The 57,988-nt window shown below is 36.5% G+C and overlaps 1 protein-coding gene and 1 long non-coding RNA gene across 2 annotated transcripts; one reads left to right on the top strand and one right to left on the bottom strand.

Moving 5' to 3' along the window:
- Window positions 1-27,631: 27,631 nt before the first annotated feature.
- Window positions 27,632-45,349, bottom strand: LOC140342399 (uncharacterized). The gene is made up of 2 exons (XR_011923071.1): window positions 44,984-45,349; window positions 27,632-27,943 (listed from the first exon to the last, which is right to left on the bottom strand). It is a non-coding gene; the product is annotated as an uncharacterized lncRNA (long non-coding RNA).
- Window positions 45,350-46,656: 1,307 nt separating this feature from the next.
- Window positions 46,657-54,126, top strand: OTX2 (orthodenticle homeobox 2). The gene is made up of 5 exons (XM_072428370.1): window positions 46,657-46,808; window positions 46,926-46,970; window positions 50,269-50,474; window positions 51,063-51,214; window positions 51,487-54,126. Exons 3-5 carry the CDS (start codon window positions 50,378-50,380, stop codon window positions 52,105-52,107), a joined length of 870 nt encoding a protein of 289 aa, XP_072284471.1. The 5' UTR covers window positions 46,657-46,808; window positions 46,926-46,970; window positions 50,269-50,377; the 3' UTR covers window positions 52,108-54,126.
- Window positions 54,127-57,988: the final 3,862 nt, after the last annotated feature.

A 57,988-nucleotide genomic window follows, 5' to 3' on the forward strand; every position in this document is an offset into this window, starting at 1 on the left:
AGTAATTGGAAATGCAACAATTGTTTAAAAGTTGTATTGTCCATGAAAAGATTTAGTGAGGGATAAAGAAATTTCTTGAACTTAAAGACATAATCTGGTGATCCAATTCTCCCCACTGTGTCCGTTCCCGTGAAACTTCATTTACTTTCTCCTATCCATCAGTAACTCCCCACAACCCACCTAGCCAATCCTCTAGGTTTCCCACATTGTTCCGTCCTTTGTCTTTTAGTTCTAAGCAGATGAACAACAGATAGGGCTCTGGAGGCAGGGAGCATCAGTTGGAGTTGCAAGAGAATAGTTGAGATGAGGCACATAGAACAAGCCACTACTGCCAACAGTTACTAGGGTTTGTGCTGCCCGGTTGAACACTGTTCAAAGACTTTGCCGAGCTTTGTTCCACTGTGTAAGGATTAGGTCTGGCGGTCTGAGAATTTGCCTTCTAATTAAAAAGGATAAAAGATAGAAGTAGCATTAGGCTAAAACATAGCAGTGACACTTCACAGGCTGCTACTTAGTCACAAGACAACGTAAGATGTTATGTCAGATGCTTTCATAGCTCTGAGTTTTTTCCTCTTACCACCCAAAAAGAATTCTGAAAAACATTATTTTGCATCTTTTTTTTCACAGGAGGAAATCAGAAAATCACAATATCACTTGCAAATTTTTTTTTAATTAATAAACTATTGCAAATATTTAGATTTAGCATTACAATACAGTTTTTGTTATTACTACTTCTTATATTGTTATATTACAATATATTTTTAATAATGATAGAGAATAACCAAGAATAAATGATAATTGCGCATATTGAATATGAAAGTGTCTCAGCTGTATTTTGTAAAAGCAGAGAAACTCAAGTCCTATCTAAATAAAATGTTTGTACAATAGGACTATAATGCTCAGAGTGTTTACTATGAGTTTGAGGTTCATTCAGTTGCATAATTTAAAAACAGTGGGACGCAGCGCCCGTGGAGATAAGAACGAATCAAACTTCAGTTTCCAACAGCTAGGAATGAACAAATGCAAGATGATTTGTTGTTGGTCGCTACGAGTTAGAAAACAGAGGTTGCAGAATACTATCAATGCAATATATTCACGTATTTCAATATATACCAATTTACATCATTTTTTATGAATCTATATATCAATTGTGACATTAGTATTACATAGTAAATTATGAAAATTACATAAGGTATACCAGATATAGTACATTTTCAACCAAAATTAAAAAAAAAATAACGCACAAAAATGTTTTTGGTTACTCCCAGCAGCATAAGGCTTCCAGATTTCAAAAAATCAGAGTGAAAAAAATTAATGTTGATTTGTTGTGAATAAATAACTCTATACTGACCAAATATGAAGAATAAAAACATCAACTAGAGTTACCCTAAGCCCAAAGGGATTTAGTAGCATCAATCAGAGGTACATAAAGCGTCTAATACAATGCACAAGCTATATTTCTATATGCTGATGCGGAAATAATGACCATTGGCTATGTAAACAAAATCAATCTCAATTATTATATTACTGTCTTTTTAAAACCTACAGTTTTCATTAAAATAATACATGGTTTTCCTGCCATGAGGATATTTGACTAGAGATTTGTTATAGGGTAACAACATTTTGTCCCTGAGTGCTCCTGAGTTGTCACCCAGTATTTAGGTGCAGACCAGGACCACCATACAAAATTTCTGGGCCCCCTTCTCCATGTTTGAAAAATGTTCCAGCATTTCAAAAGTCAAGCTACTTTGGTGGCACAGAAATATTCCTTGTCCCCAACTGATGGCTGCATTGATGGAGACTGTAACACACATTATGCAAGAATGGTCCATTATTGTGACCTGAAGTGGCTGCGGAGAGGCTGGAGGTTATAAGTGGCACTGAGATGCAACAAATGGTCACCTATTTGAAAAAAAAATATATCAAAAGCCTATTGCCTATGATATATGGGGCATTAACCAATTAAATAACATTAGGCTAACACTAAGGCTGCGTACACACGTGCAATGGTTCTCGTCCGATAATCGGCTCAGGGCCGATATCGGACGAGAATCTGGTGTGTGTACAGCACTCGTCGTCTATCGTCATCCAACTATTAGGGAAATATAGTGCATCTCTTTAGAGCAATTGTGTTGCAGGGGGTTGGGAAACCCCCCATAGTGTTTGTAATCTTGAAAAGTAAATACAAAGAGGTTCTCCTTGGATTCTGAAGGCTGCTGATCAGAGAAGCACTCAAGGACAGAGTGCATGCATGTGTACAGCACTCATCATCCATCGTCCGAACGACCGTCCTGGCGAATCCACGGACAATGGATGACGAACAATCGTAATGGAAGTGAAGGGGTAGCTAGTGCAGCAGGGTGCCACTCCGTCGTTCTCCCCCTCTCCTCTCTATAGAGATGAATGGTGTTGTATGTACAGCACTTATTCATGCATCGTGCTGTAGTTATTTCACGTGTGTACACCTTACATCTACTATGAACACAAGAGAGATCCCAAACCCTGATTGACTTGTTTGATGTGTAGGAAAGAAAGAAAAACAATTAGCTTATGGAAAAAAGAAACAAAAACTAGTAGCTTATAGGTAAAGCATAGACACTTGTGTAAAAACATATCTTTTGTTCACATTGCATAAAATAAATCATATTTGAAACTATTTTCAGTCTATATAGTCTGCAATACTGAAAATCTTTGCACAAGCCAAAACATATCAGGGAAAAAGAGGCGAGTACCTTAGTAGTCAGTCAGGGTGCACTTAATGGACTGGAAATTGGTGAGTGGTCATTACAGAATAGAAATCAACAGATCAAGCAGTGATATGGGTAATTTGGTTAAATGCAGCACTTTTGTGTTTTATTTTTTCATCTTGCAAAAGACACATTAACTTCTGTAGTCTGATTTTATAAATTTTGAGCCTTTAATGACCAGCTAAAAGCAAGACAAGGAGGCAGGAAGGAAGTTTTTTTCTGGCCAACAAAGGTAAAACCAGGTATCTTGTTGGGCCTGTTAGGCAGGACTTTTTTAAAAAAATGTCTTACAGGTTCATTTACATGTTATGACCAGGCTGTGAAATATTTAGGTACCTTACTTTTATTAACAGTAGTTAGAAGCATACATTTTTTTTACAATGGTAACTGAAAAAATCAGATGGGCAATGGAAACCCAGTGCTAAGAATAAAGTATACTATAGCCCTACAGACAATATAATTCAATGGAAGTGTGTATACAGGAACAATAATATTTCAGATTCATTTAACAAAGAGTATTACTATACAATGTTTTACCGGTATTACCTGTCCCTGATATCAAAACAACACAGCACATGTAAGTTCTGCAGTTTAAACCCCATCTGATCCTTACAACTTCCTCCACCATGCCTAATGAATATCCTCATTTACTATAACTGAACAAAGGTAAGTACATTCATTACTTGGTGTTTCTACCTGGGCTCACCATGTTTTTGTGAATTGTTCATAATCTGTGTATGCTCACATCTTGGGGGGTTTGCTTCTTTCTTTCCATCATAAGCCTCTATGCACCTAGTGGGGGATAAAAGATGATTTGATGGTGCAATATGTCTTTTATTACAATTCTAGCACATGCTCAATGTGTATGTATATGTATTTGGGGAAAATTTAGGAAACGTGAGTTGTGGTGGTAACCAGCACAATTTTCATTTCGGGGAATCTTGGTGAAATTTTCCCATTTTTTAAGCAATAGGGAAGGCATAATTAAGTGATGGGTGTTTGTGGTGATTTTGTTAAGGTATATTTGGTTTTAATTGGTTCTAGAGAGATAAAGGAGACTTTTCCAACTCTCCTGAACATGAAAGGAAAACAAAACAAAAGTTGAAATGAAAAAAATTAAGTAATGGTACACAATCATTTATATAAGATAAAAAATAAAAATATGATGTTTGGTCCCAAGTCTTCTCGAGAAGTGGAGTCCTTCTTCAGTAGCCCACATGCTTGCCTTTCTAATGTCAACATTTCCCATTACCTGTCCAGAAGTTTGGTTGTCTTAGGATGCAGAAATGGATTTTTGCAGTGGCATCAGCAAAAGTGGAGCAGTTCTGGCACACATGCATTTCTGGTTACCAGTCTTCCAAAGCTGGGGTCGACGTTGGCTAAGGACCTAGATGGTGGATAGAGTAAAACTTTGCATGACATGGTAAAAAAAACAGAGGAGGAGTGAAAGAGGGTGGGGGGTAAGTTTTGCTTGGAAGTGGGCTTTAGGGTACAACTCCTATGTGAGAAACATCAAGGTTTCCATTAATAACAATCACTGAAAGTGATTTCTGGTTTTCATGCAAATGTTTTGGCGTCATTGTCTTGGAATGAGTATAGAAAGCAATTGTTTGTGTATTGTGCTTTTACTGAAGCCAAACACAGCCAGGGACGTAGCATTTTTAAAAAGGAAAATCAGGAAGGTCAGGAAAAGGTATCCACATATTTTCTTTCATGACAGTTATATTTTAAATATGGGCTTTTAGTAGAACTGACCTTTTGATGTCTAACTTGACAGATTGGAAGCTTCCCATGATTCCTTCCACTGTATCCAGCATCCTAAGGGGACTGTTTGTATTAGGGCTCATAGGATTATAACAACCACTTTTTTTCCTTCCAAATGTAGAAAGAGTGCATTGGAAGATTTCAGAGCATTTAAAGCTTCTCTCAGCTCGAATTGCAGTCAGATATAAAGGAATGCCTTGTAGTTCCCACATGTATCATGTTACAGGGCTAATTTTCCACTTGTCCTTCCAATATTTTGTTCCATTATTTAGAGACGTTAAAATATCAGATATGACATCCTGCTACACTCCTACAAATTACTGCTGACACTGCAAGGACAAAGGGCTCTACATGCCTTGCTCTGCCTATGAAAAACAGTATTATTTGTATGTATATGCTGAATATTCAACATCATTGTTACACCTGCTAGACCAGTATTTCTCAGCCAGGGTTCCATTGAACTCTAGGGTTCCTCCAGATGTTGGTAGGAGTTCCTTGATAAATGAGCAGTTCCCTGATGACCTGAAAGTTGTTTCAAGGGTTCTCCCATGTTAAAAAGTTTGAGAAAGGCTGTGCTAGACTATTTTCTAAGAACTATTAAAAAGCATGAAATCTATCAATATAAATGTATAATGTAGATATTCACTTTCAATTGACAGTATACTGCAAAATATATAATTGTAGATATAAATATTACCAGTTTTAAAGTAGTGACCTCATAGAGAACATACTTTTGCCTCCAATCCCTACTTTAGAAAGTGGTAAGCAGCCAAGACGGCCCACTTACTTTTACTTTCTGTAGAACTGGTGATGGACAGTTATTCAATTTAAAGCGTACCTAAACTCAGAAATTTCACTTTAAAGAGTATACTCTTATATGGAAAGTAAATATTCTGTTTGTTTATTTGTTATGTTAATAAAAAAAAGAGTGCAGCACCGCCCCCTAATTGCCTACATAGTTACATAGTAGGTTAGGTTAAAAAAAGACATAAGTCCATCAAGTTCAACCTCTATGGAAATAAACATATCCCGATCGAGAACAAATAGGAACGCAAAGCCTCCCACAACACCTACGTCACGCAAATCTTGGGTGCTCCTTCTGCGCATTTTGGACATGACCAGTCTTTTTGTGAAAAGGGAAAAAACCTGCCTATTTCATGCATGCGCAGTGAGATCGGCAAGTTTATTTACAACCTATGTCACCTGAGCTTGTGCCTAGGTCAGGTGATGTAGGAAGAAGAACCCGGAAGAAGAGGCGAAGATGGCAGTGCCTGGCACTCCTGCCCTGAGACGGAAGCTGGGACATCGTGGAACTTTATGAAAAACACCTCCGGACCGATCGACTGCACTGCCGGATTGAAGGTAAGTGGATTTTTTTCTTTTTGTTTTCTACGTTTTCAGTTTACTTCCTCTTTAGGCAAACAGAGTTTCTGATTTACAGGCTTTGCGGTACCTCTTTGAACCATTTTTAGAAGTCTGATCACCAGGGAACAAAACCCGTTCCTACCTTTATAAATACAGCCTGATTAACCTGTGGGTCAGGTTTCTTAGAAATGTACATTTTTGTGTTCTCTGCAATTTTATAAATAGGCCTCCATGATAATGAGCAGAGATACACTTTCACTGGTATTTTTGAAACTCAACATGTGTGCATTTGTTATGCTGTGGACATGTATAGACAAATGCTCTCCTGTTATTAGAAGGCAAATTATACCCTTTGTAAATCACTAAATACCAGGGACAGTAGCGTACAATTCCTTTAGAGGCAATGGACATAGAACAGCAGGTGGGTGTGGTGCCTAAAATAAAAATGGGATTTTCTTTAATGTTTTGGGATGTATTACATAATCTTGTAGTGTGGGGAGGAAGATCAGCCATTGTGTACCACTTCACAGTAGGAATCAGAGGTTAAGGTTTATGTAACCATTCTCATCACCATGGATCTATTACATATACCACTGACTGTTCTGTAATACATTTGTCCAAAAAGTGCAAAGAATACAAGTTCCAGAATACTCACTGCTTTATATGGCCATGCAACAAAGGAATCACTAGCAATGTTATAAACTCTGTCCAGTTCACCCCCATAGTTTACAGGACACCCCCGCCCTGGAGAGGGGAAGAGGTGCAAGAAGCCTAGAGTGACCAGACTGCTCCACCATTGATACAGCACAGTAAGGACCCCTTCACACTTAAAATAAAAAAAAACATAGTTCGCCAATTCATGGAGCACACTAAACTGCACCTCAGTCCAATGCATTTACTTTGTTTGCCAATGCATTTTAGTTGGAGTTCTTCCATTAGAATAGAAACAGCAACCACATGGCCAAAAGTACCACAACACCACCACAAGCAAGTGTAAACAGGTGCACAAAATGTTCCCATCCACTCCCATTCAGTCGAAGCCTTTGGTACAACACTGCTATTAACTGTCTGAAATGGGCTCAAGTGTACATTGGTACCATAGGGTAAAAGCGTTTTACTTGCAGGATCACCAAAAGAATTGAAGAAAGATATGCCTAAAACATGATTGCACCCCCATCATTGAAGAGAATGTGACCTGCAAAATATTGCATTTTTGTTCTTGGGTTTAGATACATTTGACGTAATTAAAGATCACATATGGCTACCCCCATGTAGTTTTTAAAACACTTAAAGTAACAATAAAATGATTTATATCAAGTCAGTTTCTTTTACAAGCCAAATAAATTCTAAAAAGAACACACCTTCACTTTGCGCATCACCAATTTTTAATTTAGATGGGTAATCTGCATATTTCTTTTACGGAAAGAATAGTATTAGACTGGTCTGATACATATATAAATTAGGTTCAGTTTACAGAGCTTTACCACAAAGATGATGAGCCTTGTGACTTGCAGAAATAACTACTATGACAAATAAATAAAATTTAGGTACATTTTTTGGCAATAAATGAAACATATATAAAAATGTGCAAGTGCAAAATCTCAGCATTTATTAATAATTATTTTTTACCAACTTTCATCAGATCCAATTGTCCCTAAACAGAAAAAGTTTTAGTTTGTTCTTTTTATTAAATAAAAAAAAAAGAAATTGTCTTTACAGGTGTGAAGCCGTTGATCCCTTTTCAAACCTAAGTCTAGTAGGTCCTGCATTATCCCATCTTCCTTCTTCTTTCTGGAGCAGATGGGACAACAGACGTAGCCATCTTTTACCGGCTTCTTCTTACGTCACCGCATGACGCACCTTCCTGAAAATGTAAAAAAATAGAATCAATATGAGAATATTAAACATATATTTGGGATTATCATTCAACAGCAACAATGGTTTTACTGTAAAAATGAAATCAATTTTAAGAAACTCCTTAGCGCTATTTTTTTCCTGCAGAAACTAAAAGCTCAGAGTATTTGACTGTTGCCCAGACTATTGTAATCTATACTTCTGAAACATGGACATTGACTGAGCAAGATGTAGATACACTGATGCTCTTTGAAAAGAAGGACAAGTTTTTGACACAATGGGCCTGATCTATTTAAGCTATTCAAGGCTGGAAAGAATACACTTTCAGCAGTGAAGTTGGGTGATCCAGCAAACCTGGAATGGCTTTCTTAAAAGTCATTTGCTATTTGTTAGAAAATGATTTCAATCCTGGACCAAATTCATTCCAGGTTTGCTGGATCGCCCAGCTTCACTCATGAAAGTGTATTCTCTCCATCCTTGGAGAGCTTTTATAAATCAGGACCTATATTGGAAAATTAAAGTGGAATTTAACTCCACTGACTTAAGGTTTTGTCATAATGTGCACATAATAACTGAACATTTTGGTTAACTTACCTGCCAAAGTGCCCCTCTGCAGCTTTATGACAGCCATAATGTCCCCCATTGCTACTGCTGTCATGTTTGCCTGGTGAGCCCTTAGGTTTGAAGTCTTTGGCATTTCCCAATGGCCAGTCAATATGATGTAACTCTTCTACTTCCTCTCAGCACTAAATAATGCATACATATATACAATACAATAAATAGCATGTGAAAATAATAAATATAATACCAAATGGTCATTTTCAAACGTTATTTGACCTGGCACTATTACATGCCTGGTTTACAATTTCTTTTTTTTGTTGGCCTATCAGCTTTAAAAATTGGACAAAACTAATTTTACTTTTGTCTTGCATACACTTTAATAAAGGTTCACTGCAAACATTGGGTTCAATAAACTTTAAAGAATATTTGCAAAACCATCCATAAACTGAACTTGGCACATTCATTTATCAACAAATACCCCAAGTCTACCTAATATATTAATCCTATCCTAATATATTAAGAATACCTAATGTATGTAACAATAATAATAACTAAATATAATTTCTAACATGTTAATGTTCTAACATGTTACTGGTTAAATACTTTCGTAATGTCATATTTTTGTGAATTAAAAAAAATAAATGATTTGCAGCAGCAGCTGCAGTGTTTATGTAGGTAAACTCTTGTAAAATGTGTGTAGTTAGAATGATCCCAAGGCTTTTAACCTCCTAAATCTGTGGATTACAACTGACAAGTCTACTGGATTAAAAGGATTCATAAGTGACCCCAAGATCAGACCACTACTTGTATCATAATTATCTATTTTTGATAAAGCTGACATTTATAAATCGAGGGGTTTCATTTAATGGCTCTTCAGTCTTCCTATAGATTGTGTTAAAACCAGGAAAATTCCCTTGATCTAAGCAGACACCTACCTTGTGTGTGAACAGCTGTGAGATGAAGGCCATTTATTCCCCTGAACTAGTTAAATCCGCCGTCCCCTCTGACTCAGCCGTTACTCTTGCCAATTTGTGTTCAACTGGCCATGGAGCCTTTCAGATGTTTACTGTGGGTTCCCGGTAACTGAGCGAGAGCACCACAAATCACAGTAATCTGGACTTAAACCAAGAGTGCTGATCACAGAGCCAATGATCTTCCTTTCATAGTGAAATGGTGAGGGGTAATATGTACAAGTAAGTCTGTTCCAGGGATACAGTTAGAGCAGAAATATTCAGATACTACAGAAAGAGTGAGGATGGATTAGAGAAAATATTAATAGGAATCAGTCTTACTGGCTGCCTTGACACACACCAGGTCTCCTGCAAAATCTGAGCTTGGAATTTATAATAGGTCTTTGCTCAAAGAAAACCTGTCATTAGAGGAAGACATGGGCTGCAACTGCTGGCCTTCTTTTGAACATTCTAGTTGCCTGGCCATTATGCTGACCATCTAGCATTAGTTATTTCTGTGTGATTAGGTATGGAGATCAGGTCCTTCTTTGTTTATTTACTTGTCCCGGTTCCGTGACCCAGAGTGTTGTATGAAGTGCTTCATTATGACTGCCGGACAACTACGATATTCAGGCGGAGGTTAGCATTGGCTACAAATGCACCTACAGATCTCAAATTACTGGAGGCCAACATGTGCAATAATTGTCATTGGAAAGGGTCTTTCATGATCCTTTCAAATGACTAATGACTGTATGATGCTCTCTTGCCCCGCTCTCTTGCCTTCCATTCCATTACGACTGTTCGTCGTCCATCGTCTGTGGATCTGCCAGGACGGTCGTTCGGATGATGGATAATGAGTGCTGTACACATGCATGCACTCTGTCCTTGAGTGCTTCTCTGATCAGAAGCCTTCAGAATCCAAGGAGAACCTCTTTGTATTTACTTTTCAAGATTACAAACACTATGGGGGGTTTCCCAACCCCCTGCAACGCCATTGCTCTAAAGAGATGCACTATATTTCCCTATTAGGTTCTACCTAGGAGAGAATATTATTGAACTGAAAAACTCTTTTCTTAGCTCGCCACTCTCCAGGCAGGAATTGAGTTTTTTGACTCACAGTTTCTGTTCATTTTAAGATAAGCTCATCATTGATAAGGAACTATATATCTATATCATTCACTGGAAATGTATACAATATATAATAATAGTATTATTAATACAATACATCATATGGTAAATAAAAATAGGAAAAACATCTTCTAAAGATTGTCTCAAGCAAAAAGTGAGTCACAGAAGTAAAAAGGGTATCCAAAAATTGTTGAACTTGTAATAAAGTCAGCAAGTCCACTTCCAGCTAATGGGATAATGACACAGCTCAAATACATTTACTGGATATCCTTTTAATTCCAAAATACTTGTAAATGCTTAGGCAATTTTATGATTCACACATTCCTGCTTGTTAGGCAGCTTCAGTATTCTCTATTACACATGAACAGTATGACTTGGTCAGCCTCCAATGCTCAGCCTGCTGATTGAACAATAAGGGAGCATCACCATTCTGATGAGATCATCCCTTTGTTCTCCTCTTCTTTACTCAAGCTCCTAAGGTCCTTAGTAAGGATAAATTCTGCTATTCAGAGGAAAGAGAAATGTTGTTGTAAAGATAGGTTTTAGGTTGTTAGCTGCATCTAAATTAATTGAACATAAATAATTTTATCAAACGACTATAGTATTTGCATTTTTTTTTCTGTTTATAGAATGTACCTAATAAAGCTAAAAAATGCAACATATCATGCAAGGTATCCACTGGCCTTTATTGGTACATTAATTTCAGCTGCTTTAGATCAGCAGTCTCCAACCGGTGGTCCACGAGAAAGTTTTGGTGGTCCGCAGCTCGGGAGAAGGACCCTGCTGTGGGGGCGTACCGGCCAGAGCCGCAGACCATGTTCCCTGTACGGATCACTGGCTCAGGGAAGTGGGCAAGTTGTGTCTCTGGCTCAGATCTTCGATGGGAATGTAGGCAGGTTCTGTGAGTGACACCCAGCTCCCTCGTGCGTGTTCCAGAACCAGTAAATTTAGTGGTCTGTGGGTCCAAAAAGGTTGGCGACCACTGCTTTAGATGAAGCAAAGAGTGCCCAATATGGCACCTGCTCTGTATCATATAATCAGTAAAATGGAAGTGACTCAATGAATAGTATATAGCATCCTTTCTTAACCTTTTTACATCTTGAAAACCCTTGAATTAATTTTCAGGTCTTTGGGAATCCCTACTAAACCACCTACTAAGGTGCACCCTAAATTGGTGGTTAGTGGAAAGAATGTTCTCCCCATCCAACAGATAGCTATAAAGAGCTTTGACTTCATGCTACTGACGCTAGCAAGTAAAACTGGCCCTAGTCTCCATTTCATGGGGGGGGAGGGTCAATCACCCAACGTTGAAAGAAGCCTTAGCCAAAATACAAAAATTCACAGCCCTATGCTAGGTAAACTTTCTGTATTTTTCTCCCCCATGTCTAAAAGTTAAATTGCAAAATTCCAAGTCTTTTGATTGAGGCCATGTCCCTCCATCCCCCAATAGCAGCCCCTAGTAACATCTGGACAAAATCCTGGTTTAGAATAGCTTGTATGGAGTGGCACAGAGCTTCCCCATGGGCCTTGCAGAATAATTTGCATACATTTCTTCTTTACCCTGTTAACAGTAAGTACCAGGAGGTGCGAAACTGAATGCGATCTATATAGGAAATGATGAGACAACCTACAGTAGGGTCAGGTCCTGAATCTGGATCTTGAGGTTATTTTGCCATTCAACTGTTATCAAGGTCAATGATAAAGCTCTTTTCCATTTGCATATAGATCCACATAGCTAGATCAAACATACCAATTCTCCATTGGTTTGAACAATATTAATACAATATCATTAGTAGTAGTAGTATTCCCATTGTTCTAACAGGAAGGACGACATCATGCAAAGTCTCATATTTCATCTCTGTACATTTTCAAAGCTTGTGTTGTAATTTCTCACTGCGGAGGAATTATACTTGTCGAAAGATGCTAAGCCCTTTCAAGAACTGTACTGAAAGAGGCAATCAATACAGCACTTCTACTAGCGATCCGGGTGTTTTTCTGCCAAACGTTTGCCAGTAATTCATACCAGTTTTTATTTCCAAAGATTTCAATATTTTATCTTGCTTTCATTTTTCTTTTTCTGGACGGATTCCAGATGAACAACTGGGAAGGGGAACAACACTACTGAGATTGCAAGAAAGCAGTGAATGGTACGACGTGTTCTGTAGGCTTATAACACAAAAATATGCAAATTAAATTATGTAAGGCAAAATGGAAAGTTTCCAAACTAAAAAGCAAAAAGTGTGTGCTGATCTTTTAAAACAAGACCCAAAACACAGAATGATATCAATCAAATTGTTTCCGATTACCCCATCTGGTTTTTATTGTTTACTCAGGACAACTTAGGCTACGTACACACGTCTGATGATTCTCGTCCGATAATCGCCTCATAATCGTATCAGACGAGAATCTTTGTCTTGTGTACAGTGCTCGTCCGAAGTCATCCTGGCGGATCTACGAACGACAAACGATTATAGTGAAACTGAAGGGGAGAGAGTGCAGGCGGGTGCCGCTCCGTTGTTCTCCCCCCTCCATAGAGCAGAACGGCGCTGTATGTACAACTAACACGTACTATCATGTAATATAGATCTATCAAGCAAAATCATGTTCAACTTTAGTCCTTCAAGGCTACATAGTTGTCAAGATTTTCATATAACAGAGTCAATATATGACTTTCTTTCTCTAAACTACAGATTACTAAATGTACTACTATCTGTTAGAGAAATACTAAAATGAGCGCGAATGCTGGCCCTCGAAGGCTGGATTGATCATCCCTGATTTAAAATCAGTTCTCGAACTCCAGGTCTTCAGGGAACCCCAGCTATACTTATTATTTCCACCGCTCAAAGTACGTTAGTGTGGTGGTCAGTAGGGAGAATCCCTCCCGCTGGTCAGTGGGAAAAATGTCAATGTTACAGATAGCCAAGAAGATTTTTTTTTTTATTTTGGACAGGAAAAAGACCAGGGGAAGGTTTAAACTCTCGTAATGTTTGTCATTTGTATCCCTTTCTAAATATTTGGGATTTTTGATTTTTCCTTTCAATCACAATAGTCAAGATAAATTAATATGGCACATCTCCCTAGCAGGGACACATCAAGCATTGAAGACTTGACAGGTGTTTTACCAAAGTTTTGGTATTAAATCCACCTCATTAAAACCAAACTTTTATCCAATTTATATACTATTGTATTTGTTATTTGGAAATTCCAAAAAGGTGAAAAAAGCATTTATGGAACTAAACTCATTTTTTTTCGCTTCATTGCCGGCATTGATATCTTCACCCAGCCTTTTTCCAGATTTTGGTTTTCCACCTTCTCACTTGGCAATGATGCAATGGCATACCTCATTATTATTGGTTTATTCCCAGCATCAAGGTATGCAGAGATCGTGCACATGCTCATTGTACATTTAATTGATGTTTGACAACAGGCACAACAGACACATAAGTTTATTTTATTGCAGAAGAGATATTCTGCAATAAAGACTTGCCTACCATTTTTTGTTGTTTTCAAAGTTTCAACTTTAAAACGCAGTAAGTGTGTCCTTTCTCTGCATACTTTGAGCTAAAAGGCCATATACTGTATATCAAAGCCTGTATTTGGTGCACAGGTGACTTATGGAGGTTACTTCATTTATAGGTCTACTGTAGATTTAGGCAGGCATCTGTCAAAATGCAATTTATTATTTGTGTGTAACAGCCATCATATTTAATTTTGTTTCCAAGGTAACTCCCCCCATTTAATAACTAATATTTTTTGTTCTTCTTGAGATCACAAGACCCGTGAATTCCAGTCCGTCTGGCAAATGGTGTCACACTGGCATGGATGTCAATGAAATGCGGAGAGGTTTCTTAGTGTCAGCAGTGGCGTGTTTCAGCTTTCCCGCTAACCTTTGTCAGTGTACTAGTGGTTGCACATTCTCTTCATCCATTTCATTGAGTTCTGTGTTCGAGCCAGCACATTCTTCAGCATGGGCTCCAGTAGGCATGGAAACTAGAAAACATTTCATGACTCCAGGCAGCGACTATGTGCTATTCTTTTTCTCCTTAACCTGTTCAGAAGTTATCAACACCATCTATGTTGTTTGAACTAAATTGCTTCCTTAATTGAGGTAGGACTGGTGCCCTGAATGTGCAGAACACGCTCATCTAGCCTGTGAATATGCCGTGTTGATAGCTGCAGGTACCTCAAGGCTAGACTAGTGATTGCTATGTTGACTTTGCCTAATTGCAGAGGAGGAGCTATAGAACTATTGATGGGCAGCACTGCAATCAGCAGGAGGCTGGGGGGGTTTGGCAGAAGCACCATACTTCACAAACTGTCTTTCAGGATACTGGCCGGCTGACTAAATAACTTGTAAACACCCTGGGCTAGGCCACAAATTTAGTTTAAGTCTTGGTAAGAATTTTAAGCATTCCTACAGTTCTTGAAAATAAATGCATTTTCTTTAACATTACATTACAGTAATTAGATGTACAGTGCAGAACTTGATGCTTTTTTGTTCTAATTATGATGTGAAATAATTTGTGCTATAGTGAAACCCTTACCAAAGTAAATTATGTGTTATTTTCTAAAGAACTAAACATTAACCCCCCTAGCGTTCTAATTCCGTCCAAATTTCGAATTTATTTTACATTGTAGACTATAATTCTTAGGCATAATTCACCAAAATATGTCCAATATTTAATAATAAACTTTATATAAAAAACACTAAAACAAAAAAAAAAAATAGTTAAACATATAATGTGTACAGTAGCATATATAATATATATTAAAAAAATAATTATAATGTATATATTATATGAAAAATTATTTGGATTGGACTCAATGCAATGTTGTATTACAAAATTGTGTTGTATTACAAAATATTACAAAAGTATTTGAATTTCCTGCCGATCTTCCCGCCCGCACCGACACATGTACCAACGTCACCGGGAAACCCCAGAGAACGCCTCTGCATTGCGCAGCTTAAGATCGGAAAGAACAAAGTGTCCCCAGGACCTGCGGGGACCAGCAGGACGCCATGGGACAGCGACGGAACAAGATAAGTGGGTTTTTTTTAGGTTACAGAGACCCCGAGTGTGACTTGGGATTACGGCTATTTGCAGGTAAAATTCACCCCGAGTCACATCCAGAATTACTGCTAGGGGGTTTAGGATATATAAATACAAATACAAATACAAAAATGAAAAATAAATTGAGGAAAAAAAGCAACCAGAACACTAGCCATATCCACCTTTTTACCATACTTGAAGTACCTTTTAGGTCTTAGTGTGGGGTAATTGGAAAGAACGCCTTTTACATTGCGTGAAAGACTACCCTTACCCTTATTGGTGCCAGTAAAACTGACCTGAGAGGCACAAATTGCTCATTGCTCAAGGAACCCCTAGCAAACTTTGAAGGAATCCTAGGAGAACCCTAGAGTTTGAAGGCACTTGTTGCTTTAAATACCCCAAATGCATTGAAATCCCTCATGTTCCACCCTTAGAAATATCAATATCCAGCTTGTAATCTGTTCCTTTCTTCATCTTCCATTAAACCCTTGTAACCCCAATGTGTAAGCATTGGGATATACCTCTGCCTCTTTCCCTGCTATGGCATACATTCTTCTGCTGGTAAAAATGTTGAATGCTTAGTGAGGACCGAAAACTCTTGTGCAGATCTGCGCACAAGACCACCAACATGGAGTACTTCCCCCAACATGATGAAGTCAACCACTCAACATATTTTACCCCCTGGACCTTCTGGAGAGTTTGCAAATGAAAGAGACCTTGGTGTTGCATTAGGATAAACTTTTCATTTTAAATAGGCGGAAAAATGTAGTCATCTAAAACACATATGTGTCCCATAGGCTTGTAAAGTCCATTGGAGTATATTTGTAAGTAAATGGCATTGCAATGCACCACAAGCCCTACTATGGACTGCAATAATCAAAGGGAGAAACATGTTGTACCATGCTTTACTGTATGCATTTTACTGCAACACTAAGGCCTAAAGCCATCCCTGGCAGGCATAGTTGCCTACTGTAATGGCTTCCAAGATTTGCACCTACATTTTGGTAAGAACCGTCGTATTGTAGCACCTACATTACAATCTAATGGTCTTATCAGTCATATATATAAATTGTAATCTTGAATGGGGTCTTACTTAAAAAGTACAGGTACAATCCACCCAGGTTCTGGGAAGTTACTGCACAAGAGCGGGCAGTACCTAGTAGATTTTTGTATGAAGGTAGGAAAAATAAATGGGCACCTCGATAGTGGTTGTTTTGGAGTGAAGTTAAGCTTAGGCTAAGTACACATGTGCAATAATTGTCGTTGGAAAGGATCTTTCACAATCCTTTCCAACTACAAACGACTGCACGATGCATGAACGAAGCATGTACATTCAGCGTTGATCTGCTCTATGGAGAGGGAAGGGGAGGAAGGACAGAGCGGCACCCCGCTCTGCTCTCCCCCCCGCTCACTTTCATTAAGATCGTTCATTGTCCATCGTCCATGGATCCACCAGGACGGTCGTTCGGACGATGGACGGTGAGCACTGTACACACACCAGATTCTTGTCCAATATCGACCCTGAGCTAATTAGGGAACGAGAACCATTGCACGTGTGTACGTAGCCTTAAAATAGGTAGAGAGTGGGATCCAGGGACTTTTACCTGCACCCAAATTTATTTTTAACCATCATTTAATGACCAATAATTTAGCCTGGGAATAGAAAACATTATCTCAAAGCAACCAATTACACAACAATCACCCACAACAATTTTATTTGTTTATCTTTTGTACACATGAAATGTTAGAGGTGTAATGTGAAGAACGTGTTATATGTTGTAAGAAATAAAAGTGCTGCATACAGATCTTTATAACTGAAGATTAGTGAGATCTGTCATCTGTCTTGGCAGGTGACTTCCCCAGCTGTGTGGTTTTTAATGGTTAACTCTTTATTCCCACACAAGACTGGCATTCAGAACAGCTCCTTGGCATATGCTGAACTCTTTCTTTTTTCCTTCAGGTTTTTGTTTACCACAGCTGAAAACTCTGCAGCGATGAGCTGGCTTCCTACTGGTTTTGTTTGCTCACTGGAAACAATTGACTCACATACTGTAGTTTTTCACCTATTTATCTGGAGGAGCCTCAGACACGGCTGTTAGAAAATCAATGTTCTCCCAACTGAATATGTGGATCAAATTGTTCCACAGCAATACTGTCCACCTAAATCAGGTCAAATATATGGCCATGCACTTTTGATTAGGGATTGAACATTCAACCTACTTTTTTTATTGAAATTAAATAAAAAATATTGACCCCATGGAGACGTTAAGTTTAGTGGAAAAACATTGCTTTCCAGTTTGGGTGGAAAATTGAATGCATCAAAGGACACATTTGGTTCATAAAAGCCAAGTTTTGACCAAATTCTGGTTATTGGTTGAATTGGTAGATGCCCAGGTTTCTGGCAATTACTTCCAATGATATTGGCCTTTCCCAATGGCTTAAAGTGGTTGTCCCCATATGGAAAGTTTTTGGGTGAAGGTTGAAGGTTGGTTAGGCTGTACTTTTGAATAGGTCTGCCAAATAGGTGTAATTTTCAAAAGCAAGTGGTGCCTCAGTAAGGTATCCCTGAAGCTATAGGATTATGTTAGGGTCACTTCACTTTAGTATGTTACTTCACTATTGCAATTTACTTCCAGGACTCCAAGTCTTAACACATCGATCTATTTGCAATTCAGATAACCACAGACAACAGTTGTGGTGCACTGTGGTCGTTCCTTTTAATATGATTTGTAGTGTTTTGGCAGGATCATGATGAGAGCCTTAACAAGTCAGCCATAGCTTCTTCCACATTATACCGTTACATGAGTCATCATGGTGAAAGCCTTACCAAGTCAGAATTGGTAATTGGTGGTCTGCACATTATATAGCTCACTGCAATAACTGAATTACTTTCTACTGTCAGTTGGGTCATTATTCACAACCATTTTGTGTGACCATTAGAAAAAAACGTATACACAGAATTACACACAGCATTCTATACATATATTTATAGTTACACAGTTTGTACAGGGGACAGGTATTTCTTGTGTGGCACGGATGTTTATCACAACCACTTACAGTACCACAACCACGTTTTTTAAAAATAATTCAAGGATTCTTTAGAGTTGTGTTTCTCAACATTTATAGCATGGAGGAACCCTTAAATGACGCTCAGGACTTTATGAACCACTACCACTTTATCCACGGCTTACAGTACACAGTAGTGTGGTGGTCAGCAGGAAGATTGCCGCTTACATTGCTGGCCAATGGAAAGAATTCCACTCTACAGATAGCCAAAATATTATTGGTATCGAGCAACCTCTGGAGGAATTCTGGTTGAGAAACACTGATTTGGACATTTGATGGTCCATTTTGGTGCACTTGGCTCCTGCAGTTACACTCCAAATTCCAGTACAATACTTTTTTACGCCGTTACCTTCAAGGGTATTCAGATTCATTTTGTGAATTGCATGATATTGCTGATATGAGCATTTCCAAATATCTGCAGAAAAGTATGTGGAACAACATATAGCTGCTAGCCAAGTTGAATGGGAAATGACACATGGCAAATGGCAGTTTGACTTCTGACTGGTGGACAACAGTCCAAACCGAAATTAATATTTTGAAATGTTGACAAATGAAGCCTATTGTTTTTACCCATCACATTTTTTATGCACAGGAAACAAAATGTGTACTTGCTAACAGGAAAATAGCCCATGATTACTAATCAGAAAATTGCCTAATTTACAAGAGATTAAAGTTAATCCGTTCTTATAGGGCAAGGAACGTGGGCACTTTGTAAATAATCCATAATATTTTATACTATCCTATTTGCTTGGGTGCCCATTTTTTAAGCTGTCAATGATTACAGTATATATGGGATTTTATCCTCCCACCACTGATGATATGATGATGATATCCATAGGAGTTGTAAACCCTTGTGTCTCAATATAGCTTGCAAGGTTATTGAGTACACATTGCTAGTTACATCGCTGTGGCTTTTATTGCTCGTACTTTTTTCTCTATACCGGCAAAACTTCACTTTTAAAATTAGGAATTAAATATTATTGTAATATTTTAACATTTTGGATTTTGAAAAAGAGTCAGAACTTTTATTAAACCCTCATTGCTTAGAAATCAGTATGGGCGACACATCATTATTCCGGAATGGTTTACTGATGGCGACCATTGTCAGTACTTTGAGGCTGGTGAATCCAGGCATTGCCATCTTGGAATGTACCCATGCCATGTCTGCATAATGAGTGAAACCTCAAGCAGGGAAGTGGTGTAGATGGTGTGAAAATGATCAGGAAATATGTATCAATCTTTACCAGGAAGTTCCTAATTCAGGACCTTCATGGCATAATTACAAGGTATTATTCCAATAAAAGCTGCAGATTTACAACAAAAATTAAGACAACCTTGGAATGACATATTAAATCTTATATGAGATTGCAATGATTGGGTTTAGATCAACTTTAATGCTATGTACGTTTCTTGGCATATCTGTACAGCCTGGCAGCCCTCTACAACAGATTTTAGGGAGCTGGTATTCTAATATGCACTACCTGCCCTAAAAAAGGACACACGCCCAAAAATTTTGATGGCTATCTGATATAGTATTGTTTTGATAAGCTTATGCTTATATCACAAAATATATTTCCATCCAGAGTTGTAATATTTTATGCACCAAGATCTTGCATTGATGGGAGAGTTGGACCACTGCATCGCAAACCTTTTTTTCCAGCTCATCCCTAAGATTCTCAATGAGTTTAATGTCTGAGATGTGGTGGCCAAATAATATGAAAATTATGTCTTGTGTTCCTTGAACCATTCTTTCACATTTTGAGCCCGATTGGCACTGTGGGATATACCTGTACCATCAAGAAGAAAAATTCCATGGATGGAAAAATCTAATCTTCAGATAGTCAGCTGACTCATATTTTTGGACACAAGACCTTGCTAAACCTAGACCTGACCAAATGAAGCAACTCCAGCCTATTAGCTTTAGTAAATCCTGGTGGTGACTTTTTTTGCCCAAGCAGTTTATATAACTGGAAGTCATGAACTAAATTAGACCTTTATATGCACAGATTTGCCGTAGATAGGAAATTGGTTTTCTAGCAGTTCACTTCTTAAGAAATGATCAATACTGGCAAAGTCTTCTCATTATAATTGAAATTTTAATTGTAGTGTGGTTTTGTCTCCGATGTCTTTTAGTGTCCCATGGTCAGTATGCATGTCGGCCTCTTTAATCAACTTCAATGGGAGCACTTTTCAAGCACCTATTAAGCAGTTTGTAATTGTTTTTTAAGCATTTAAAATGTGGTTTGGAAGTATAATTGAGGATAAAGTAAAAACAAATAATGTATTTCCACTCCCTATACCCCTATCGTCTACAATGCTCAAAATCATTCCTGGACTGGATTTTGGGCATTATAAACACCTGTGGCCAACTGTCATCCAACTGTCATAATGGAGTCAAACGCTTGTGGCTTTAAAAAAGTTAAGTGTTAACCACACTTGATCTTGATTTTACAGCTAGACTTGGCTAATGAAACCTTTTATATGTATCTTTATTGTATAAATCACGATATACCATAAGGAAACGTATTCTTGGCAGCATTTCTCATTTTCTAATGATGTACTATATTCGTTGCTAGTTGACACTGCACGGTGTGCTCCCTGGTATACTTATAAGCCCATTGCATTATTGATGACCCTTTAAAAAATTCAAATGGTAGCGTGTAGGTGTGTTAGCGGACAGGCAGGAGGTCTGTGACATTAGCTTTGATAATCATTCCCTTCTTTAAACTATACAGTTTAGGTGTCCAAAAAGAAATCTTTGTTAGGCTTGTGGTTTTCAATGTAACCTTCTCAATAATAATGTAAGACCAATCGTGACCGCATTGTACATGATACATTGGTCTTATAAATAAGGAAATTCTGCAGTTCTCTGCACAGCTTCTATAATCAAAGAAGAAAAAGGCTGGGTATGTATCAACAGATTCTGGGTGTGTCAGGAAGGGACAGCATGGAAGAATGGTTAATGTTTTATAACACTAAAATAGTAATTGTATGACATACCCTCAATACAATTAAAGGATTTTAAAAGCACCATCCATCAAATCAGATCACATATTTTGTAAAAAGCATTATTTTACAAAGCACTTCCCATGATACATAAATCGTACATCCAGCTTCAGTTTTTTTTCGACACGTTTCGCAGAATCTGCTTCTTCAGAAAAATTTAAACTTATTGTGTTTAAAATGGTATAATCCACATGCTTAAAAACATTGTTTACTGCCGCAAAATTCTGTGTTGTATCCTCCCACAGAACCTTGATGGCAGCCCCGGAACATATTTCTACTTTTTTGTATAAATGTGGATGATGTCCACATGGAGAGCTTTAGAACATCTCAAAAAGTCTATGTGGATCAGTGTCTCCATACAAAGTTAGGTGACCAATTCTAAAGCAGTCCAATCTTCTAGTCCCAGGCTGTTGGCTGATTTCTTTTTCAGCCTTCTGCTGTCTACATGCTTGCACAGTGTGTGTTTGCAAGGCTGTGTGTGGCCAAACCAGGGGCAAGCTGACAGCTCAGGACCACAATTGGGAGATCAATGTGACTCCATAACAGGAAATGCATGAACAAGGACCTTTTTGGACCAATACATTTTCTTTTAATGAAAGCTTTAGATTTAACTACTAACTATAGGTACAATAAAGAAATGTAAAGTAGTTTAACCCCATTCACCACAATCACCCTATCGCCCAATGTAGACTAGAGTTTCTTTTTAGGGGGTGGGCTTATGTTTAGTAATAGCACCTCTGATCCTGTGGACAAGGAAGAAGTCTTGGTGCTGGGAGTAGTTTGGAGCTCTACTAATCTCCCCTCTCTATCTGGAGCTCTATCTCATAGGACATTGCTGGGGAGGGGGAAGAAGATGCTGCTGCTTGCTGTGGGTGGGAAAAGAAGTCTGGTCTTGGAAGAGGAAGATGCTGCCTGTGGATTGGGCATGGTGGGGTCATATATTACACCTATGCCTACCATACAGAGCATTGCTGTCTCCACTCCTTCAAAAATTTGGGTGCTCAGAATTTATTGACTTCTCACCCATACAAAAATAGAAAATTAGTAAGCAACCCTAATAAAATGATCGCTGCCAGGAAGTTTTCTGCATGCTGTCATGCTACACAATCTTTTTTTTTTTTTTAAATTAGCTCATGCAAATGTGTCACTCAATCAAGAAACCCGCTTTTTGAAGTCCTTAATAGACTCAGCGGCCTACATCTGTACAGCAAAGTAGCACTGCACTTCCTTGCTTTTGAGGTCTGTTTTTTTTTTCAGGATTTGGTTAAGTGTCAGACCAGTCAATAAATACATTTGTGATTCACCTGATTTCCCAAGAGGAAATATCCTTTGTGTAAATGCCACAAATCCATTTTAATGATTTGCTCCAGTACATGTGTCCTTTCATAAAGTCATTTGCAATTACATATGTCATTAAGTTCATTTTTCGGTAGCTAGTCATCGCAGCTCACGTAAATCCATCTATAGCATTATCATATGGAAATATTACCGTTTTAATTTTTTTTTTAGCATAGGTTAAATGGGAATGTGACTAAGAAGAATATAACAGTGTCTTGCTTGACACATTGGTAAACTCTAAAAAGATGAGCAAAAGATTTTGTATTGGACATCTTGATGTTGCTATCTTCGACCCATGCAGCAGTCTTTGAGTCCTTGGCCCGAAATCACAGCTCTTAGACATCAAGCTGAGGCAGGGACATTTTTCCCATAAAACAGCATCTGGCTTCTTGGCAGACCGAGCATTCAGTTGTACTGGTGATGTTTGCTGTCGCCTCTAGGTTGACTGCATGGCTGTGCTGAACACAGGCATCCGATGTCTGACATATGTACAGCTGGTCTTCTTTCAATAGGTTTCTTTCTTCCAAGAAACCCTGTTCTGAACTGGATCAGAAGGAACAAGACACAATAGCAGACAACCAGAGATGGAGGCAACCACACAATATGTTGCATTTTGGTTATGTTTTAGTAACTTGTATATATATATCAGGAAATAATATGCCAGGTAAAATACAAAAAGTGTATATTTTTACAGATGCACTCTTACCTGTGTTTTATCTCTTTAAAATCCATGTACAGAAAATACCTATTGATCCGGAGGTCTTCTGCCTCTGCTGCACTGAAATTTCGAACAGTGTTGTCAACCCAGCCAACTAAGATCATATAGTTCCATTGGCCAATGCCCAGGTCACTAAATTCTGCCCATGAGTAACTAAAAACCAAATTGCTTAGGCTAAATAAGGGACTGGATAGTATTCTGTATAGAAAGTTCCTAAGCTATGAGGATTGTGAAAGGTAGAAAGATAGTTTTATCTTCCTTAGATCCTGGACTTAACTGGTATCTTCTAAAAAGGTTCACATCCTTATACTTATTTTTGTGTTAATCTAATCATGGTCTCTTACATTTGCTATATACATCTAGTATTGCTCCCTACATTTGCCCTATTAATACATTCATGTGAGATGCTAAACTCTATCTTGTATTGAGGCTGCAACCTCTCAATTGTTGTTTCAGCCTACAAAATGGCTTCTACCATTGTCACAATACACTTTGATGGGTTTACTCACTCTCTTCCCGATAAAACACTGGAACACAAACAATGTTGGATTTGGCAGGCAGATGTCTATGTTATGTAACAGTCTCATTGATAAACGTGTCCTGGATCCGTCTGCCAAAATCCACCAGCCATTTCATCTGGCACACACTTAGCCATTGACACATCAAAGGAAAACCTTTGTTTGGTCTCTAGCAGGAGAGTCATTCTATTCCTACTGTACGGAATATGAACACTTGGCCAAGCAAATGCAGTATAGAAATATAAATATGAACATAACCATTTCAATAACGGCAGGAAACATCTTCTGGAAGACCACAGCATAATACTTATACATCATCACACAGCAACCTATGCATTAACTCTACATACAATATACATTTTCATCTCCAGTAATGCAGGGTCAAAGCTAAAGAACGATGATCATAATTTTTAATGCTTGATATGATCATTTCATAAAAAGGGATCTTAACAGAAACTAAAATATAACATATTAGGAGATAGTTGATACCTTCATTTAATATCCCCCTACTTCCTAGAATAATGCTGTACTATGTTGTTAGAGAAAACCTCCATCAAAAATATTAACATTTTAGGTATATGGTAATTCAACACTGTTCAAGCAAAGACCCCTTGTAGCTGTTTGTTTTTGTTGTTTGGTCAACTAGACTCATTGGTCATTCAGTGTGAACAAATATGTTAGATCAGGCTTTTTCAACATTTTTTCAACTATGGCATACCTGGAATTGGTAACACTCAAGGCAGATCATTTTTTTAGAAACCCTTGTTGTATTGATCAAAAATATTTGTATTAATAAACTTGAAGCAAAATGATGATAAAGAAACTCAAAGGGTACAAATTGTAGTATATTCTAACATTAGTGGTCACTGTGACCTATGGGTGGGTAATTATCTCATTAAATTGTTGGTCAATGTAGGTGGGGGGTCAATGAATCAAAGGGACAGGCCAGTAAGAAAGGGGCTAGATGATGCTAGTTGTCTATCAGCGAGACAATGAGGTGGCCAGGATGGAGTTCCTCTTTTGGAATGCCCATTCAGCCCATTGAGTTCAGCTCATCTGGAATGCCAGTATGAAGCCACAACGTCTAATCAGTTATTCTAATAAATTATTTTCCCTAGTCAATAATGTCATCATAGAGTCTTTTATTGCAGAGATGTAGATGGGGCATTTCTAACCAGGCCTGGTATTGAGTGATGATTACAGTGAGCACTTGGTCCAAATTTGGCTTTAGAGTACATAGACCCCATCACATCAGTCCCTGTCCTTAGAAGTCTAATGTCCCTAGCATACACACACAATTGGGTGTCATTTGGAAGATATGCAGTTCACCTACCAATACATTTTTGGAGAGTGGTGAGAAATAAGTGTACATACAGCCATTTGGAGTAGACTATTTTACAGAGTGGATTATACATGAATTCCTTAAGAAAGAGAACACCATGCTGAAGTTCAGTTGATATCTTTATTTGCCACTGATAACATCACAAAACTTTTTACAATGTATTTATTGAGAACTATGAAGACCTTTACAAGCAGTCATGGTGAAATGAACAATTTATGTGCTTTGAAAAGTTTTGCCCATAGATACCTATAAAAAATATAACATATGTGATCACGACCTATTCCTGCAGGGGGGTGAGTGTCTGCTAGGTCTACCTCAATTTTAGATATTTGTTGGTGTCTAGTGTTGAGCGAATCGAACTTTACAATTTTGGGTACCCGGACCCGAACCCGAACTTTGAGCCGAAGTGCGGCCGAACCCGGCGAATCCAAACTTCCAGTTGTTTGCTCATCCCTATTGGTGTCCCTTAAAATGGGGAGGTGTCCCCTCACTTTCTGCCTGGTTGAGTCCCAAATAATTGCTATATGCTGAACCCCCAATTTGTAACTATTGGAGTGCATTCTTTATATAATTTATTATGGACTGGTGACAATGTGACTAAGGTAGGGAAGGTTTAGAGAAAACACAACTGCAATCCCATGATTGTCAACTGTAGAGGAATAAAACAACTTTGCCTTTGGGCCACAGCCCATTGTGATAAATTTCTAAATTCAGCCCCCAAAAAAGGTAGTTACAGGACCTATATACCACATACCGTATGTTCCAAGGCTATATAATACCGTGAACCTTGAGGATCATCTTTGTCAAGTCAGATATGATTTGATAATCTTTTATCAGTAGTATCAATTGTACCCACATTAGAAGCATTAAACTGTGAGCTAGTGATTTCATTAATTTTGTTAATTACTGGCTTGTTGTTGAAATCCAGCCAAACAATAGTACAAAGAATAAATATATATGTTAAGGCCTAAATACCTACCAATGGATTTGTATCCATCAGCACTGTAACATACCCGGCTGGTTCTTTTTGCTTCTTCTCTCTCTCCAAATCTGTGCTATTCTGCAGAAGACATAGCAAGTGGTTGATACAAAAATAAATGTAAAGGTGCAATGTATTGTACTAAAAATGCCTGCACATACATTTAATGATATATTAATACAGAGAATATTTAATTTGTGCCTTAAAATCAACATAGAGTACCAATTTAATAGATCATTTTACTGTACCATAACCCAACAGGACAATTTGCACATTTCTGAATACATTTATAATGTATATATGGTTGGTTTATTCTTTGAATATTACTTTATTGTTTTTGGTTCTCAGATTTGGAATTCTCACTAAAGTTAATTTGATTTCTTTGGCGTCTATAACCATATCCGCATTAACATATTGCCGCCCGATTTCATATCACTTGTTTTTATTGTATGCAGGAATGCTTTCAACTCTTCTTAAGGTTTAAGATAATTTAGAACATTACTAGGAAAAGATGGCATGGACAATTCTATTTTCCTGCTCCCATCCAACATAGCTCGATATGGTATATGTTCACATATTAATCTGTGTTTTCATTTTCTGAAAAAATCCTTTGTGATCACTTTGTTGTTTTTCCATCTCCATCCGATCCATAAGCACGATGTTTGTCTTGGCAGATCATCATTGAACAGGGTTTGGGCAAATGGTGCCTTCCCATGAACAGCTTTTAAATTTGGCCAAAAAGGTTTTATTTCTGCTATTAGTCCAGTAGCAAACTCTTTATCACTGAATATACAACAGAAGGTGTTCCAAAAATGCAAAAGTCCAATAGTTGTTTAGCAAATTCAGTTCTTTTTTTGAGGCTAATGGCCCTAATTGGGGAAACTTCACTTCCTTAGTCACACTTAGACTTGGTAGACCATAATGAACTGACCTGGTCATGAAACATTGCATAGACCATAATGAACTGACCTGGTCATGAAACATTGCACGTCAGTCAAATCAACCTGACAATAACTTTCTATGTCAGGGAAATCAACCGATTTCAGGACAATACTTTTCTTTTGAGAGCTGAGCTTCTGTTGGCAGCTGACACATGACTTAAAAAAAAGGAGAAGCACCTCCTGGGTCACATCTTTGTAGCTCTTTTTTAGTTCAGTAAACATCTGTGTGTTTTGCTCCATGACCAGTATTGACATGGGCTTTAAGAAGCACATCGTACATATCCTTATTGGTTATATAGGACATGACGATGAGACAATAAGATTCTCCTTATCTCCAACATGGAATATCAGAAATCTTTTCAGACATTGAAAGTACAGGGAGGACTTCTAAAGTTTGGACATTTTGACCCATTCAATGATTTTGCTGTACTTATCAGATGTCAAATACATAGAATTATCTTCTCTCTAGAAGTAAACTCTAAAAACAGTTATAAAAAAGGCTTTTATCTACAACAGACATGATGCTTCTGATGCTGTCCACCTCAAAATGTGTAGGCAGCTTGAAAAAGTAGTCAAAGGTCCACGATGTAGATCCTGCATTTGTTTGTATTTTACCTGTAAAAAAAATGAGATACAGTGAAAACTTCTAATTGCTAATTCTAAAAAATAATTTTCTGAATATTTTGTGTGAAAGAACATTGAAATATTACCAATTTTCCCAAATTATTAGAAAATAGTATAAGACAAATATACATAAATCAACTTCCAAAGTAAATATATCCCATTGATGGAGCAATATTAATAGAAAGGATTGAGCCAGGATTTGGTTTGTGAACAGTTTTACAAATCTTGTTTGAAGTTGGAGAACATTGTACCCCATTGAAGTCTGTTTGTGGAGGACAATCTTGTTTATTAATTTTGTCCATCTATAGGGCCATTTGTAAACACAAACATAAAACATAAAAATCAAATCAATATACATAACATAGATAACACAATATACATAACATAACATAACAGATTGCATTTCGCGTTGGGCGTACCCTCAGGGAAACCCCAATAGGAAGTTCTATGTTATGTATATTGATTTTATTTTTATATTTTATGTCTGATTTTAATGATATTTATTAAATTAGGTTTTGTGAATTATAGAAATTTGTTATTTAGGTTAGTTAATTTTTGTAAATGGCCCCGAAAAGTCCCATTGCTTGGTGATGTTTTACATTTTTCATCTATTAGGGATGTGGCCATGTTGAGAAAGGAAAGGTTGGATATCTGTATGTAATCAGATTTAAAACAACAGTATCTCTTCAAGTAAAAACTCTTGGTTCTTCTTTATAGCTCCTACATCCACTGTCAATATGCCAGATTTGAACCCATCTCTTTTTTAAAAGAAAATTAGATTATCCATTACTTAAGACTCTTGTGAATCTGAGGACCAAAGCAAAGACTGGTGGTGCCTGCAAAGTCTAAAAGTGTCCAAAATCCTATGGGTTTTCCCTAGACTCATGATGATGGTGAACATAAACCTCATCCTCGTAGTACGAAATGTCCCACATCAAACACTTCCAATACCTACATTGCATGAAATACCTGAATGTGATTTGATTTGTGCCTCGTGTAATCTCAGCTTTAGTGAATGGAATAAATTGCCACCATATTTATTAATATTTCCCGAAGACATTGTAGAATATAGAAAAATTCTATAAACACCATTTGGAATTAATGGTATAGATAGGAGGTTGATATTTTTGAAAGCATAAGATGAAATATTTACTATATATACAATATAAAAGGCATACAAATAAGACAATACTGCAATAACTCAGAGTGTTCCTCACCAAAACAGCATCAAAGCCCCATGAAATTGCATTTAATCATATCAGAATTCACTAGTAAAATTAATCTATATATTCTTTTGTAAGAGAAAAAATTGCCTAATTTAGAAAAAAAAATGGATTTTACAAACTCCTAGCTTTAATAGAATGCAAGTCTTTATGTCTGTTATAGGAACTACAGGATTAATAACTATAATTAGCCACCCACTGCATGCCAATATATTTTTGTTTCATCTTCTCTCTTAACCATTCATACATTAACTGCACAATGGAATAATTACAGAGAATACATCTATAAGCAGGGTACTTAATGCCGGTACCATGCCGTGCTGGTACCATCCATCAACATCAACAAGATGAGGATTCTTATGGATGGACCAACACCTGCAGATGTCCAGTCTTGGTCTACAACTCACATAAAGCTCAGTATATGTATATAAAAAAACCCATAAAGGATATCAATTAGTTTTGTATGAATCAAATGTTGATTGCAGAACTAGATATTGCCTTGCCAATGTGATGCACATACCATGTGCAAAGAATGAACCAGTTGGTGTAGGTCTGTCTATAGAAAACTATAATGGGGCGGATACAGGACCAGTCACCCTGCACAAGGAGAGAGAGCAGCAGGACCAGTCTATAACATTATAAACATGCAGGCGGGAAGGGAGAGCACAGACCAAAGGCCATAGTCTATTCACTGTAATGCCCTTTGCCAGGTAAAATAATTTATTTGTATACTTAGCTGTAAGCTCAGCTTAACTTTATAAGGATACCTAATCAAAATAATAAAAATATATTTTAAATTTATAGTTAAAAGCTATTGCTAAGAGCCTATTGTGTGCTATTTCCCTCCACTTACGCTGCATACACACGTGCAATAATTATCGTTGGAAACGAAAGACTAACAACCGTTCGTCCGATAATCGTTAACAAAAAAGTGCACAATGACGCCGATAAAGGGTGATTGTCGCTGAAAATGAACGACCGTCCCAGCGGATCTCATTGGGCGTTGATTGTTCGCAATTCAGTGATCGTGGATGGTTCTGCGGTACACTTTATCCTTTACATGTCACTTCCTGCATCGTTCAAACGATAGTATCCAGCGTGTGTACAATATTGGTGGATTGTATTTGAACGATCGTATCATTACAGCATGTACAGAATTGTGCACAATAGGATCGTTCAAAATACTCGTGCATATTCGTTAGGCGTTCATTTTCTAATGACAATTATTGCAGGCAGGGTCCTCTCCTCCTCCTATGTCACTGTCTGTATCTATCTGTCATTTGCCAACATTTGCAGCAGGTCTGGTTAATATGTGAATGAATGTACACAAGTCATGAGTTTTTGTTGATCACAGTCATGTGATGTGTGAATGTCACCCTCTGTACCTTCAGCCTGCAATCACATCATTTGTCTGTGAATTTACATAGACCTTCCTTTAGTCTACCATGGACCACACAGATTGTTATAATAGCCCCCTCCTAGCAGGGCTTAGCTCCTGTCCACTGCGCCTCTGGCATTGCTGCACACAAAGCTTCATCCTGGCAGCACATCACTTTCTACCATCAGCTTTATTCTTTCCAGTAGGGTTCTGTAGCACAGCTTTTCTTTGCTGCAGCCATTTTTCCTGAGATTTGAACTGATTGGGAGACCTAAAATTTGCTACAGGAAAATGGACACTGTGTTTGTACGTTTCACCAATATTTTCCTTAAAATGTTTGCAAAGTTTGTAGCAATGGGCCTGATTTATAAAAGTTCTTCAAGACTGGAGAGGGTACCGGGGGTGATCCAGCAAACCTGGAATGAATTTCTAAAAAATCATTTAATATTATTTGGCAAATTTTGGCAATTCTGGACCAGGTTTGCTATGTGGTTCAGCATTGTCACTGCCAGGGTGCTTGTATATGGAGAAGGAATGGAAAATATAACGAGCCAATCAGTTTTAAAAGCAAAATTAGCAAAGTGACCAATTGTATTGATATATATAATATATTAACATATAATAATAACACCAGCTGCATACTGAGAAGAAGACATGCATGGACTTTTAGTATAAAGTCATATTCCAAGACCGAAGGAGGACATACACAACAGTGGGCCCCTGTGCAGAACTGACTTTGGACTCTACCTGAACTGACTTGGGGCTCTTGTGGGGGCCCCAGTTGGCTGAGAAGGGTCTGAGGCCCTTGTGTATATTCTTCTGAGAATAAGGACACGCTGGAGATTGCTCTGTACAAGTTAGTGAGGACTTAGGCTGCGTACACTCGTGCAATAATTGTTGTTGGAAACAAACGATCCACGAAAGATCGTTCAATAATTGTTAACAAAAATGTGCACAATGACGCCGAAGAACGAGCAAGCTTGCTGGAAACAAACGACCGTTCCTCCGGATCTGATTGGACGACGAACGTTTGTAATCTATTGTGTGTACAGTCGTTCAGTGATCGTGGATTGTTCTGTAATCCGCTTTCCCCTGTACATGTCACTCCCTGCATCATTTGAACGATCGTATCTAGCGTGTGTACACTATTGGAGGATTATATTTGAACGATCGTATAATTACAGCATGTACAGAGTTGTGCACAATCTGATCGTTCAAAATAATTCGGAATATTCGTGGATCGTTCGTTTTCAAATGATAATTATTGCATGTGTGTACCTAGCCTTAGTTGCTTCCATACTGAGCTGTACTACATACTGTGTTACATCCCACTTGCTATCAAATCAGCAACCAAGCAAAATCTTGCGGATTTAGCAAGCTATAAAATTACACCATAACAATAGGTAAGGAGTTTGTTAGCAATTGTTCCCCCAAAGGATTAATCATGTGATTTGGTCCTTATTGAATAATTGCAACTGGTGTTAAAAGAGAATTGCAAATATAAAGGATCAAAGGAAAGTTGTGACTTGGGACAGGATGCAGTTGTATTTGCATCCCTATAACCAAATGCAAACAGGATAGGTAAAGCTAGGTACACATGTGCAATAATTGTCGTTGGAAAATGAAAGACATCAACGATTATGCGCGATTATTTTGAACGATCGTATTGTGTGCACATATCTGTACATGCTGTAAGGATACGATAGTTCAAATATAATCCATCAATAGTGTACACACGCTAGATACGATCGTTTGAACGATGCAGGAAGTCACATGTAAAGAAGAAAGTGTACTGCAGAACCATCCACGATCACTGAACGACCGTACACACAACAGATTGCGAACAATCGTCGCCCAATCAGATCTGCCGTGATGGTTGTTCGTTTCCAGCAAGATTGCTCGTTCTTCGGCCTCTTTGGCCTGTCGTAGTGCACTTTTTTTGTTAACAATTATTGAACAATCTTTCGTGGATTGTTTGTTTCCAGCGACAATCCTCATTAATCGGCATTGTTGTGAACATTTTTTGTTAACGATTATCGGACGAACGGACGTTAGTCGTTCATTTCCAACGATAATTATTGCACGTGTGTACGCAGCCTAAGAAACTTTATTTTATTTAGAATCTGCCTTTTACTGTCCCTATAATATTATCTTTATTTGGTGCAGATATATAATAGGCAGTGCTTTACAAAGTCCATAGTCATGTCACCTATACATTAGGACTGGAATATGAAAGAAAATACCAGCACAAGAAGGTATAGAAGCCAATGGTATGAAGATGAGCTCAATAGTGTGCCTCTTCTTCTTTCACTCTCCACTCACAGGCCAAGGTGGGTCCAGGACAACCTAAGCTCGGAGGTATGGGGTGGGGGTGGGAAAACATCTAGTGCCAGAAAAAAAGTGCTGCATGGGCAATCTCTGATTGAAGGTGAATCTAAAACCCAAACTGCAGTTCTGTTTAAACAAACTCTACTACAGTGAAAGTCGAGAACGTGTTCTGTATGGCAGGAGTAAGCTCTCAAAAAACTGACCAACCAGATTTACAAATTCATGGCAGATAACTAGTTCCTACAAATGTGTTTTGACACTTTACTTAAATACTGGCTTATAGGAACATTATCACTGTACGCAGCAATTACAGTAGGGTGGGGCATACCTATTCACAACAAACTGATATCAGATCAACCAGGAGCCAATTTGCCTTTGGAACTGTCTGTGCTTGGTGCTTGTGGTTGAATTTCACTTATCATCATTGATATAATTAAAATAAAAAGGGGGAAAAGATATCATTTTATTGAGTCCAATTAATTAAGGAGGTGAAAATATTACATTGTATCCATCCAACAATTAAGCAAATATTTTGTTGTACCCTAAGCCGGCTTAGTGGTTAGGTACTTACATGACTGTGTTACGCAAACTTCAATCTCTGTACAAGCTCGGGCAGGTTGAAACATTTGCACGACTTATCAGCAGTAATGAAATGCACCATGCCAGCGTGCAAACTTTATTTTACATGGAGAGATTAATTTACTGGGACAACGTGGTGGCAACGAGAAAGTACATAAAAAAAAGACTAGCAGGATTGTTTCGTAAGGTGGAAAGCAATGTAGAAATTGCAGCAATATATATTGTTGCATATAGTAACAGAGATTTATTCCTGTAGACTTGTAAAGCAATATTGATATGTCTGCTTTGAACAAGAACGGATGTAATAGTAAATTTACGATAATTTTACATATAAAATGAAATCCATTAAAGGATACCATTAAAGGATACCAGAACATATATCTGCCTGGTGTCCTTTTCTTCACTACATCACATCGGTATGAAAAAATTCCAATGACAAGGTACACACTGATAAGGAAAACATTAGCGGTCCCTGAGATAAGATCAGGTGTCGGGGTAGCACATGAATAGTGGAAGTTGAATGATGTTAAAGTCAATACAGTTTGTCATCTGACATGTGTAGCATCTAGAGATAGACTCCATATAGTCAATGATTTTATGTACTGGCTTTCAAGTGCTGACGTGACAGCAAAAAGATTGTTTCAACAAGTCAGCTTGTTATCTTGTATGCAATGGATCGTAGCAGCCCTAGGCTCTAAATCATTTCTGGAAAGTCTGGAAAATTATCAGTTCACCAATTTCACAGATTTGCTTGGTTCTGATGGACTGTAGTTGTCCTGTTTATACCATAAACATGCAAATTTTATCAAAAATGTTAAAGAATTATTCCTGGGCATACAAATGATGGTGCAGCTAAACCAACATATTGCCAAAAAACTGGAGGAACAGGGTGATCTATTAGGATTATTCACCTAACCACTATTGGGGATACATCAGCCTGTATTTAGGTTAATGAGACATAAAACTGTACACCATGGCCAACCAGTCTCTGCTATTAGACTGAATTTTGGCATTTGCCCATGAGCTCCTACAGCTTAACCACAATCTCCTGCAACTAAGAAATCTAATCTTTTGCAGGCCTTCCTTTGAAATACTTTCTCTTGCAACACAGGTATTTTAGGGAGTTGCATTGGGTTGGGTCTTGTAACAAAGGCACTGATTTGCCCAAAAAATTTTAAGAAATGTTGGCGTGCCCACTTAGTAATACCCACTACACGACATGTAAATGTAATGATGAGAAATGGGCTGCATTGGCAGCTTTATCTACTGCAGACTTTTACAACATGGGGGAACCCTAAAATAACTTTCAGGTCTTCGGGGAACCCCTTCTTTAATTACTATATCCACAGCTCACAGTACATTAGCGTGATTCTCAGTAGGAAGAAGTCACCCTTATAGAAAGAAAGCCATGTCAGTGGTAACCAACCAGAGAGGCACAAACTGCTCAATAATCAATGAACCCCTAGCAACCCCTGGGGGAACCATGGAAATCTGGTTGAGAAACACTGGTCTAACGTATAACAATTTTGTACACAATAGCCACATACATTTTCCTATTGCCCTCCGATATAGGAACCTATAAAAAAAAAAAGTTTTAGCATTCACATGTAATAAAATATTTCTGATCAAAGTTCAGCCTTAATAGAAATTAGATTGGCTACAGATCAGCTCTTAGCCATGTGTTTGAGCCAACACACTGTAGTATATACACAAATACTTGGCAAAAGGTGGCTTAACCAGACTTGACACTTCAATTTCATACATTTGAATTGATCCCTCTAGCAAAAAATGTCAACCCCATGGCAAGGGTTAGTTAAATAATGTAAATAATCTGATATTCAAATCTAGCATTCCCTTTCCTATGATAAAACTGTGGTCAATATATGGACTTTCAGATATTTATATTCTTAATATGTTTTTATACGAGACTGTTGACTTCTGTTGCTGTAGGCATTGTGGAGAAATGAATTCTCAAAGTCTACAAGACAAGTGATGAAGTCTAGGTTGTTTTTCAGCAGTCTGTGGCTTCTTTCTGTGTAGTGCACTATGGTCATGTTAGAGACATGAAGGTTTGAAGAACAGGGGAAGCTGAGATAATGAGTCAATAATTTGGAGTGAAAATGTTGCACAGCTTGTACTGTATTTGTGCAAGGGGACAAACTTGCAATGGTTGCGAGGATTGTTGCTGTATGATTTTAGGTGTCCAATGGTTTAGGAGAAAGACGTGTACAGTATGCAGTTGGTGATGGACTGCAGAGTCTATAGACAATGTAGCCTCTGGACAGACCAGCACATGTGTAAACCAACACAGCTGTGTAATTGAGCTATACCAGATTGTGTACCACGTCCTTCTCAAATCTGTGCACTATTGTATTATAAAGTTTAGATTTATTAAAGCTCTCCAAGACTGGAGAAAATAGGCTATTACAAGAGAACCTGGGCAATCCAACAAACCTGAAATTTCTTAAAAATGACTTGCCATTAGTTGGAAAATGTTTTCAATATTGTATCAGATCCATTGTATGTTTGCTGCATCACCCAGGCTCTTTTATGATGATTATTTTCTCCAGTCTTGGAGAAATTTAATAAATCAGGTCCATTGCAACCATCTTGCAAACATATTAAATAAAGAATTCTGCTCGGAGAGTCAACTTCATAACATGTTCAGCCTGCTGTGTACAGACAGACAGGGTGTTACAGTTAACATTTATTTTATAAGACTTTATATAATAAAGGATGTATTTTTTAGCAGAAAAAAATATATATCATACATTTATCTTGATGATGTTTACCAGATGATACAACAATCACAGAATAGGTCAGTGTTCCTCAACCAGGGTTCCCTGAGTGTAGAGCAGTTTGTGACTCTCCAATGATCTATTTGGCTATCTGTGAAATTCTTCCCAATGGCCACCAATATAAAAGACATTCTTCCTACTGATCACCTTAAGGTTATTGCAAGGGCCCCTCCATATTAAAAAGGCTGAGACACACAAACTTAGGTTGATTTATTAAAGGAGTTTAGACTTTCACTGCTTCACCTTCCGATCATGTATACTTCCTTTTGCATGTGATTAACCTCCCTAGTGGTAACCCCGAGTTTGAAAAAAAGGGTAGAAAAAAGTTGCTGAAAGCGGTAACCCTGAGTCACACTCGGGGTAAGTAAACCTTTGGGAAGTAATAGTAAATACAGCCTTACCTGTTCCGCCGGCGTCCTGCATTGTCCATCGCCGCGATCCCTGTCTTCTTCCTTCTTCCTCCGGCATCTTCTGCACCCGATGTGTCACCAGTGGAGTTCCCGGTGATTTTGGTGCGTGTGTACGTTGCCGGTGGGGCCGGGCGGGAAATTCAAAATCCATTTGTATTGCATTCAATACAAAATAACTGTATTGAATGCAATGCATTGGATTTATATATATATATATATATATATATATATATATATATACTGTGTATATATACATGTGTGTACAATATCTTTATATCTTTGAACGATCGTGTCGTTATCTGTATGTACAGGATCGGTGCTATATGATCGTTTGCAGATATCGTGCAGGATCGTTCGTCGTTCGTTTACCAACGATAATAATTGGAAGTGTGTACTTAGCTTAAGATAAGTGAATCATTCTTTATACAGTGCCAAAGTGAACAGTATAAACTCTTTAGCAAATCAACCCTGAGGATTCAAGTGACTATTATCACACCACTTCCTGTGAAGAGGCTGCTTGTTACCTGTACTGTGATAAAAAAAACAGCACAGATAATAGGTGTCTGGGTAGTATTGTGCTCTTTACACATTTTAACAATTACACTGGTGGGATATAATAGAAGTCAGCAGATGTAAGTGTGCACATATGTATGGCAGATAGTTTATGTTAATGCTATCACTTAGGACATTTGGGCATTGTATGGCTCTGATTTATCAAACTGCAATTGCAGTTTTAGCATACTGAGTATCAAAGTAAAAAACAAAGTGTAATGTTTTGCAGCTCAGCAGTCCTTAGATGTGATAGTTTTATAAATTTCTTTATTCTCCAGACTTTTTGGTACCTGCAAATAACATACTTCCCATGCTTCATGCCTTCATTCATTTCTTAATTGTATATATAGGAGCAGCCATGGTTTTCACGCATATTGGACTTTAATATATATATATATATGCGTCATTGTTCTTTCCCATTACATGGTGGATTGATGGGACCAATAGTCACATACATGTGTTTTCTTTTGAGATCATAAAAAATAGCAGGGCATAGATTTTTTTAGCAAGATCAGCAGGTATTTTCTGATCTGGCTAAAAATGTTCTTGGTCTAAGCAATGAAAACAAATGCAGCAAAACCGCTAAGCACTGGGACGCTGCAATATATTACATTGCCGGTTTGGGTTTGGATGTGCCACAAGGCATGTTAAAATGACATGTTAATAATGACTGAGCGGCTTTTTTTGTCTTTGCTGCCAAGGGATTTATATTTCTGTATATCCAACCCTGAGGTTTTCATAGTGCTAAGAGACAGTACAGATCATTTTAGGTTCAGTTATCAGCCCGGTGACCTGGTATTTTTCTGCTGCAGTTAAGATAAAACAGATAGGTCTCCGCTGTTCCCACTCAGTCGCACTCTTGTCAGCATGTTCTCAAATATGAAACTGGTTGGCACAGAGTGCTAGCCCTCCCTATTACAGTCCATGTATTACTGTACAATAAATTATAGGATGCTCAAAATCAAATCAAACGTATCTTTTACACCTGTTGCATTTAATATATACTTAAAAATGTAAATTCCGATATTTTTTGCATAAAATGGGGGGGGGGGGGTTTAGAATCCCTATCAGGTCAGTTTTGCTGTTTGTACCTCGAGAGAATTCCCTTAATTTCCTGTCCTAACAATACAACAATAAAAAAAAAACAAAAAACAAAAGTGAATGTTTCACCCCAGAAAGTTGTTTCCATCACATATGTTCCCATTGGAGGATCTTCCCTGCCCTTTGATATGACAGCAACTCACAATGTTGTTTGCTGTGGACATTGTCAGGAGGACAAATACTAAACATTCTTTTAGGTAAAAACTAGATATTACTTTACTATGTGGGGTTCACCCTGACTTACATATTAAGGTGTTTTAAGTTCTACTGAAGCTTGACATCAGGCTTATGAGTAAACATAATGAGCAATACCAATTTGTTGGTAAAGTATCTTGCCTAATTTGTGAATCCATTGAAGATCTATTTCTTTACCTTTCTCATAGACCAATTAGGAAAAGTTGGTCTTAGTGTCACCTGACTCAGATGTGGATGGTCAATTGCCTTTCCATCTCATCATTTTCTGTAAGTCATCTGTTTATATAATAACCCATACCACCATTGCTTGCCCAACTGCCTCCAGTTTCCATCCACCTCTTGATGTCTCCATTGGTTGAACTTCCTTGGGTCCCCTGGGAATGTCTGTCCCAGATCTGCAAGCTGGGATTTTGAATCGTACTTGGAAAGAATCCATAAACCTTAGCTAACCATCTCCCAATTTCTTACATCTATGGTTAGCTAAAAGAGGAAGAAAAGGTTGAACAAGATGGGTGATTGGCATTTAAAATAACTGAAATCAATCCCTCTTTTAGAAAAATAGAAATAGAGAATAGTCACTAATAGCTAAGTGCATTAGCCCATAGCAATCATTCATCTCGTTTGTTTCCTTCTTTTGGTCTTATTCTAGGAGCATCAATTCTGGTTGGTTGCTTGGTATTAGTTACTTAAAGCTAAACTTCAATCAGCTGTAAAAATATACCTTGCAAGGGTTAATTGCAAGGGATTAGTGAATTTGCCTGGTTCAAGTCCTGAATAGTTTGACCAGTGCTCTTTGATGTTCACCAAACCCCATTTAAGTATATAGGAGACCAACCTTTCACTTACTTTTTGGATATTTTTAGGGCTCATGTGCAAATTAGTGTCAAACAAAAACATGGAAAGTCGGACACGGCCATGGGGACAGGTACCTATGCAGAAAAATGTTTAAAAAGTACCACTGAGCAGGGAAGAGGGTCGTTTAATATGGCTTAGAGGGCAACAATGAAAACACACAAATCCTTTCAATAAGATTCCTGGGGAGTGCCTTAATGCTGTGGGGTGTTTTGATTTTTCAGCTCGCACTCCTTAAGCTAAATTACGGTGACAGATTCACCTGGCTGCAGAAATGACGTCTGTAGAATCTACAGAAATACTGCAGCGTTTCTGCAACCAGATGAATGTGTCATATAAAGGTCCAACATTGATCATGATTATGGTGGATTTACATCGCTGGATGACATCATAGATGAAGACCTATTTCTGGGAAAATAAAGTGAATTTTTGAGATGATTCGGTATGCGTCACTGTATTTATTTCAATAAATTAATTTTATTATAATGTCTGGATAAATGTCTGGTTTAGTGAATCCTATCACTGTGCAGGGTATCTTTGCCGTAGCTATGTAATATTTCTGCAGCCAGCTAAGCGGATTCATCTGGTTATAGAAATACTAAGGATTTGGTGCAGTGTTTCAGCAGAACCGGCATAGAGGATCTGCGTGTAGTAATGCAAAGGGTTAACTTCATCGGGGTCATCGTGATTTATATGGATTTACATTGCTAGATAACGTAATTGGCATGGATTTACTTCTGGCGACATAAAGCTCCCTTTTAAAAATCAATAAGTATGTGTTGTGTATTTCAGTAAAATACATTTTAACAGTTTTTGTGTAGTGTTGGTATTTACTTCTTTATAGGAAAGGGGTATTAGTATACTCCTGTACTCATTCCCCTGGATAAAGGGGGCAGATTTAGCATAATACCCCTTTAATATACTGTATGTTGGGAAGAAGTCCTGTCCCTCAACATTGGGCCACCCCAATACTAAAGGAAGGCAGGGAAGGTGGTATAGGATAGGAGGAAGGGAGCTTGATGGCACCCCTTACACTTTTTATTTAAGGGAAATCCCACAAAATTAAACAACAAATAAAAAAGAAAAGCTAAATTGCAAACTGTTTTTTCCAATACAAAAACTAATCCAAAATCCATGAAAACTGTTGGGTCTCAGGGAGCTAAACCTCAATTTGTAGCCCACTACATTGCAATCCACAGTAATATAGCACTATAAAGCACGATAATTCAACACATTGACAAATGGCTGCTGAAAACTCAGGCTTTTATATGGAGGGGGTCTGGCACATACCAAAGCCCTACATTCATTCCAACCCTCCAGACACAAGGTGAAATACTTACCTTACTCCTTGTTCTTCATAGGGCTGTAAACCAGTTTCCTGAAGCCTCTTTATTATTATTAATAATAAACAGGATTTATATAGCGCCAACATATTACGCAGCGCTGTACATTAAATAGGGGTTGCAAATGACAGACGAATACAGCGTGGTACGAGAGGAGAGGACCCTTAAAGAACCCACATCATTTTGACAGTCAAAGAGCACTAAAGCCAGGGGAAGTAGAAATGAAGTAATATTCCATCTCATTCATTACCACCCAAATAAAACGAGCAAATACCCCTATGGGGTGTGGAGGTAAGCCACTACAATGTTATTTCTGGAGTTCGGCTTTAGGAATTGAAACTATTTGTTTGAATAAAACCAAAGGTAACATGTTTACTCTGAATCTGTCAGTCTTTAGAATAACGTTATAGTCTAATAATAAATGTAGCTATGTGCAATAATTATCTGTGATATCCAGACCCGGAGCAAAGCCGAGAAATGCCAAAGCCATGCAGAATTCTGTTACGCAATTCTAAATTAAAGAAGGCATGAAGATGTCTGCTTGTCTGCGGCTTATTAATAAATAAAAATCATTTTTATTTCAGCCTGCTCTACAACATCACCAGCTTCCTCCACACCTGACAAACTCATTTTAAAGTTCAACGGATGAAGATGTGTTCTTGTTTAAGGTCTAAAATAAAGAGATTCCAGCCTGTTCCTTAAAGGAGAACCGAGCCCAATCACCTAACACTCATATAAGCTTCAGTATGTGAATGCCATTTAATTTTTTTTTAATCATTTATATCTGCAGTGTTATAATAAAATATTAACTGATCATTCCATGTAAGTTCTTGTTGAGGCATTTCCTATTATAGGGTGACAAATCTCAAACCTGTATTGTAACCCCACCCTGCACACCCTGGTGGAGGTTAAACTGTGCCAACATTCATTGTGCAGCCATAGTCCACCATTACTACTATTGTAATGATGTGATATGACATGATATTGGATGACATGGGGAGTATTTAGGCTGAAAGTGATTGAAAGAGGCTACAGAAGAACAGCAGCACAGAGACGGGAAATAGATCATAAAAATGTGAAAAAAATATTTAAAGAGAAAACCAAATGTTGACAATTCTCTATACCTTTATTAAATAAATGTCTTCCAGTTGGGGGTCTTATCTACTTTGATTGTTTCTTCATTTATGATGCTGTGGTAGTAATAATGGGGTGTATGACAGTAACTCATGTGTAAAGGTGCCCATACAATGGTCAATGGGTAAACAATAAGTTAAATGATCAATATCCTCCTGGCATGGATATTATACTAGATTTGCCACTATGCTTCCATTGACCAGAATATCCAACATTCTGGAGAAGTTTGCAACACTTATAGTCAATAGGAGTGCTCTGACCAGTAAAGCTCACTGTAATCTAACAAAGAAAGCCCAATCAATGATCATTCAGCATAATGATCAAGAATGTCTTAGTTTTTAATAATCTGATTTTTTTTGGCTAATGCCTAATCTATTGATAAATATCAAGTAGGGTATGGCCACCTTGAGTCATTGAGGTCACCTGTATCCAGAAAACATTAGGTAGAATTCATAATAAAGTGTATGGGACTGCTAGGGGAATCTGGGTTGCAAAGGTATAATATTTTATTCTTCCAGTCCAGATTTAGTGCAGAGGCTTCTATTTAATACCCATCCTGTTGAATCTATTCCTTGTACCTTAGCACAGTATCTGATTCCCGAGGCATAACCTAATAATGCATTAAATTCAACTTCATTATAGGCCCCTGAAATACTATTCCTGTGACTTGTCCCCCTGTATCTTAACCATTCAGGCTGGAAGACAATCAGGAGTAGGCAAACCATCCCATTTCCCATGGCAGCCTAAGGAAAAGCAATGCTAAAGCTGAACTTTCCCTCAGCCCACCCCTGGGCTCAATGACCCCAAAATAAGAACCCGCATGAGAGTACCAAAGCATTACTTGGGCTCTCTGCTAAACTGAACCTTGGTGTCAGATGTTATAACTGCATTAGTAAATAATTACAGTATCAGGGTGCTTGGATCTAACGGTGTGCTTAATAATAAAAATAAAGCAATTTTCAGCAAATAAGACTGTCATCCCGCAGCATTGTCAGGGGTCACTCTGAGAATTCATGCTCACATGATGTGCCTTCTCCCTAGGGTGCCGGGCCGGACTGTGAGAAGCAATTTCAGTTTCCAGAATAGAAAATCGTTGAATGGTGAGGTGCCTCTGACTCTCTGTACTGAGTTCTGGCTGATCCTAGCTACAGAGATTTCTACCTGCTGGTTTGTTTAATGTTGATTAAAAATGTTAGGGAACCACAAGCAACAATAAGTTTGGGCTGCCTCGCAGTGAACAGTCAACATTTATGTTCCAAGAGGACTAGCTGATGGGTGAAATATCCCAATAGTAAATCTGAATATACATAATTCTGTATGTGTGCGCAAATATTAGTACATACTATTAGTTTATTCCGAGAATTGAAGATTAAGACATTTTAATATGCATTAAATGTCTAGATACCAGCTATGTCTAGATACAGGCTAAGCAATAATGGGGGCTTCTATGATAGATAGATAGATAGATAGATAGATAGATAGATAGATAGATAGATAGATAAATAGATAAAAGTGTGTCTTTTTACTTTTTTATGTATTATTATCTTTAGATAAAAGTGTATCCTTTTACTTTTATGTATAATAATTTTCATTTGTATGTACCTCTGCATGCAATAAATATATATAGACCCAAGCAGAGACGTACACTTCGTAATATATATATATAAAAATATATATATAGACACACATTTACTTGCATCTCTGCATGCAACACTTGCAAAAAGTGTAAATTTTTTTACATTTTTTGTAACGTTCTCATGTCGTTGATCTGCGTCCTCTGCAGTAATTTCTTCCAATTTATCCAAACGCAAGAGTGTTCCGTGTACCATTGCTAGCGCGGCCCTTGTTGAGTATAGTCGGGCACTTTCTATTGACATTGATGTGTTTTATTAGAGTTAATAGCACAAGGCAGCTTCTCATATTAATTATCTTTGTGTTTAAATAAACTATGTAATCTTCTCTTCAACTACACTATTAAGATGATTGCCCTATATATATATATATATATATATATAATAGATAGCTGGACAGATAAATTGAGCTGTGAATTAGTAGTGTATGCTGTGCAGTTTCAGCCTGAATTAATTTATAATGTATATCAAACAGTCATGGACTCTCTGGCTGTCGCTTTAGCAGACACAATGGTATAATAGTATTGCATCTACATGTCAATGTGGTGTTTAGTAGGCAGGATTAGACGGAATTCTCACTGTTGTCCAACACACATTATTTAAAAGCAGAAATCCAGCGTCCTTAGCAGAGGAGGCAACTGCTTTCTCCTCCATCAGGCTGGAACTTCTGTGCATCGCCTGTTTACCTTTTAACAAACTTACTTTGGGAACTTGCAGACTGGCTCAGTCCCACCTTTGCATATTTACTAAAAATCACAAATTTATGCTTGTTTTAATTGCTTCTAAATTATTTTATCCAAACAACAAAAAAGTAAGGCTCTAAATAATGTCTTGATGCTGTAAAAGTTTAAAGGGGAAAATGTAATCTGTTGCATTCTAAAATGTATTAATTCTATATTATTTCGTACAATTGTGTGCACATTTGTGTAGATTTTAAACTGCACATAGGTGCAATATACCACTAAAAATGTATGCCTATTTTATTATTATTACAAAAAACAAAGGTAACATATTTAATATATATATATATATATATATACATATATATATATATAATTATATATATATTTAAAAATAATGTTACATCTGCTTTTAAAAATATCTTTTTTTTAGCATGTATTTTTATTAGGATTGGAGATGAAGGTTCGAAAGCCTTGCTCCAGACGTTGAACGTCAAAATAATTTTTCATTTTTTTTATTTAGGATAAAATATTCTCTTATTTATTTTAAAAACTAAAACTAATATATTTGCTAGAAAACTACATTACATTAGATTGATTTCCTTCACATTTCCTGGCATGCACTTGTTGTACAAATGTTAAAATCCAAAGCCCCACCCACCGCCTCCACTAAAATATATAGAATGTATCGAATATTTTTAATATCCATGTCGAAAATACACACCACCCAGCAGCAAAGTAGAATATATTAATATGAATGTTGAACCGCAGAGGCGTGTTAATTCTAGGTAAGGTAAAGTTTAACTTTAGCAATGTTTGTAACTTACATGATTGTTGTAGCTAGACCTTCACAAATCATGTTTCCACCAGTCTCATCCCCTTCAGGTCATAAAGAATAGTCTACAGCATCGATCAGATAGAATTGTGGATATCAGGCGTTGTGGAGAGTCCTTTGAGGACATTTTTTCTCTGAGCTGGATATGTTTGGCGAAAACCAGGACCCCAAAAAAAAACAAAAACTGGAGAATCAAATTCCTTCAGAGGACCTTCTATCATTTCTTTGCTCACAATCCTCTCAGTACAGAGCTCAGCTAAGGAAGAATTCTCTTTGACAAACCACCGTTCCCAGCTTCTGGGTTTTAAACCCTAAATCTATATTCAAATCTGGCTGAAGGTGTGTACAGGGATTTATAAAAGCCTCTTAAAGGGGTAAATTTACTAAACCGTGACAAAATCATAGCAGTCTTACTTTAGACCTCTGAAGTGGATGAGAATTTTAAAGAGACACTTGTTTATTTAGGTAACTGTCCACTCCTGCATGATTTTATTGACCGCAAGATTATAACAAAGTTATTAGGCTGGGGGGACAGAGGCGAGTCACTGACTTGCACCCTCCTCTCGCATCATCAAATACACTGGCTGATCCCAAAACCGCAAATCTCCTATTGTTTATATAGAGGTGTTATATCTCCCCCTAAATATCTCCTTTCCTACATGTCTTTTTCTTTCTTTAACATGCACAAATATTTGCCTGTCATACACAGCATCTGTAAAATTCCATGTTTCAGGGAAAATATTTTTATATGTTGTACATTGCTACTGTGTATTAACCAAAAAAATACAAGCTTATAATTTTTTTTATAAAATAGGTTATGTATGCTTTTTATGGGAGACATGCTGTAATGTTGCAAAAAAAAAAGAATAAAAAATAATGTAATAATAAAGTCCCTCTGTTAAAATGTCCTAAAAAATAAAAACATAATTCTACATTTTCAAAAACAGATTTGTAAACTGCTATTTCTCAGATCTGTTAGTAGAACAGCACTGGTTTTCCAGATTTATTTTCAGAATCCCAGCTATCATAGCTCGAGTTCTAATTTAAAACTGTTCCTTATTTTTTAAAAGCTGCACTTCTACCTGAAAGTTTGTAAAATGTGCCAAAACCACAGAGGAGACCACATTGTTGTAAACCGTGATGTCTCGTTTAACCCCTTTGTGGTATCCTGCAATTATTTTCATTAGGCAATAGCTGTTGATCTCTTTTTTTATTATAAAAAAGTATAAAATGTTAGTAAACATAATTGCAAGACAGTGACATTTGCAAGTAGCATGTATGTCAAGGTTATGTTTTTGATTGCAGATGATTTTTGTAAAAAAAAATCACATATGTATGTATGTGATTAATAAATATGTAAAAATATGTAAAAGCCAAAAAACAAAACAAAAGAATAAAATATATATATATATATATATATAAAATAACATATATAGAGTTACATATAGACACAGATGTACGAATGCAAATTTAAACCACAATCAGTAGTTGCATAAACGCTTGCTTTGTATATATAGTGTCATTGGAGCTGTTATTTGTTGCCTGATTGTCCTTCGGGAGAAACAGTGGCCTGCTTCCCTCCCCCTGTTGTGTGTTGTGTTTTTTTTTTTCTTCCTTCCATAATTTTTTTTTTCTCCCTCTGGCTTAGAAGTGTCAATCACGTCCCTTCTGCCATTGGCTGGAGAGTTTGCGTCAAAAAGTTGCCAGTGAGGTGCCTTGTCTGCAAATGTTCATGAGAGAGGGACAGACCTTGAGCTCTAAGCAAGACTCCAGTATTTTGCAAGTCTAGAACAAGATCCTCCTCCTGCTACCCCTTTGTATGTGTCTGAAGAGGGATATCACATCTTTAAGCTTCTAGGTTGCTCCTAGTCATCCCAGGGAAGACTGAGGACTCAGTTTTACCCTATAACCCACTTATTTCATTTTTATTTTAGGATAAAGACCAACCGCTTTAGCCAATTATTTGATGACTATCCCAGGTAAGTCTTTTACAGATTTTTTTTTATTACTAGTATGATATTGATACTTGTTTTAGGTGTTGTTTTTTATGTACTGTTTATTGCTTAGGCTTTTTCCAAAAACAAGATAGCTGCTAGATGTAAATTGTTGGGTATTAGTGTAATTAACAAAGGAACATATATATAGCGGCAGTAGGGCACAACGCAAAATTTGTGTATGTATACAAGAAAAAGCTGGCTGCCTTTGTCATTTAGGACAATACATTTGGATAGCTTGGTGTACCATCTTCAAAAGTGCCTAAAACAATACAGAATAGGCATTTAAGCTAATGGAAGTCAATTTATTTTTAAATAAACTAAAATCAGTGTCTTCATTCAGGAAAAACACAAACAGTACTAACCAGATAATTGAGGAGGCGGGGAGTTCCTTCCCCTGTCGTCTCTCCCTCTCTCTTTATTCCCTGTGAATTGAAGGGTGATTTTTTTGTTTCGGGAGGGTTGAAAAAAATGAGTCTGGGATGTTAAAAATTCATGGTGTTCCCATGTTGACTAACAGATAAATTTGATTAAAAAAAATTAGTGTCATTAAAACACTGGACTCCCAATTATTGACAAAAAGATTTCTGCCCAGACTCAAATCAATAGGTTGATCCAGAAAAGTCATTCTGAGAAACAGATTTGTCCAGGGGCAACAAACTCGTGACAAAGTCACCAGTACAATAAACCGTTTTATTTGTTATTGTACAAAGCTTACAGTTTTTGGTGTTTTTTTGGATAAATTAATATAACAAAGATTGATACATTTGAGTGTGCACCACCAACAGATGTTACCTGCAACAGCAGACGTTGGGAGTTAATTAAACAACACATAATTACACACAAAGTGCAACAATATTACAGTAGTATAATGTTTATTTTGCAAGCAGAATGATTAAAAAGCAAAAGACATTCTGTTTATTGGCACAAATAAACAGAAACATGTAATGTTCAAATAAATACCAAACAAATTTTGCATTATATTAGTTGGTTTATTACAAATATTTAAGCACCTATTTAAAAAAAGTCTAAAAATTAGTTTCGGAAGTTTGTGTTTCAGTATAATTTTCTAAAGAGCATAAAAGTTTTGTTCTAAATATTAAAGTTTATCATACTGAGTTAAAAATAATCTACTGATTAATGCATAACTGTCGATTCCAGCCATCTGTGTAGTTAAAAGTTAGTACATATTGCCTATTAGCATAACAATAAAATATATAAGCACAGCTACAAAGTAATGCAAAAACAACAAAAAACTGACAGCAATTATAGAATTTAATATAGTTTCTGTCGGTAATTAAGAACACAATCGATAAAACAGTAGCAAAATAATTATGTCTCCTTCTTATTAATTGGTGGGTGGTGGTCAAGTTCCCTGCTTGTGCACTATTGAGAGTTTATTTTTTTTCCTGTTGTAGTAAAAGACACATTAGTGTATATGTGTTTTTTTGTTTTATTGCTATCAGGCAGAAAATTAATCAGCACCAATGCTTTGCAGGGCTGAGCATGGCGTTGTGTAATTAGGGGACTTGTGCCACTCAGATTATCTTGTTAATTTATCATGAAAACATTTATTATAATTAATTATTGGGCAAGGCAATTATTACTGAGCGGGCGTAGAGTAACTGGTTAAGAGGAAATAAAGACAGACTATACTTCTTGTGCAGCCGTTTGCTGAACTTATTAAAGGAGGGGGGTGTTCGGGCTTTAAAGACACTTTTTTGTCTTTGTTCCAAATAAAAATATACATATTAAAACAGTAAACTCCAAAATCCAAAAATATCATATTAAAACAATTTTATTTAGTAAAAAAAATTAAACTTAATAATTCTGATGCATTGCTTATTACCATTATTTGGCATATTTTAAATATATGACATTAAAACAAAAAATGTGTCACAATGCAATGTTTACTAAAAAACAGACTATAAAAATATAAAAAAACAGATACAAATAAAAAGATTATATAATGTTTTTAAAAGTTACACTAAAACTAAGAAAATAATGAGTTTAGTTTGGGGGGAAAAATCACTTAAAATGCAGAACAGTTGTGTTAAATATTTACTGTAAAGGAAATAAATAAATAGATAATAATATGTATAATTAGAAAAAAAGATATAGTTGATTATATATAAGAAACTGTATTATGTAAATGTAAAATTAGATTTTTTTGGTTAGGAAATGTTATTGTCAAATTGTGTATTGTTGAAATTGTCAAAGTAATATATTTTGGAGAAAAACATTTTATTTATTTATATATATATATATATATATATATATATATATATATATATGTGTGTTAATATTTCTCAAAATACAAAAATCTTTTCAATTAGAGACAACTTTCCTTTTTTTTAGATGTATTACTAACTAATTCTTTTTCACCTGATATAAAAAACTTCCTATTTCTTTTTTTATTTGGAATATGTTTTTTTAAAAAAAGTTGTTAACAGCAGAATTGTATATTTTGGGGTAAAATGATAAAAGCTTGCCTTTCCCTGTATGCCAATCCAAGTTAGGAACTTTTGCTGTCCATAATTGTTTTTTAATTGGACTTTAAAAAGCTGTTTGTTTAACTTTGTGTTTTTTACATGTGTAATCAACATTTTTTTAGGACAGCAATAAATCTGTCACTTACCTCCAAATCTAATTAGGACATCTACTAATTAGGTGGAAATGGATGTCAGCTCTGCCAGAGAAGTTTGATCTTGTTCAAGTTAGATTTTGTGTATTGCAAAGTTGCTACTGCATGATAAAAAACAGTCTTACCCCAAATGGTGCTTGTAACAAAATGCATTAGGATAATTAAAATGAATGCGTTCTCTAATAGCCAAGCAGACTGAGCAGAGATTGGTTTCCTGAATTGTGTCTTTGTTTCTGGTGAAAAAAAGCTTTTGTTTTCACCCATTATTTATTTAGCCAAGGAGTCCTTTGTCTCTGCAAATGGCCCCAATCAAGTTTTGTTTGAGACAATTAGGGAGTGTTAGCCAATGAATCTTATGCAAATGGGCAGACTTGGGTGCGCATTGCAAGCAATTCAACACCTGGTTTTGTCTAGCAGGAAGGCGTGTTGTATGGCCATGGGGTGTTACTCTTTTTTTTTTTTTTTTGGGACACATTTATCTAGTCAGCATCCCCCTGGTCTACAGGGCAGCTGGGGGTCTTCCAGTCCTTTAAGAGCATGAGCAATTGACTAGTGAACCTCACACACTAACAAGCCACCATAGGTAAAGGATCTGCCCCAGTACTTTCTGGTAATCAGCAAATTTTCATTGACTTGTAGAAAAATTGATTTGAAGGGGAAGATTGTGCCAAGGAGTCCTAGACTGCCTCCACCAGCCACCACGATTCCGGATTGCTTTGCCGTTTGCTCTCCACGCCAAAACATTAGCATGATGTCTTATCTCAAGCAACCACCTTATGCAGTCAATGGACTGAGCCTAACCACCTCTGGGATGGATCTGTTACATCCGTCTGTGGGATATCCTGGTAAGTAATACTTTAACTAAACCTAAGCTATATAGGAGGCTTTTTGAGGTTATTACTACATATTGGCATCACACGACTTTAGATTTTCTGTGCTCGATAATCAATTTAATAACAAATTCTGACTCTACTAATTAAAGGAACACCAACATTTAAAAGCTTCATTTATAGGTGTTTGATTAGTTAATACAACTACGTAAGTCCTGTAAGCCTATTTATTATATTAACCACTTCTTTTTATTTATTCCCTGTTTAATAATTCAATTAGAGTTTAGTTTATTATTAATAATAATTTATTTTTGATTCATGGAACTGTTGAAATATTTAGGCACTATGTATAAATCCTGGAAAAGCCACAATTGTACTTTCAAAGTTGTTTAATTATACTGTAGGTGAATCTCATTATTATGTTTATTAATAATAATAATAATAATAATAATACATTGGGTATTGTTTTATGTTAGTTTCTAAATGATACAACTTATTTTGAAATGTTTGCACACAATCTTTTAATTGTGTTTATTTTTTGTTATTGGTGTTTAATACACTTGATAGCATTTAGTTAAAAAAACAAATTGCTGTGTTTTTTAGCTACCCCAAGAAAGCAAAGGAGGGAGAGGACTACGTTCACCCGAGCACAGCTTGATGTCCTTGAAGCACTTTTTGCCAAAACTCGTTATCCTGACATCTTCATGAGAGAGGAGGTGGCTTTAAAGATTAATCTACCAGAGTCCCGAGTACAGGTGAGACACAATTCCCCATTTTCTAGAGATGTTCTATTAATTGAGTAGTTCACAGACACTTCTTGATTCATTTCCAGTTATTTTCAAAGGATGATCTGTATGATTTGTTTTAAAGTGAGGACATCCTTCAGTTATTAAAGCAGAGATTTGCAGTCACCTGAGGCACAATGCTTACATTTCCTTATAGACTGCTTCATCACAGCTGTGCCGAGTTTAATTGTCTCTCTGCTCTGAGTGATCTCTAATGAAATGATTTTTATTTTTGATTTAAGGTTTGGTTCAAAAATCGTCGAGCAAAATGCCGCCAACAGCAGCAACAGCAGCAAAATGGAGGTCAGAACAAAGTCAGGCCTGCTAAGAAGAAGACCTCTCCAGCCAGGGAGGTCAGTTCAGAAAGCGTTACCAGTGGTCAGTTCACCCCTCCATGCAGTACCTCTGTGCCAGTGATCTCCAGCAGTACAGCACCCGTGTCCATATGGAGCCCTGCCTCCATTTCTCCTCTTTCCGATCCTCTTTCAACATCCTCCTCTTGTATGCAGAGATCCTATCCCATGACCTATACCCAGGCTTCAGGCTACAGTCAAGGATATGCAGGATCAACATCCTACTTCGGTGGAATGGACTGTGGATCTTATTTGACCCCTATGCACCATCAGCTCCCTGCACCTGGTGCTACACTAAGTCCAATGGGCACCAACGCAGTAACCAGCCACCTCAACCAGCCTCCAGCCTCCTTGTCTACTCAAGCCTATGGAGCCTCAAGCTTGGGCTTCAACTCTACTGCTGATTGCTTGGATTACAAAGACCAAACAGCCTCTTGGAAGCTAAACTTCAATGCTGACTGCTTGGATTATAAGGACCAGACCTCATCTTGGAAGTTCCAGGTTTTGTGAAGCTCATTTTTCGCAAGTTGGGAACTTTTTTTTTTGGTGACAAATACATTTGGACATTCCAGATCCTCGCCAGGTCTTTGGCTAAAGAAGACAAAAGACAATGTTTTTCTTGTCCACAAATCCCCTTGCTGGCAAGTACTGGAGTGGATCTACACAAACTTCTCAAGTCTTGGAGAAAAAAACAAAGACACCTATTTATGTCTTGATACAGTTGTGATCACCATAGTTTTTAGCAAAGTGTTGGATAAAAGTTTGAAATGAAGTCCATTCTAGCTCAGGCAGTTACTTAAGTCCAGGTTCAGGGGGCTTGTCTACACCCAGAGCGGTGCCCAGTGTTAGCCAACTTTTGGGTCTACCAATGGAATGGCCATGTGACTACTAGATGGCACTGAACATTTCAGGGCTGAGTGAATTTGTGCGTTACTGATTGTCATAGATGCACTACTTTATTTAAAGAAACAAAAACAAAATAATAATAATAATGTTTATAAGGAGTCATTATGTAGTTTTTAAAGAGACAATCAGTGTGTGTCTTCTATCAATGGTAAATCTGTGTTTTTTTAAATCTGTGCTAGACTTTAAAGCTGTGATCTCCTGTATTATATGCAACTGTGAACTCCAAAACACAAGGAGTTCTGATGTGATTCAATAGATTATAAGTAACATTCCCAATTCAGAGAGACCTTATTTATCATTCAAAAAGAGTGTCTTTGCTATGAATGAACTGAGAAGAGAGTTTTTTTTTTCTTTTGTAATTGGGATACCATAACTGAGAAAACCATGGATTGTTGCTGATGAAAAATATCAGCTTCTTTTATACAAAAATGACTCTGGTTAATATTTGACCCTATTAGATTTTGGGAAATCATTGCCATTTATTCTTGACTATGTGAAGGAAGATCTACATAAGTATATATGACGCATAGACCTTTTTTTTATTCATTTCTGGATCTGGCAAATATGTATGATTCTATTAAAATGGCTCTAGCACAATGTTATGTCTTCCTCTTTGATTGTGCACTGTAACTAATTGCTGATTTGGGGAAGTATGCAACGCTTAAACACCTGAATACTTTTATAATTGGTGTCATGTTCTAACATTTTGCCTGATGTGTTCATATCAGATGCACTGCTTAAAATGGTCAAGATTTTATCTTTATTTTAGATCTCCTTTTCTTTTTATCTTTGTGGTCAGCTGCAAATGAATACTTTCACATAGTACAGCAAGACAGTGGTTTTACTTAGCATAGCTTAATTAACACGTACATTAAGAAATGACTTGACTGCCCTGTTTTTCAAGTTTTCTTTCCTGCAGTCGTGGTATCTGATTCACCACAAATCTTCACTTTTTTTTTCCTACAAAAAAGATTTGAAGCGTAATTAATATCTGAACAAAAGGGCGCTTTAAAATGTGAAAACCTGTAATTTCGTGCCCTGAACAGAAGGAGCCCCTCACAATTTTTCTACTTTTCTTACAAAAGCTCAGAGGTACAAAAAAAAACTTTACCATATGTTTTACCCTGCAGCTAACATATGCAGTTACATCTAAAATTGCAAATATTTTTTTACATAACCATTTTCTATTCATTATGCACGCCCTAGAAACAAGTTCATTTCTGATTAAAGGTGAATATATAAAGTTTTTTGCAACCAGTCATTATTTTCCTACTTGTTTAATATCAGGATCCAATATCTGCATCTTTTAAGCTCCATTAAAATACTTAATTTGCTTCCAACTGGGAAAATGTAAATATTCCAAGATATGCACCTAATTGAATACTTTCTGTCCTCCAGGCATACAGAAATATTTGAGCACATATGTTGCTATATGTTCATTTTATAATTATAAAATCATTGTTGATCCATGCTAATTTATTGTTTATAAAAATGAAAAAAAAATAATATCAGTGTGATAGACTTTAATTAGCACTATGTGTTTTTTTTTTAAATTATTTCATGACATAGAGTAATTGTAGATTAAACTTTAATACGCTAACATTCTAAAAAGAGGAAACCCCTTGTACAAATTTAATTTGAGGGCAGATATGATACATCTTAAACTATCTATCCAACTAATAATCTAAAAAATTGTATTGGTGTACATAAATATATATATATATATATATATATATATCATTCTGAGTGTATGTATCCTGGATATTGGATATCCTGCTAATTACATGTTTTTGTAAACTTAGGTAATAATGACCTTTAAATTTACAAAGCCCAAATCTAGTACTCATTACCAGAACAGTCATTACAAGGGGAAAGACAGAAAGGCTCCCGGCAAGGCATGTTTTTTCCACAATACTTGGAATTTTCATCCCTAACACAAAAAAACTATTTATTCTTTGCTAAAATACATTATACATAACATTGCATGTACCAGCTGGAAAACTCCTAAAGGAAAGTATTATTCTTGAAATGATTCTGTTTAGAAAATACCATTTAATGTACTTTAAACCATGGATCAAACTTTGCTATTGATAAGGAAAGAAATAGTAACTGAAATATTATTAATAAAAAAAATCAATTTTATACTAAAACTAGTCCGCACTTCAGCTTTTCCGTTCTGATAAGGATTAAACATTGCACAGAAAAATAGGTCCCAATCATATTTATTGTTGTTCTGCTATCACAAATCATCTATTCAATTTCAAATTATAGTAAATGCATGAAGCCATAAACAATCAATCATTTTTTTCTGTTTTCTAATATTGATTTCTAATAAATGTTTCTTTCAAGCCCCATCAAAAAATTTTGTTCCAAATACCAAACGATATTTTTTATTCTGCACAACAAATTAAATACACCAACAATTCAGTTTACAGCTCTAAAATTTTGTGCTGATTGTGCTAATTTATTACTGATATAACGGAAAAAAATAAAAAAAACTTCTTTATTAATTTTTTTTCAATAATAGCTTTTCCATTTTTTCTGATGTAAACCAAAATCAGAATTGTTTCTTTTCTAAATTTGTACAATAAAATGTAACTTCCACTACACAAAAGTCCTCTAAAAAATATGTAACATATAACATGTATTTCTTTTATCTATCTATAGCAGTAATTAGGGTTATGTGAGTGCGTGTATCTATCTAGATATATATATATATATATATATATATATATATATATATGAGCTTTTTTTATTAAGGGAAAAATATAAAGAAAAAAAAACTACTAAAAAATGTTTAGCTTTTAGAAACTGTTAAATTTGTGCTTTTTTAAACTACAAGGAAGCTCACACTTGGTGAAACACTTAAGGTTTCTGATTTACTTATTTTTGACATGGAATAGGATTTTTTTAAAGTGCAAAAGTAAATTGAAATGCTGCACATTAATATATCATAAAAATAAAAAATACAAATTGCCAGCAGAACTATTGTGCATAGAAAGGAAGAACCACAAAGGTTTCAGATATTTTTGAAAACTTAATAACTGTGATTTTATGATTTAATAAAACAATATACACAACATTGCCCTTGACAAACAGCATTTTAACACACTGAGATATAATATATTGAAAAAAAATTTAAACTATGGTAATAATAATCACACACAAAGCCTGACAATAATAAACAAGCCAAAAACAAATATAAATATTTGAAAAATCAAAGAAGCAAAATTGGGGTTTGAAGGTGAAACAATTCAAGTGAATTTATTCCCTGCAGAATTATATTTGAGTAAACATAAAAAACATGAAATACTACTACTACATCTGTTGTTTGCCTACTCATACATAAAAGGACACACTATACTACAAAAAAAAATTAAGAAAACTACTTGGTTTTGCTTATAAATAAAAGACTTTGAAACAAACTTTTTGGAAAAAAAGTTTTGCTAACAGTAAGTGGAGGAACAACACATGTTTCATATATTTCCAAGTGGAAGTAAGCTTGAAAATGATTAAAATGTTGGTTGCCTTTGGGATAACGCGTATACATCTGCCCTAAGCAGTGGCCCCTCCCGACTTCTAGGAGGTGGCTAGTGGCCAAAGGCTGCACAAGAGCTAGTCCCCCCTCATCCCTCCTCTTTGTATTCTTTTAAAGTGCACCGTATTGTAGAGTCTATCCTTTCACATTTAGCTGAGGTGTGAGAATATGCCAACAGGAGTTTAACATTGATCAGAATCCTACTAGAAAAAAAACATTTCTCATTCATCTTATATTAATTTCAAACAGATCTGGTAAATAAATAGTGACAACATTGCAACGCCATACACTCCTTGCAACACGTCCATGTGTTTTAAAATAAATAGCTTTATTTCTTGTTAATTAAGCTTATTCCTGTGAAAATGCATTTGAATAATGGGCTCTTTTTTTGGACCACAAGAAAAGATGAATAAAAGGAGAAAAGATGGAAAAATATGGCCTTTTTGAGCCTTCTTAAGTGTCCAATTGCAGAACGACATTAGTCCTGTGGCTCTAATTTAAGACCCTGTCAGATGGTGTGTAAAGAACGATAGTGCAAGGCGGATTCAGACCATCTGAGTTTGTGCAGTTATTTTGTTACAAGGAAAGTACAGCACCAGAGTAAGCGCTTGGGGAAAAAAGACTGAAGTCTCGTTAACTTTCTATTAGTATTACCGTGGGAGGAGGTGGAAGTATTTAGGGGACAGTTCCAAGGGCTTATCTGAAGCCTGATGCTAGAGCCACATAGGCTGACAGCCATTGAAAAAGCAAAAAAGAGAACTCATTGACATTGTTTCAGAGGTTCTGATAACTAAACTTTTCTTTTCCCTGGAATTTATTTTAAAATTCCTAGATTGTAAGCTCTATTGGGTAAAGTCCTATTCTCCTTCTGTGTCATTGTTTATATCCATTATCCATATATCTATATATCCGTCATTTGCAACTTTTATTTAATGTGCTGTGTAATAGGTTGGTGCTATATAAGTAAAGTTGAATATTATTATTATTATTATTATTAATAATAATAATAATAATAATAATAACATAACACTAATAACAGACAAAAATGTAGTTGAAACACATATATTTATATATATACCTAATATATTTTAAAATTACCAAACCAACCCACTACCATTCAGAAAAAAACAATATTGTTGTAAACTTTACCATGTTGCTGAATATATAAATAGAACTGATTTGCATTGAATGTTGAGAGCCAAGGCAAAAAAAAAGATAAAACTAAATACACATATTGATGAATCGTATATGGTTCTATGATATGGTGTACACCGTCAACCCTTCTCTATTTTTTTTTTAACTTGAAATACATCACCATATTACTTTCTATATATATATGTTTAGGTCTAATATACATCACCTATAAAATTATAGTAACTTTTATTTCTTTCTATGTATTGATTTAGGACATGGATATGGTCACACAGATCCATTTATCTTTAATTGTAATATAATATATACATATATATATAACTGTTAGTGTTTCTATCCCAAGTACATTAGGAATATATATATTCATATATTTAAATACATATTAACACATTCAAACCATTGATACACTATATATGATTTGGTTAGATTCCCTAAATTGCAAACTACAACTTGTATACCATTAAAATGGACTCTTAGTGACAATTTAGACTTTTTAGTTTCATGAACCATTAATAAAAAAAATCTGCTTATATTCAAATAGCACTCAGACTCTTTGATAGTGGATTACAAACTCCTAATGGACGGGTGATCATTTACCCGTCTAAGCAGGAATGTCTAAAGTATTGGGGGTGCTTGGTGCTGACTGATGACCAGATTAGCAGGCAGGGTGGCTCTTAGTGGCTGATGATTCTGTAGTAGAATATGTCCCCTACACCACCCTGTTTATTAGGTTTGAATAGATTTATTGAAGCATCATATGATCCAAAAAGAGAAAACAGTTTTTGTGTTTTTTTG

The sequence above is a fragment of the Pyxicephalus adspersus genome, chromosome 12 (assembly GCF_032062135.1).
Source record: "Pyxicephalus adspersus chromosome 12, UCB_Pads_2.0, whole genome shotgun sequence".
Classification (NCBI taxonomy): Eukaryota; Metazoa; Chordata; class Amphibia; order Anura; family Pyxicephalidae; genus Pyxicephalus; species Pyxicephalus adspersus.

Coding starts and splice junctions, on each gene's coding strand:
- OTX2 (XM_072428370.1), top strand. CDS start 50,378: ATGATGTCTTATCTCAAGCAACCACCTTATGCAGTCAATGGACTGAGC. Junction 50,475..51,062: donor TCCGTCTGTGGGATATCCTG/GTAAGTAATACT, acceptor TGTGTTTTTTAG/CTACCCCAAGAAAGCAAAGG. Junction 51,215..51,486: donor TACCAGAGTCCCGAGTACAG/GTGAGACACAAT, acceptor TTTTGATTTAAG/GTTTGGTTCAAAAATCGTCG.